The 72,089-nt window shown below is 40.4% G+C and overlaps 1 protein-coding gene across 4 annotated transcripts; it reads right to left on the bottom strand.

Annotated features, from left to right (window-relative positions):
• Window positions 1-19,686: 19,686 nt before the first annotated feature.
• Window positions 19,687-31,299, bottom strand: trib2 (tribbles pseudokinase 2). Of its 4 annotated transcripts, XM_059981873.1 has the most exons (5): window positions 30,519-31,238; window positions 30,260-30,325; window positions 29,898-30,174; window positions 29,196-29,488; window positions 19,687-22,773 (listed from the first exon to the last, which is right to left on the bottom strand). In XM_059981873.1, the coding sequence occupies exons 3-5, from the start codon at window positions 30,168-30,170 to the stop codon at window positions 22,299-22,301; spliced, it is 1,041 nt and encodes a 346-aa protein (XP_059837856.1). In that variant the 5' UTR covers window positions 30,171-30,174; window positions 30,260-30,325; window positions 30,519-31,238; the 3' UTR covers window positions 19,687-22,298. The 4 variants fall into 4 exon arrangements, with proteins under 4 accessions (XP_059837856.1, XP_059837855.1, XP_059837858.1 ...); XM_059981872.1 differs by having other exon boundaries at window positions 30,260-31,238; XM_059981875.1 differs by lacking the exons at window positions 29,898-30,174; window positions 30,260-30,325; window positions 30,519-31,238 and adding an exon at window positions 31,245-31,299.
• Between the last annotated feature and the right edge of the window lie 40,790 nt (window positions 31,300-72,089).

Consider the following 72,089-nt stretch of genomic DNA (forward strand, 5'->3'; position numbering starts at 1 on the left):
TCATCATATCAAACCCGTAGACTTCAGAAGTAGAGAGGCTTTGATTCAGTTAGTAGTCAGATGATATCTCACCTTAGAGACATCAATTGTGCACAACCAGGTAGTTGGCATTAATGTATTCTCTCCAGTATTTCAAGATGACTAATTTATTTTAAAAATCTAGTGGACTGACATTTGAGATCAGCAACCATTATTCTTTCAGAAATACTCCCATAGCAGGAAGAATATAATATGCAGCAGATGTCACAATCAGTCACTACCTCCACCTTCAAGAATGACATCTAAAATGTCAAAAGGACATTATTGTTGCAATCTACAGATCACCATAGCTTTCAACTTAGTTTGATCAACTGGATGGCTAGTAATGTACTCTAATGTGACAAATACCTTGTCGGTATTCATGCATTAGTCTTATCAGCAAATACTTGAAACCAGTTATATGGGTGACTATAAACACAAGAAATGCTAGAAATCCAAAGCAACATACACAAAATGCTGGAGGAATTTAGTAGGGCAGGCAGAATCCATGGAATCAATAAATAAACGAGGTTTCAGGCAGAGATCCTTCTTCAGGAGTGAATGCTCCAGAATAAAAAGGTAGGAGGGAGAGGGAGGGCAAGGAGGATCGCTAGAAGCTGATAGATGATGTCAGGTGGGTAGGAAATATAAAGAGCTGGAGAGGATAGTGGACCATGGGAGAAGGTGAAGGGGGAAGGGACCCCAGGGATAGGAAGGTGGGAAGGGGTAAGAGTCCAGTGTGGCGAATAGAAGAGGAGAGGGAGAGGGAATTCTTTTCACCAGAAGGATAAATTAATATTCATGCCGTCAGATTGGAGGCTACCCAGACAGAATATAAGGTGTTTCTCCTCCACTCCAAGGGTGGCCTCACTGTAGCACAAGAAGAGGCCATGGACCAACATGTTCGAATGGGGATGGGAATTGAAATTGAAATGTTTGGCCACTGGGAAATGTTGTTTTTGGTGCATGCAGTGGAGGTGCTCAACGAAGCAATCCCCCCAATTTATGTCGGGTCTCACCAATGTAGAAGAGACTCATGAGGTGGTAGGGTGAGGACAGAAGGAATTCTGTCACTGTTATGGCAGTGGGAAGATGGGGTGAGCATGAATATTCGGGAAATGGAACAGATGCAGGTGAGGGCAGCATCAATGGTGGAAGAAGGGAAACCCTGTTCTTTGAAGAAGGAGGATATCTCTCATGTTCTGGAAAGGAAACCTGCATCCAGAGAACAGATGTGGTAGAGACAAAGGACCTGGAGAAAGGGAATTGCATTTTTACAAGAGACAGTTTGAGAAGAGGTATAGTCAAGTCACCGTAAGAGCTGGTAGGTTTATAAAAGAATTGTGTTGACAGTTTGTCTCCAGATCTGGAGACAGAGAGATCAAGAAAAGGGAGGGAGGCGTCAGAAATGGATCAAGTGAATTTAAGGGTAGATGGAAGTTGGAGGAAAAATTGATGAAATTGATGAGCTCAGCATGGGTGCATGAAGATGCACCAGTGCAGTTGCCAATGCAGCACAGGAAGAATTGGGGAGTATTACTGGGGAAGGTTTGGAACTTATATTGTTCTGCGTATTCAATAAAGAGGCAGACATAACTGGAACCAATGTGGGTGTCCATGGCTACCCCTTTTAGCTTGGAAAAATTCCGAAGGAAAGAATTGTTGAGGGTGAGAACCAGTTCTGCCAGATGGAAGAAGTTGTTAGTGGAGGGGAACTGGTTGGTTCTTTTATTAAGAAAGAAGCAGAGATTTTTAAGGCCTTCTTGATGGGGTCAAGAAGTGAATAGGGCCTGGACATCCATGGTGAAAATGAGGTGGTAAGCGTTAGGGAATTGAAAGCTAGTGAGGATATCAAGAAAATGAAAAGTGTTGCGATGTTGGTGGGAATGGACTGAAACAAGGGGGATAGAATGGAATCAAGGTATGAGGACACAAGTTCATTGGGACAGGAGCAGGCAGAAATAATGGGCCTACCCAGACAGTCAGGTTTGTGGATCTTGGGTAGGAAGTAAAAAGAGTACTGAGTAAGGGAACTATGAGGTTGGCCACAGTGGATGGGAGTTCTCCAGAGTTGATGAGGTCAGTGATGGTGTGGGAGGCAGTTAGGTTTCTATTATAGATGTTAGATGCTTCTATAATTGAAACCTAATATCTTGCAGATAGTGAACAAGATTTTGCTGGTAAATGGCCTTAAACCATAAGACATAGCAGCAGAATTAGGACATTCAGCCCATTGAATCTGCTTCACCATTCCTTCATGGCAGATCCCAGATCCCACTCAGACCTATACACCTGCCTTCTCACCATATCCTTTGATGCCCTAACCAATCTGGAAATGATCAACTTCCACTTTAAATATATGCACGGACTTGGCCTCCACCGCAGTCTGTGGCAGAGTATTCCACAGACTCACTACTCTCTTGCTAAAAAAAAATCCTCCTTGCCTCTGTTTTAAAAGGTTGCCCCTCAATTTTGAGGCTGTGTCCTCTAGTTCTGGACACCCGACCATAGGAAGCATCCTCTCCATATCCACCTTTTGTAGTCCTTTCAATATTCAGCAGGTTTCAATGGGATTCCCCTGCATTCTTCGAAATTTCAGTGAGTACAGGCCCAAAGCTACCAAAATAAACCAAAAAAAAACTGCCTTCAGCCTAAATAACTTCACTCTCCTTCAGTACACCTCCCTCAACAGTGGAGTGCCAAGGTAGCATAGCAGTTAGCGTAACATTATTACAGTTTGGGGCATTAGAGTTCAGAGTTCATTTCCAATGCCACCTGTAAGAAGTTTGCACATCCTTCCTGTGAGCACAAGGCTTTCCCCCAGGTGCTCCAGTGTGCTCCCACAGACCAAAACGTACCAGTTAGTGGGTTAATTGATCATTGCAAATTATTCTGTATTTCGACTGATGTTAAGTCAGTTGGGCAGTGCGACTCATCGGCCCAGAAGTGCCATTGTGTATGCATCTCTAAATAAATAATATAACAGAAGGTTCATTTCAACAGAATCCAAGGGAGCACTACTGTCTGTGAACATGCATCTGCTTTTCTGTCACTGCAAGTTCAGTTTTTCAAACTTCTTTTCTGGATCTGCTACCTCAATAGATACTACATACCTCAACTTTGCTTTTGCCAGTTATCTTTTTCAATAAGGAAAGGGGAAAATTCAACATTGTGTAGTGTTCTGGACCCTGAATTCCTGCTCCCTTCCTGTGAAATCTCACTGTTAAAAACAAACCACATGTTCTTTGGTTGTGCAAGAATAATATCTGCACTTAAACGCTAAGGAAGTTATTAGGATTAAAATGGCATTTCAATCACAAGTGATTCTTCCAAGTGAACATTACTGCTAACATTGTTACATTGGCTGATTGTTTAACTTGGCATGATCAGAAACAAAACGAAAGGTACAATAAATAAGGCCAAACCAAGAGAATTGCATCATAGTTCAAATACTGTGATCATTATCACTATCACACTGCATCAAGAATGTAATTCACGATAAGCTATTGGCAGGCAAAGGTTTGAAACTAAAAGTAACCTTTAGTTTTGCAATTTCCTTAACTGGCTTAAAGGTGAGCAAGCCAGACGTCTGCAAAGTCAAGATGAGCCAGAGTTCTGGGTCGATTTCTCCAACCTTAACTGGAACAATATCACATAGAAGAAAAATGTGGGCCCTATTCCATCTTTTTTAATGGAAATAGAGAACTGTGGAATGGAAATTTATTTATAGTTTCTCATTCAGCTGTGAACTTTTCTGATCACATTTAAGAAAACAAATGTGATTTTATAAGATTGAAGTAGATTTGAGCAACTTTGTCTCCATTTGTACATTGAACAAAGTTTTTCACTTTGTATTTATTTTCTATGTCACTAAAACACACACAAGTTACGATTATTTTGGCAGCTTGGTTTTAGTTCCTAGCTTTTCTCTTTAAAAATGTGTTTTTCTTTCATGTAGGGAGATAAAGCTCTATTTTGAGAACCCATCATCAACTATTCCATTTCAATAACACCCAGCTTGTCTCAGAGTAAATATAAAGATAAGCTTCTTTTGTCACATGTAAATTAAAACATTGACACATGAATCGTTTGCTTCAAATCAAATCAGTGAGGATTATGCCAGGCAGCCTGGAAGTGACACCACGCTTCCGAAATCAAAATAGAATGCACATAGTCCACTATCCCTAACCCATATGTCTTTGTACTGGGGGAGGAAACTGAAGCTCTTGGCCAAATTAGTGGCAATCTAGTGATGTACATGTGACATCTAAGAACAAATTACAGATTATCAAAATTCTTTCCCTCCCAACACTGCACTTCGGACTGGAGGAGCAACATGAGGGTACCAGTGATAACTGGCCAGTGGCCGACCAATGGGTTCTCTAACATACTTAATTGAAGGTAAAAGTTGACTCTGATTTCATTTTGTCACATGAGGATTAATGCCAGAACATGGAAGTAGGACATCCATCGGGTTGGCCTCAGCTATAAAGTGCAATCTTAGATAACCATTAACATATGTCACTGTGTAATATTAGATGAACCTTTAGGTTTATGTAACATTTTCCCTCGTGTTTGCTGGTAACACTTTCCACTGTCTTATAGATTTCACCAGCTCTGAAGATGTGTACTCCCGTTGGAGATCCCTGTGCCACTCAATAGAAGTACTGGATGGAAAGTCTAGTGCACAGGTGAGCTTTAATAATGTAAGTAGCCCAGAAAATAACAGCTCTGATGACCCATCTCTTTAGATTGTTTAGACCACCACACAACCAATGTGACCACTTATCATACAGATAGATGATAAAAATTATCAAACATCTGAAAATCTAGCAATTGGCTTTTAACATATTTCTAAATGAAACTGTCATGATTATCATGCCTATCATTCCATTCACAGGCAAACCTAGTGCTCCAAACAAAGATTAGCATCACCAATTGCAGCTGCAGCAGGCTCATCAAGTGCAAAAAACAGATTACTACACATTTTGACTGGATGCAGATGGAAACATCAGCAATTCACAGATGATGTTGAATTATAATTTATGTGGTGCTGGCAGGTGGAGGGTTGAACAATTGTAAAGGTTGCAGCAACCAATGCTGCATTTACTCCGAATCCATCACTAGAGAAAAGCTGCCCACTCAAAAATTCTTCCATGAGCAAGCAGCAAGAACTAGAGAAAAGATATTGGGCAAACAAGGGGCAAGATCACAAAAACAATGAGTTGGAATCCTACAAAAAAAAAACAGTGGGAGTTGAAGGAAAAAGTAACCAGAAGCATAAGGTTTTAGGAAGGATAAAAAGGGTTTTAAGATTATTATTAAATATCAGGAATAAATCTCTGACATTGCACTGCCTGCCTATTGAAAATGAATCTTTGAAATTGTAATATGCCCTGGATAAGAATTTGAAGATTTAGCAAGCAGTGTTGCACTGAAATTTATGACATGTGCACCTGGCAGGCAAAGCTTTATTGCTCCCAGCCCCATGTGTGAATCTTGCACTAATGAGCCTCATGTCTGGCAGTAGTAAAGCTACACATTACCTCATAAATCTTAGATGCATTGTATCCAAGTGACCAGTCAATCAACATGACAGCAGATGACAAACCTGTAATTAAAAACATATGAGATTTGCTATATATTATGAATTATATGATGCAGTACTCTGATAATAAATTAGTTTTAACTTAACAAATATTTCTCTAGGTCTCTAGATTTTTCAGGATGTGATTAAACACATTGATGAAGCAAGAGCAGTAGATGTAGTGCATATGGATTTCAGCAAGGCATCTGACAAGGTACCCCATACAAGGCCAACTGAGAAAGTAAGCAGGCATGGGATCCAAGGGGACATTGCTTTGTGGATCCAGAACTGGCTTGCCCACAGAAGGCAAAGTGTGGTTGTAGACGGGTCATATTCTGCATGGAGGCTGGTCACCAATGGTGTGCCTCAGGTATCTGTTCTGAGACCCCTACTCTTCGTGACTTTTATAAATGACCTGGATGAAGAAGTAGAGGGATGTATTAGTAAATTTGCTGATAACACAAAAGTTGGTGGTGTTGTGGATAGTGTTGAGGGCTGTCAGAGGTTACAGCAGGGCATTGATAGGATGCAAAACTGGGCTGAGAAGTGGCAGATGGAGTTCAACCCAGATAAGTGTGAGGTGGTTTATTTTTGGTAGGTTAAATATGATGGCAGAGTATAGCATTAATGGTAAGACTCTTGGCAGTGTGGAGGATCACAAGGATCTTGGGGTCCGAGTCCATAGGACTCTTAAAACTGCTGCTCAGGTCGACTCTGTGTTTAAGAAAGCATACGGTGCATTGGCCTTCATCAATCATGGGATTGAGTTTAGGAGCCGAGAGGTAATGTTGCAGCTGTATAGGACCCTGGTCAGACCCCACTTGGAGTACTGTGCTCAGTTCTGGTCGCCTCACTACAGGAAGGATGTGGAAACCATAGAAAGGGTGCAGAGGAGATTTACCAGGATGTTGCCTGGATTGGAGAGCATGCCTTATGAGAACAAGTTGAGTGAACTCAGACTTTTCTCCTTGGAGCAACGGAGAATGAGAGGTGACCTAATAGAGGTGTATATGATGAGGAAAGGCATGGATCATGTGGATAGTCAGAGGCTTTTTCCCAGGGCTGGAATGGCTAGCATGAGAGGGCACAGTTTTAAAGTGCTTGGAAGTAGGTACAGAGGAGATGTCAGGGGTAAGTTTTTTTATACAGAGGGTGGTGGGTGCGTGGAATGGGCTATCAGCGATGGTGGTGGAGGCAGATACAATAGGGTTTTTTTTTAAGAGACTCCTGGGCAGGTACATGCAGCTCGGAAAAAAATATAGGGATCTGGTAACCCCAGGTAATTTCTAAGGTAAGCAGATGTTCGGCACAGCTTTGTGGGCTGAAGGGCCTGTATTGTGCTGTAGGTTTTCTATGTGTCTATGTCTATATCCACTATCTATAAAATCTTACCATGCAATGTTTGATCTCCTCAATGATTCTTCATTTTTGTTAACTGACCTTTCCTGTTTATTAAATTCTTCAGTTCTACTGTTTTCAGTTCACTTGCTTATCCCCAGTTTATTGGAACACAATACACCTTCAGATCTCAGAAATATCTTTGAACTGGAACATTAACCCCATTTCTGTCTCCACAGCAAAAGCCTGACCTGCAGAGTATTTCCAGCATTTTGTATTTTTATTTCAAAATTCCAGCCCCTGCAGTATTTTGCTTTTGGGTCCCTCCAGACCAGCAATGCTGCCTCCAAAGGGGTCAGTCAGGTTTGCTTCCTCCTCAGTGGTAATTCTGGTTCTCCCCACCATTTCCCAAATGAGACAGCAGTGACCCACAGGAAAGAAGTGCCACTCATCCATTTGTTAGTGACATTCAAGTCAGACATTGGTTTGTCCAAAGCTTGCCTATCTCCATTAGCAGATATTTAGGTCCTGAATCACTATAGTTCTGGTAGTGGTAATTAGGAAGTTCCATTTCAGCTTCGATATAAACGAGACAGAGCTTTCTGTTTGCCACTACTAGAACTATAATGAATTCAAGACCTCCAGCCTTCTCAAGAGCTGCCCTCGCCAGTAGTATCCATATTTTAAGAATTATTTTTTATGATAAAGACAATTAAAACTCTGCAGGATCATAGTTGGAATAAAAGAAAGAAGAAGGGTCAAACAAAACCACTACAAAAGTGAAACCATTAAGGAAATGGTAAACTGTAGTTGTGACTGTTACCTGAATCACATCCCAGGAGGCATACTAAAGTTCGTTATACAGTTTAAGTGTTTGTACATTAACAAGGGCTTATTCTCCTGGACACCCTCTTGGTAGAGTCTTCCAAATTTAAAGTATACCTCATCTTTATGCACTGAGGATCAAATGTAACAGCACATGATTCAATACAATTCAATAGTTATAATGACATTGTTTACTTCAATATTTTGTGTCTGACAATGCTTCTTTTGAGATACTTATCTCCAATAGGAGACATATCTGAATCTTCTTTGTTGAGTCAAAGTAATTCACATACAGGGGCTGAGTTTTGGAGGACAGAATTCCAAGACACCCAAAATTTAAGTTATGAGGGCTGACTCTCTAAATATATAAATATCCCAAGAATTAATAGGGCAAATATGCCTGTGACCATGACAAACGACAATATCAGTTGGGTCTGCAAGTTTCCTTGAATTTGATACCAGATAAATGGTTTGATGTAGTCCAAATAACATGACCTCATTGACTTACATTAGACTGAAGCAGCTCATGGTCATTTCACTTTGCAAATCATACCTCTTGAGCAGCCAGCCCGCTGCTCTGGGCTAGCAGCCTCTGCCCTGTAGACAGTATTGTTTGTTTGCAAGGCTGCTCTTTAACTTAAAACTGATTACTGCTTTCAATTTACATTAAGAATGAAAGGCTGGGTTCTTGTTTGAATTAATTGCTGTTATATTCACATAATTCCATAAACTCCTGAATCCTTAAGTACTGTATTCTTTATTTTGTCCAAATATAAATATAGAGATAGAAGAAAGTATGATATGCAGGAAGAACTTGGATGAAATAGAAAGTATACCAGGAACATTAATTACTTACAATAGTTGGAGTGCCAAAGAATGGAATAATATTTAAGCTGCTGATGGAAGGGTTGAACAAAAAGTAATAACTCGTAGAAATCAACCACATTATTTAAATGCAAGACATCAGTATCAGCTCAATGACACCATTTGCAAAAGTTTATTTTGTTAGACTGATTAAATGCAAATTTTTCTGCATTCAACTCCAATGCTTATTTTATAGTCAAGTTTTTATATTTCATCTAAAATGCAAATACTTTAAAAGGTCATAAAATACAAAGTAATGCCGTATTTACTCCTTTTGAACTCCTACTTTGCAATTTATAGCATGATTAGTTTTGATGATAACTAAAGATGTATAGGTACACAATAAAGCTCAAATCCTAGCAATTAATGCAGTCAAAAAATTCAAAACTATCACAGCAAGTATCCTAAAAAAAAGCACTGCTTTTTCCTGATGAAGTATAATAGCTTATTATAATAGCGTCCATCTGAAGAAAACCATGACTGTTAGTTGTTAACACAAGTGTAAAACTAATACTTTATTTGATGTGGAGCAGAAGAAATACAAAACCTATCATTTACAAAATATTGTAGCTCGACTAACGTGCAGTTAAAAACAATTAAAAAAGAAATTCTATGTCAATGACTAACAGAAAGCTTGTTTTCACAAGTTGGCAGTGATACCCATCGGTTTCAACATGTCAGTGGTGCAGTATTACATTCCAAAGGAGCCAAATGACTTGATTCATGTGCTGGAAAGATTCATTCCTACAAGTTGTTGAATTGAATTCAAGATGGCTGACAATTTCTGCAATGTCCTGTGGACCAGGCTACTGATGTACCAATACGAATGGCTGAAGCTAGTCAATAATGACAACAGTGCAGTGCCAGTTAGCAAAAAAATTCTATCCCTACAGCAAATCCAAAACTGTCCCCGGAAGAATGTGCTAAACATATAATATAGAAGTTTATGCATCCTGATCTATTGACTTCAACTGCAACCTATTTTTTAAAAAGCCATTCAAAACATAATAATTGTTTAGGATAAGCAGCCAAGGGCAAATTTATCTTAAAGCCCAAAGTAAGAGGAAGCACATCTGCTTGGAATTAGTTCATTCAGGAACTCTCAAGAGTATGTTTCTCTGAAAAAGTAATAGGAATCTGGAGTTCTTCCCACTCCCTCTTCCCCACCCAGCTGAACTTTTGAAAATTTAGCAGCTGAGATTGTTAGGCCAGTGCATCGAATCAGAACTTCACAGGACAGCCATTTGACCCATCATGGTAAAAATAGTTCATACTAGCTGAGATTTTGAACTTAGAACTTACTTCTTCGTTATTAGCCACTGGGTCAGTTTTTAACAACAACACACATAAAATGCTGGTAGAACACAGCAGGCCAGGCAGCATCTACAGGGAGAAGCACTGTCGACATTTTGGGCCGAGACCCTTCGTCAGGACTAACTGAGAGGAAAGATAGTAAGAGACTTGAAAGTAGTGGGGGGAGGGGGAAATGCGAAATGATAAGATAAGACCGCAGGGGGAGGGGTGAAGCTAAGAGCTGGAAAGGTGATTGGCGAAAGTGATACAGAGCTGGAGAAGGGAAAGGATCATGGGACGGGAGGCCTCAGGAGAAAGAAAGGCGGGGGGAGCACCAGAGGGAGATGGAGAACAGGCAAACAACTAAATATGTCAGGGATGGGGTAAGAAGGGGTGGAACACCACCTTATATACCGGCTGGGTAGCCTCCAACCTGATGGCATAAACATTGACTTCTCTAACTTCTGTTAATGCCCCTCCTCCCCTTCTTACCCCATCCCTGACATATTTAGTTGTTTGCCTGTTCTCCATCTCCCTCTGGTGCTCCCACCCCCCCCCCCCCCATTTCTTTCTCCTGAGGCCTCCCGTCCCATGATCCTTTCCCTTCTCCAGCTCTGTATCACTTTCTCCAATCACCTTTCCAGCTTTTAGCTTCATCCCACCCCCTGCGGTCTTATCTTATCATTTCGCATTTCCCCCTCCCCCCACTACTTTCAGATCTCTTACTATCTTTCCTCTCGGTTAGTCCTGACGAAGGGTCTCAGTCCGAAACGTCGACAGTGCTTCTCCCTATAGATGCTGCCTGGCCTGCTGTGTTCCACCAGCATTTTGTGTGTGTTGTTGTTTGAATTTCCAGCATCTGCAGATTTCCTCGTGTTAGGTCCATTTTTAATGTCAGTTAAATTAAAGCTGCCACACTTAAGTCAAGATCATTATAGAACCTTTCTGTATATACTCCTCTAGTTGCTAATACTCTCTTGCTTATTATCGTCCTAGTTCCTTACCAGAGTTAACAAATCCAATTTCCTTTGATCCCATGCACTTTTACTTCCTAATTCAGTCTGCCACGTGGGAGTAACAAATGTCATATATGGCATATTCCAACAAATACCATATCACCATTGGCACCTGTCATTACTCTCAAAAGTTTCAAGTTGATTATCCATGAACTTCCCTTGACAAATCCACACTGAATGTACTTGATTAATCCAACTCACATTTATAGTGGCCAGTGTTGATGCCCAGGCTTTTGCTTTGAACAATGCTATCTCAACTTTCTAGCAGTTCGGCGCCATCTCAGTCGAATTAGTAGGTCGTCAGGTTGTGGAGGTCATGGAGCAAGAGATTTGAACTAAGGAGCTTTTGAGGGATTTCAGCGGCACAGTCAAGTTGAATCGATGCAGGAGGCCTCACATATTAGCAAAGGCAAATAAAAATAAAGCAGGGTCAAGTGGAACAGCCTTTGTGTGAGTGAGCATGTGTTAGAGTGGGGAGCCATTGGCTCGTCAGGCTTGTGTGAGGTAAGTATCTGGGAAGTTCCTTCTTCTTCATTCCTCATCAGGGCAGTGAGAATGGCTCCAGGGGCTGTGTGGTGTTCTCTGTGTGAGATATGGGAATTCTGGGAGACCTCCACCCTCCCAGATAACCATCTCTACACCAGGTACACCGAGCTGCAGCTCCTCAGAGAACGCATCAAGGAAATGGAACTGCAACTCGATCACCTTCAGTTCATACATAATCACCCCGAAGTTACAGGATGCAGGAAAATGGGTGACTGTCAGGAGAGGGAAAGGAAATGGGCAGCCAGTGCAGATTAGCCCTGTGGCCATTCCCCTCAATAATAAGTATACAGTTTTGGATACTGCTGAGGGAGATGCCCTACCAGGGCAAGCCACACCAATCAGGTCTCTGGCACTGAGACTGGGGCTGTGGACAGAAGAGAAGTGGGGAGGATCATGGGATTCCATGATTAGAGGAGTAGACATGATATTTTGTGTGAGTTACAGACTCCAGGTTGGTATGTTGCCTCCCAGGTTCCAGAGTCAGAGACATCTCAGTTCAGATCCATGGCATCCTAAAGGAGGAGGGTGAGCAGCTAGCAGTCTTGGTACATATTGGCACCAATGATACAGGCAGGAAAAGCAAGGAGATCTTAAAGAGAACATTTAGGGAACTCAGTAGAAAGCTGAAAAGCAGGACTTCCTGGATAGCAATCTTCAGACTGCTGCCTGCGCCATGCACCATTAAGGGAAAGAACAGGATGGTTTGGCAGATGAATGCGTGGCTGAGAAACTGGTGCAGGGGGCAGCGTTTTAGATTTATTTATTAATTAGTTTATTGAGATACAGTGCGGAATAGGACCTTTCAGCCCTTCAAGCGGTGCTGCCCAAGTTCACAGACGATACGAATCTAAATGGAGGCACAGGTGGCGCTGAGGAAGCAGGGAGGCTGCAGAAGTACTTAGACAGATTAGAAGTATGACCAGTGATGTGGCAAATAGAATACAGTTTATAATCATGCATTTTGGTAGAAAAATAAAAGCATAAGCTCTTTTCTAAACATGGAGAAAATTCAAATATCTGAAGTGCAAAGGGACTTGGGAGCCCTCGTATGAGATTCCCTAAAAAAGTTAACTTGCAGTTTGAGTCGGAAGTGAGAAAGGCAAATGTTAGCTTTCATTTCGAGAGGACAAGTGTATAAAAGCAAGGACGTAATGCTGAGGCTGTGGAAGGCACTGGGGTGGCCTCACGGAGCATCGTGAGTAGTTTTGTGCCCCTTGTTTTGAGAAAGGAGGATGTGCTGACATTGGAGAGGGTTCAGAGGTGGTTCATGAGTATGATTTTGGGAATGAAAGGATTATCATATGAGAAACAGTTGATGGTTCTGTGCCTTTACTCGCTGGAATTTAGAAGAATGAAGGTTTATCTTATTGAACCCTATTGACTGTTGAAATGAAAAGATGGAGTGAATGTGGAATTATGTTTCCTATGATGAGGGAGTCTAGGACCAGCAGGCACAGCCTCAGAGTAGAGGGTCATCCATTTAGAATAGGGATGATGGGAAATTCTTTAGACAGAGAGTGGTGAATCTGTGGAACTCAATGCCACAGATGGCATTGCAGGCCAAATCACTGGGTATGTAAAGATGGAGGTTGGTAGGCTCTTGATTCGTCAGGGCGTGAAAGGATACAGGGAGAAGGCAGAAGAATGGGGTTGAGAGGGAGATAGTGAAATGGTGGAGCAGACTCGATGGGCCAAATTGCCTAATTCTGCTTCGATGTCTTCTGGTCTTATTCCAGCATCAAGTTTTCAGATGTAGATATATTTAGGTGCAGGTATGGATATATAGATTGAGTAAGTGGGTGAAAGCCTGGCAAATGTAATTTAATGAGTGAAAGTGTGATATCAATTCAGAAAAATCAAAAGAAAGATAAATTTCTTTTAAGATAAATTAAGTAGATACATTTTTGAAAGATTGGAAAATTAAGAGTTATGGAGATCTGGTCCAGAGGCAGTTCTGAGAACTGGTGTAGATGAGATATGGCGGAGCAGACTGGAGAGGCCACTTGGCCTATTCCCGCTCCTGGCTTCTTGAGTTCACTGGCACTCAACACCTACATTATTGGGTCTTTCAGATTTTGTTTGTCTCCTCTAAATCACAAACATCCCTTCTTTCTCTCCACCTATGCTCATTCTTTGCAGCTTAAACCATGACTATTGGTTCTAACTTTTATTGATTTTGATGAAGAGACATCAACATGAAAATGAATGTCTCAGTTTCACAGATGCTAACAGGATTTAGCTTTTAATCCATTATTGAAGATGCTTTAGCCCTTAATTTATCCTTCATCTTCAAAGACTTTCAAATTCTTCCGCAGCATGAATGCCGATATAATGCTCATTTTAGTGTGGTTTGGGAGTTGCAGGTTTGGCATTTATTTCCACTTCTTAATTGTTCTTAAAATAGTGTTCATCTACTTTTTTTGAACTACTGTCATCTTGTAAGTGAAGTTTGTCTGGCTCAGTGAAAACAAAAACCAGTACACCAACAGGGTACAACACCAAAGGAATCAGAACCAGAGTTAGGTTTATTGTCACTGCCTTATATGCTATGAAATGTGTTGTTTTATGGTAGCAGTGCGGTGAAGACATAAAATTAGTATAAATTACAAAATAAGTAGTACAAAAATAATGAGGTAATGTTACGGGTCATTCAGAATTCTGATGGCAGGTGGAAAAAGGCTGTTCCTGAATTACTGAGAGTGGTCTTTAGGATCCTGTACCTCCTACCTAATAGTAGTAATGAGAAGAGGACATGTTTCAGGTGATTAAGGTCTTTAATGATGGATGCTACCATCCGGAGGCATCGACACTTTAAGATGATGGGAAGGTTTGAACCTGTGAAGGAGCAAGCCGAGTCAGAAACATTCTGCAGCCTCTTGTGATCCTGTGCATTAGGGCCTCCATACCAGACTACGATGCAGTCGGACAGGACAGTCTCCATTGCACATCTTTAGTAGCTTGAAAGGGTTTTAGTTGACATACTAAATCTCCTCAAACACCTAATGAGAACAAGCCTTTATCATGATTGAATCAGTGTGTTAGGCCCAGATCAGGTCCTTGGAGATACTGACACTTAGGAACTTAAAGTTTTCACCCTCTCCAAAGCTAACCCTTCGGTGAGGACTGCTGCAGTGACATTCCATTGTCACTGAAGCTCCTATCCGATTTTTACACAATCATTTTACAGCAGTTGTGACCAACAGTCATGGCTCAATTCCCACTGCTATCTGAAAGGAGTTTTTAAGTTTCTCCCCTTGACTCTGTGGGCTTCCTCCCTCATTCCAGAGATGTATGGTGAGTTGCTGGTACTTGGAACATGCCGACACTTGCAGGTAGTACCCACCACAACCCCCTGACTGCGTTGGTCATTGATGCAAAAACAGCACCTTTCACTGTATTTTTCGATGTGACAAATGAAGCTAATCTTTAATTTAAAAAAAAATTTGATCCAAGGCTTTGATAAGATCTGAGGTTGAGTGGTCCTGATAAAAACCCAAACTAGGCATCAGATTATTGGTAGAGTCCATTTAAGAGCACTGTTAATTACAGCTTCCTTCAATAAACAAGATTTAATGCGGACTGATAGGGCGGTAATTTACATTTGTCATCTCATCTTTGCAAAACACAATTTTTCAGTCAGGTAGATGCCAGCGATGTAACAGTTCGACATCAGCCTGACATTAATAGCTGATAAAATAATGGAACTCAATGTTCAAATACAAAATGCAAGTATGTAGCAATATCCTAATGCTCAATATGGAGTAAAAAAGAAAGATTAGACAAAAGAATTTTTTTACAATAATAATTAAAACAAAGTATCTTACAAGGGCAAAAAAAAAATCATGCATATGAAACAAAACATATCAGCAAAACACACCAAACAGGGACTTAGAAATAATAGAACAGCAATTTTACATTAATTTTCCCAAAGGCACCACCACCAAATTGGACAGCTCTTATTTTTAATTACCATGCTAAAAGAAATCTTGCACATAACACGAGTTATCTCAAATAAACTGTTGCTAATCTATGATAGCCAAAAGCATATGCTTTTCCAGGAATTGTAAATGGAAAAAAAATCATCCATATACATGCATTCAGATTACTTCAAAGTCACTCAATAAAACTAAGAACAGAATACCCAAATGAAAATTGTATTATGTAAAAGAATGACAAAGAACTTCTCATCTGTTTGATATGGACAGCAACTTGCCAGGGAGTTGTTGAAACCTCAAGTTCAATGTTATAAGCAACACACACAAAATGCTGCAGGAACTCAGAAGGACAGGCAGCATTTATGGAAAGAGAGTATAGTCAAAGTTTTGGCCCAAGACCAGCTCAGCAGTACTGGAGAAAAAAAGATGAGGAGTAGATTTAAAAAGTGGGGATGGGGGAAGGGAGGGAGAAACAACAGGTGTTAGGTGAAACTGGGAGGGGTAGGAGTGAAGTAAAGAGCTGGAAACTTGATTGAATCTAATAGCAGAGGACAGAAAGTCATGGAAGAGGGGGAGCAGAGAAGGAAGTGATGGGTGGGCAAGGAGATCAGGTGGCAAAGTGAAAGGGGATGGGGAATGGTGAAGAAGATTGGGGGGGGGGGGGGGCATGGAAAGAGGCATACCAGAAGTTTGAGAAATTGATGTTCATGCCATTAGGTTGGAGGCTACCCAGATGGAGTATACGGTTTTGTTCCTCCAACCTGAGTGTGGCTTAATTGTGACAGGCCTTGAATTGATATATCGGAATGGGAAGTGGAATTAAAATGGGTGGCCATTTCTCGCTTCTTCTGGTGGATGGAGTGTAGGTACTCAGTGAAGTGGGCTCCCAATCTACGTTGGGTCTCACCAATACACAGGCGTCCACACCAGGAGCACTGGAGAGAGTACATGACCCCAACAGACTCACAGGTGAAGTGTCGCCTCACCTGGAAGAACTGTTTGGGGTTCTGAATGGTAGAGAGGGAGGAGGTGTAAGGGCAGGTATTGCACTTGATCCACTTGCAGAGATAAGTGCCAGGAGGGAGATCAATGGGGAAGGACAAATAGACAAGGGATCCCTCTGGAAAGCAGAAAGTGGTGGGTGGGGGCGTGGGGAGAAGTGCTTGGTGGTAAGTTATTATAAGTGCAGCTTTTAGCAATTTTATATGCTTATGCACAAACTTCAGCTTCCCTTGTTCTTATATGAATTTCTAATAGGCCACAAATTCTAGATTGAATTAGTAACATTATCAATACAGTTTTGACAGTCATTTTGTTTGCCCTATATACAAAAAAAATAGCTGATTTTAACTAATTTGATTGGGAAAAATCTGCAGAAATTGCGAGAGACATAAAAATAGTTACTTGCTGTTATAATGGAGGCCCATAGGACATTTTAAAACTGGTCGTAAAAATCAAAGGTTTTTTGGTATTGGATCTGGGTGACAGTTCTTTATCTGAATTACCAGGTAGATTTGATAGCGCTGGGAAGGAAAACACATTTTCCAAATAATGCTTATCTGTCAAACAAGTCTGCTTCATCACATTTCCTCAGCCTCTCCCCACATTCATACTGATCAAAAAATACACTCAAAAACAAACATCCACAGCATTTCTGTGGTAAAAAAAAATTCCTAAACTCTGCATAAAGAACTTTGTCTGGATCTTAATCTCAGGACTCTCAAGAGATTGACAGTCCTTTACTCAGTGATCTGCTGGGGACCTTGTTGTGGGTTGAGGATTCCAATTAAACCACAATTAAAAGCTTCTCATATTAATGAAGTTATTTTGATTGTGCAGTAGGTAAGTGGAAAAGGCAGCTAGCTCAGTATATTGTGAAAGGCAGTGTGCTTTTGTAACTATTAAAGCAAGTTAGAAACACATTGAACTTTGATTCTTATTATCAAAGAACGCAAGGAAATACACATCCTCAAAATATGTTCTTCATTCAATTATTTTGTAATCAACAAAGGAACTATTGCTCAGATGGCGCAAGTCTTTTTAAACACAATTCCCAGTCTTCTTCCACAAGGAGGCAAACCTGCATGGCAATACAAGTTATCTCAATGGCTATTATTGAGGCTACGGGTTTGTTTTGTAGGCAATACCAATATTCAATAGATACATTCCTGAGCACAGGGCACATGAGCTTTTCATACAGAAAAGACAAACAAGAATATTTCCTATAAAAACTCAAAAGAACAAAATCTCAAGTACATCACCTGTACGAAAAGCAAAGAATTTAACATACCTGATAGCATTTTAATAAATCAGCTTTAAAGGGCAATAGTTGCAGACAAAGTTATGGATTAGTTAAGTGTGATTTGACGAAGATAATAAAGGCAGCCAGAACGAATGTTTGTCGCACTCCTCCCAACAGAGGAGAGGCAAGGGGTTGAGTGGTCAAGCCCCTAGGTCCGAGGTGAACTGGCGTTTCTCTAAGTGAATGAGGAGGTCACCCAAATCTCAATATTTCCGTGTGGCACACTCTAGAAATCTAATGAAGGGCAGAAAACAAAGAAATCAGTACTACTGGTCCCTGCTGCAAAGAGTTGGCAGTTGGAGATATCACACAGGACAGAAAACCCACATTCTCTTGGAAGCCCAGCAATAAGAAAAAGTGAAGTCAAGACTAATGGGCTTGCATCAACCAAAATTTGGATTACTCCCACATCCACTGCCTGGTCATCAGGAAGATTCTGACATTAAATAGAATAGAATTGATGGGGTTCCAGGGAACTTTCCTGGCTCAGACTAATGAAGCTGACTTACCAGGTCAAGTACTCCCTGAATCTGGTCTGTCAAGTTGACCTAATATGGAATGCAAGTCTCTGCAGTAGACACTTGAGACATATGAAGACTGATACCAACAGAAGTATTTTATCTAAGTAGTCTATCTCTAGGAATTTCCTTTGGGCCAGGCTCGCGGTTCACTACAAATTACAATAGTGTGACTCAGCTGAAGTAACACATCTGCCGGCATATGTTGGCCTGGTCAAAAATTCAAGCATCAAGTCCTCATGCAACAAGAATTTAAATTTACAATGATGAAATAACCTTCAGCAAGGAGGCAAGTTTGCACTTGAGCTTTTCTTGTTTTTTTGGGAGGGGTTTGCCTTGGAAGGAGAAAAGAAGAAATAAAACAATGGTAAGTTAATGTAAACATTTTACATTTCTGGTTTCTGAATCTTTGAAGTTCAATAAATAAGAGAAGGTCATCACAAATAGTGCAACTTGATATTATAACCATAATAAGAAGCATCATCTCAGGTAAGATGAATTATTTTAAGTTCAAGTAAGCATAAATAACCCGACCACTCAATCTGCATATATATCCTGTTGCATCCTTTGTCACCTACCACCCCAAAGGTAAAAAAACCACAACTATCAGAGAACTGTTCACTGGGGAAAGACAACCAAGACCCTTTTTCCAAAACAGACAAGTGTGGCTTAAGTTGAAGAGAAAGAGGTGTGGAGAAAACACAGGGACTGTGTGCGATGGAAGGAGATTAAAGTTGTCGAAGTAACAACTACTTAAAGAACAATCAGCAAGTAGAACAAAATGCTAACAAGACTGATACAGAAATTAAAAAGGTGCAGGCAAAATAATAGCCACAAGATGAGTTGCTGTTCAAGCTTTCATTGGAGTAATACAAATGACAGCAGAGAGGACTGAGTGGCAATGGATGGAGAATAGACGTGATGGGCTACAAGAAGCTCAGAGACAACAGAGAGGAGTGATGCAAATTGGTTCCACATCAGGCAGAGTCCTCATCTTCAGGGAAGGCATGTTGCAATGCATGGAACTTAATGCAGTGCAACTATTTCACATGAACACCTCCTTATTGATATAAAGTTGGTCATATTTATCTATTTTTATTGTTTTGTTCCAAGTGGTGTTTTTAATTTAATTGTTACCTTGACAACTTTGGTCTGCATCTTGAGTATTGATTCTCTTCTCCGCCATTTCTCCTCTCTGCAGCTTAAAACATGGTTCACTTATTTTTCCGTCATAACAAAAAGTCCTGAGCAGAAACGTTGATTCTTTTTTTCTGCATGGAGGATTCTGTTTGACCTACTAAGTACCTTTTTCATTCTGTGTGTGTTTCAGACTTCTAGCATCTGGAGGTTTTGGTTGGAAGAACTCATTGGTCACAAAAGAAACAAGGTAAACATCTACACACACACACACACACACACACAAAGAAAAAACAGCACTCAGTAGTTGTGCAATTCACAATTTATTTACTGAAGGAGAAGATTAGGACAAAACATCAAACCAAATACAATACAATCAAAACACCAGAGGCAGTAAAACCCACCATGCAGTCTCCTCTGTTCCCCTTCCACTTAAATTTAAAACAAAGTAGTCCTTCTCAACATAGCACCATCCGCAGAGTGAATATGATTTCACTCCCATTTTCTTGTGATTTTGTTTAAATTAACACCTGGCAGATCAGCTGCAGCTTCCCCCCTCCCCCCACCCCCACCCTTTCCAGGAGAACTTTAATCATTCTCATCTGTGTTTTTAATTGGCATATACAAGCTCTCCTGTAATGCAGGCAAAAGCATCCATAAGCCAAATAGGTCAAGTAGCTGTACGTACATGCAACATACTATAAAAGCACAAATTCAAGTTAACAGATACGTACTACATAGTCCACGCATACCTACGCAAGAACATGACCATTTCACAGAACTGGTACAGGCAGTAATCAAACAATCGAGGTACAGGAGACAACACGGGGTGGATAGAGGGTGGGGCTAGGGGAAGTATGCAAGGCAAAAGGTTCCTAATATTTAGCATTTCAAAAGCAGAAGGAAATTAATCTGGAAAACTAAAATTAAAATCTACAACCTATTCGGGGTTTGAAATACATTATGTAGGCACAGATTAATCTGAGTCCACTTGTTTCAGCTTTGTAGGTCCAATGTGCTTGTTATGAATATAATGCTTTGTAAATGGTCACATCTTATTTTCACAATATTTTGACCATGGGTAGTAAGACTACAAATTACCAAATTGTCAAAGTACCATATTCCAACTCTTTAGATGAACTGTACAACTTTACAAAATTTAATCCAGGCACACAATGCCTTCATAAGTATTAAAAAACAATCTAATGAACATCTGGTGCTTCTGCATACAGTATTACGCTGGGCTTAATGTCAGAAGATTACAAGTGGACTCTAACATTGGAAGATATTTGTGGTCAGTCCCAGATATTGAAAGTATTTTGTATCACAAATCATGGAAGCCCAACTCACTGAATTAAAACAAAATTCTGACAAAAACTAATTTCATAAATTAATATTCAAGATCCAGCTTAGTCAATTAAAAAAAAACAATGACCTGGAATTGCTAGAAAAGAGAAACTATCCAATCCAAAAATGGAGCTTTAGGATTCATTAAACCATGCAGAATTCTCAATGATGACCACCTCTGGTTGTTCACTTGTGCAGCAAGTTAGGCATCTGCATTGCGATATTATTCAATTATGTGGGCTTCACACTGGCACATAGATGTTCTCAGCCCTTGCTACAAGCCAAGAAAGATGCCCAATACTTACTGAGGGGCAAGACCAGCTAAACATTTCTGTGGATCAAATAGTGCATGCTCTTGTTGCAGTTATCTTGCTCACCAACTGCAAAGCACTCAAATGTCTATTCTTAAGCTCCCTAAACAAGATGCAACAATGCAGATAATTGCATTTCATTTTGTGATAGTTTCATTTAGTATGCACTCACTTAAAAAATTAGTAACCCTATGAAGTTTGATTAATCTTAAATGTTAGATAAGAATGAAAGGTCCAGGATAGCTTAACTTCGTGTCAGTATCTCTGCACAACTAAAGGAGTTATTACCCAGAATTAATGGAAGAACGAATAGAAAGCAGTGAGGAGATAAATGAAAAACTAAGTAGTTAATACTGTTGTGGGGTGGAAAAGTATATTGAGATTTAAAATAAATACACTATCAAACTCAAAAATTAAGAAAGGAAACGATTTTCTTTACACTAGTACAACAGTTATAGTCGGTGTACTTCAAACCCTGAATATTTGCCACTATGGACTTCACTACCAGTAAAGTCACATGTATGACATATCATTTTAATAGTTCCTGCCAAGCTGCATCAAAAATATTGTACACAACAGATAACTTATTTCCTCCAAGGGAACTGAGCATCATAATGCTCTTTTCTGACAAGAATATGTAGTTTACTCAGGAAAAAAAAATTACACAAGATAATGAAAAATAGCTACATATAAACACAAGCAGAACTCTTCCTTTTAGCACCCGCATTGCATGTCGGTTCATGTGCACCTAATTTTCCTTGTTACGAATCACATTGAATAAAATGCAAAACATCAGAAACAATTAGGACTCTTAAAGGAGAATTGTACATTCCCTGAATAATGAGAGAAGGAAAATAATCTAACAGTGCGATGCCAATGTATTACATTGTGTCGACGCTAAGTTTCTATTTATTGTGATTTGTAACCATTATAAAATGGAGTGAGGTACTGCACCACTACCTACAATGCAGTATTCAGCATTCTCCATGGCTCCATGAGATGAGAAGCTGCAAATATTTTACACTGCCATTTCATCCAAAAATCAATCTAACAACAGCAGAACCCCTAATTAGTTGTGCTACATGTAAATCCTTAGAAGTCCTACTTTGATAGTCATTTTAAAGTCTCAGTACATCGGCACCACTTCTGCTACCAAGCTAGGTTGATTCAAGGTACCATTATGCAACTGAGGAAGGATTCCCTCAGGTGATGAAGACCAACTGCTGTTTCTTCTCGATGACGCCCACTCAAACGATAAACTTCAGTTGAAAAATGGGTCCAACTCAACATCCATATTCACATCAGGTACCAGTTGATCAACTGCTTCTTTTTCATTAGCACCATATCCGGAACTAGAAGCTGAAAAGTCAGAGGCAAACCAAGGGTGGTCCAAGATTTCCCGGGATGTTAGCCTTTCCAAAGGCTCACGACGCAAGATGCTACGGATAAGGCATTTTGCTCGTGGGGAAAGCGTTTCTGGAATGTTAAACTGGCCACGGCGAATTTTGCTAAAGAGAGAACCTGGCTCCACATCATGGAAGGGATACCGTCCAACAAGCATTGTGTACAGCATCACACCTAGACTCCACACGTCGGCGGCCTTACCAGAGTAGCTGCCATTAGTGTTAAGGATCTCAGGGCTCACATACGCTGGACAACCATGCTTGTCTGAAAGAGCATCATCTTCACCATTTAAGATGTAAGCATCCTCAAGACTTTCCAATTTTACTTGTGTCCTACAAAAGAGAAAAAAAATGTAACAAACAAACTGTCTAAAATGTCACCACACTTGAGATAGATCTTAAATTAGGAGGATATGGAGCCCATAAGACCATAAGACATAGGAGCAGAAATAGGCCATTCAACCCATTGAGTCTACTCCACCATTCCATCATGGCTGATCCCAGATCCCACTCAACCCCATAAACCTGCCATCTCACAGGTGAATGAATAGAAAAAGATAATGAATGAACACAAAAATAGGCATGCTGTTCAATTTTTCTATATTTTACAGCAGTAGTACACATATGACAAGGCATTTCGAATTCCTTTGTTATATTTAGATTTTAAATTAGATAAGGTGTCAAAACTAACATAATATTTGGTAGGTCTACAAAAACTAATGTATCTATGCCGTGAGCAGAGCATGCTGACTGGCATTATAACCAAAAATAATTAAAGAACAAAATAGTAAATAGTGGAAAAACTCCTCTAGTAAGGCAGTATATGTGGAAAGAGAAAAGATTTAACATTTCATTAAGATACTTTACCAGAATAGTCATGAATCTGAAATATCTGTCCTCAGATGCTGCTTCACCAGTTAGGTATTTCTAGTATGTACAGTGATTTATGTTTTTTTTAAAATTAGGGCAATGTGTCCCTTCATTTTCAATGCACAGCATACCACCATGCAAGTCTCCACAACAGGTTTTTCAACCTCAAGATGGGATGAAATGCAAATTTAAGTGATGTCAAATTTGCCTCATGTTTCTTCTATTTTTCCACAAAACTCAGTTTTGCAAAAAAAAACTGAATAGATTAAAATATAGATCACATCATCATTCACAACCAGCAATCTATCAAAGTCATATTATGCAAAACAACAGATTAATCATGAACTTTTTTTTTGCAAAGACCCTTCTAAAGACAGATGTATAAATGCCACAATTTCAGAAGAAAATAAAGTTTTGCATGTTAAAAATGTCAAAATGCAACAAAACACAGCTCTTTCAGTTAACCTCGTGGAGAATCATAAACAATGCATGACTCATTAAAATTATAATTTTCCATACAGCCAAACCATCCTTAAAGCTAAGTTCTATGTCTGGAAATTGGAGCATTACTTTTAGCAATTTGGTACCTCCTACAACCAATCGCTTTGTTGTGCAAGATTACAGTTGTGTATGGTTTTAAATCATTACTTTCTATAAATAATTTGTTAGTTATGGCTACTCTGCGCCAAACCAGTTGAAGACCATTAACAAAAGTTTTTAGAATTCAAAATTCTCTCTCAATATTAAAGCACCCATTCTACTTTGTTTCTCCAGTCTAGAGGTTCCCTTATACTATACATCCAATAGAACATGTAGAAGATTCACAGATTGAGCTGTCACAGAATTTATCATTTACATCAACTGGGATTATTCCAATGTGCAAATTCCATCAATCATATTAACAAAAATTATGGACCCAATGTAAAAAGATTACATTTGAAATAACATTAAAATGGAAATTATTAGAATAATTGGCAATGGTTCAAAACTAAACAAAGCATTCATACAACAGACAACTTCTCTAACAAAGCAGCAACTTGTTGAATCAAGAGCAAAAAAAAAACCAGATGCAGTTTTAAAGCAGACTACACGAATACTTCAGACTCCCACATCAATGACAGCTCTCTACAAAAACAAAGAGCACAGGCAAACAAAGCATTCTTCAAATGAACTCAAAACATCACTGTGCGACTAAATACAAAATTCTAATTACATAATTTGGGCAGGAGTGTCCCAATTTATTTTGTTAACTGAACAATTTTCTCCTTCTTGAGGCACTTAATTTGGAAATCATGAGAGTTCTGCTTGCTTGACTCCTTAAATTGTCATTCAATAATGCACAGTAACAGAATAGTTGGGAGTGAGGGTTATTGAATTCTGCTTCAGGGTAACAAATTTCAGCCATTACATTTTCCCCAACTTATAATACCCCAACTCCTGTCTTGAACATCAATTGCATTTTAATACTACTGCATATCAACCTACTTGGTGTCTCAACTGAATTACTTTCTATATTAGAAAATGTGATTAAAAAAATCCGGTTGCTGATTACCTGGAGGCCATCATCAAGAAATGTGCTGTTGCCTGGTCAGATCTGCTGTTGACTACAAATGTTAAGAGAGAACACCCTGCAAACATTTCAACATCTGGACTCATACATAAAGAATAGTTACATGGGCAAGGCTCCAAGTCAGGCAAAAACCTTAATCAAACATGAGTCATTACATTCAAAAGACAAAGTCAAGGCCAAGGGGACAATCATACTCTGATAGTATTTTAAAAAAAGGCAGCAGATCCTAAGCAAATGAAATTCCAATGTGACCAAACATTAGAAAGCTTATTGTGTCATGGGTGAACCCCATTTAATCCAAAATAACAAGCTACCTCTGGCAGCGAATGCAGCTACAAACATTTTCCTCTGCATTAGGCCTGCAACATAATTGAGAATACAAATCTTAAACTGGAGGCATGAAAACAACAGATTTGAGACACATTAAATTGATGAAGGTTCCAGAACCCCCTACGGTCTTTGAGTGGAACAATACAATGGTGAGACCAAGGTGGTGAGACCCCCGGAGCATTTATCCTTAACGTACTTCCAAAACATAGTGCAAAAAGAAAACTATAACAGATAAGCCATTATGTAAAACTGTGCCCAGTACTTCTGTTTTGATGAAAAGTAAATGGACCAACAGTAGAAGGGAGCCAAAAGTATATCATTTAAGGACATTACGCCCAAAATGCATCTTGGAGGATAACACACCTCAAGGTACCAACTGCAAAGACCTTTTATGTGCCTGTAAGTGTCACTGTAGGACAATACAAATAATTAAGGTATTGCCAGTTGCATGAAAATCAGCATTACACAAAATAAATTAAAATTTGCAAACTCAAATGTTGCTGTCATAATTAAGTTCATATGTTACCCAAAACTATAATTTTAAATTAGCTACCTATTTCTTAAACTGTTGGATTATAGCTTGTGATATTCCAATCATTCCTCAAGTTTGGTTAATAATATTATAAATTTCATTTAATTATAAGCATTTCTGAAATATCTCATTACTCCCCATCCTTATCTTAAAGGGTACCCTTATATAGAAACTTATGATCAAGCAGTGTATGGGAAGTTTACTCTCAACATTCTCATTTAAGAAGCATAACAACAGAGTTCGCATTATTTGTCAGCTCAGTGTTCACTTAAACAGTCTAAATATTCTGAAACCAGACGAAGAAACACTACTAAAAGTTGCCAATTATCTATCAGATACCTCATTACATCACTGGAGATTCAGTTTTGCCCAGAAATTCTTCTGTTACCCAAACCATTATGGAATTGAATCCATTCCTTGCCACTACTGTTATCTTAAGTGATGTAAAACTGCTTGAAATAAAGACCAACTTACTATGCAAGCAAGTCACTTTTCAGCTACACATGCAATTTCCAACATACTGTGTTCACAGCTCAAGGTGATTACTGAATGCAGGCACACCCTTTAGAATCTTGCTACCTAAGCCTCTTTCCCACCAATCCATCTTCCTTTCAGTTTAAACATCAGGCATTCAGTCCTACTTGCAATAAGCAACATCCTATTTGCCTTACAGTACAAATGGAGTGAAAGGAGTACTTTAAAGCTCCGGGCACTATGTTGCATATTAAGCAATCAAGTGATGGATTTTTTTTGTTAAACTAGCCATATTAAATACCCAACAAAAATGAATACAGAAACCCAATACATTAAAGTAATACCACAATAAGTTTAAAAATGGATGACAAGCCATGGGAAGATTGTTGTATTTTTAAAAAGGCAGAGCTATTTTTGTATTCTGCATTTAATTACTTTGATGTTTAACCAGTGGAATGGTACAGCAGCAACAACCTGGCACTCAATGTCAGTAAAACGAAAGAGATGATTGTTGACTTCAGCAAGGGTAAGACAAAGGAACACATACCAATCCTCATAGAGGGATCAGAAGTGGAGAGAGTGAGCAGCTTCAAGTTCCTGGGTGTCAAGATCTCTGAGGATCTAACCTGGTCCCAACATATCAATGTAGTTATAAAGGTGCCAAAACAGTGGCTATACTTTATTAGGAGTTTGAAGAGATTTGGCATGTCAACAAATAAACTCAAAAACTTCTATAGTTGTACTGTGGAGAGCATTCTGACAGGCTGCATCACTGTCTGGTAGGGGGTGGGGTGGCTACTGCACAGGACCAAAAGAAGCTGCAGAAGGTTGTAAATCTAGTCAGCTCCATCTTGGGTACCAGCCTACAAAGTACCCAGGACTTCCTTAAGTTGCGATATCTCAGAAAGGCAGCGTCCACTATTAAGGACCTCCAGCACCCAGGGCATGCCCTTTTCTCACTGTTACCATCAGGTAGGAGGTACAGAAGCCTGAAGGCACACACTCAGGGATTCAGAAACAGCTTCTTCCCCTCTGCCATCCGATTCCCTAAAGGACTACTGAATCTTTGGACACTACCTCACTTTAAAAAAATATATACAAAGCAGTATTTCTGTTTTAGCACTTCTTAAAAAAATCTATTCAATGTACACAGTTGACTTACTTGACTTTTTTTTCCTCTCTGCTAGATTACTATTGCATTGAACTGCTGCAGCCGAGTTAACAAATTTCGCGTCGCATGCCAGTGATAATAAACCTAATTCTAATGTACTTTCAGGTGTACATTTTCAATGCCTAATTGCATCAGGTTTGTAAGTGACAAACTCCTCTTCAACACTAGCAGCCTGATTTACTCAGGCAATCTGGTCATCATTGGACGACGGTACGCCCTAGCAAGTTTAAAATCTATTCGTTAAAAAGCTTCTTTTAAGCAAATCGGTGGTTCTGAAGGCAATTCCCAGTGTTGATATCCAAGCAGTTTATGAATAGACATATGGAAAAAGTATGGGGATTTAAAATTAAAGAGGGAAAAAACAGCTGTTTGGCGAGTGAAAAGGAAACTACCACTGCCAATACCTTCCCATTGCTTTGTGAACGAGACCACAGAGCAATATGCCGGAAATGCATTTTCGTCGCCATAGAGACACGAGGAACTTGCCACCGGGTCAGCCTACTTCACCACACCGCCTCCCAGAGCTCGACGTAATTATTCCTGGTCACGGGAATGGGGGTCTCACCTGTTGCGGGCTTCGCCAGGTGCCTGTACTATCCCATGCACAGGAGCGTACCGGCACACAGCAAACCTCAAACGCTTGTGGTTAAGCAAAAGCGCATGATGCAACCCACGGGTCAAAGATTTGAGTTTTCAAAATAGCATATAATACTGCTAACTAAAATCGCCTTCCATAATATGGTGTGCATTCACATTCGGCGTTTAAACGTTAGAACTGCCCTCCCATTTTTCTATCAGTGGACGGGCAATTAGCGACTGTGAACATTTTCCCCTGCGGACACAGGTGCCGGGGGCTGGACGTGTATATTGGTGTGGGATCTAGCGCACCAAAGCGTATTCCTACTACCCCCTCCTCTTCCTCCCAAACTAAAAAGCAATGTCGCCTCAAATTTCAGCTTAAATTGTGTTAATCTAAAGAATTGTTGCAAAGAGAGAAGGCAATAAATTAAGATATTCAAAGCGTGAGAATATTAGTCTTGTACCCTCGGGTAAACCATGTCTTTATCTGCATGTAATATGCAAACTCCAATACACAATGCAATAGCACGTGGGTCACTGCAAATACACAAAATAGGCGCAGTCTTTTTGTTTAATTGTTCCACTGCACCAGCTACAAAGCCATCTCCTTCCGCCACTAGCCTACTAGAGTTTATGACCTAGGTATCACTGCGTGGGAAGGACATACAGTATCTTGCAACAAGGCAGCCCATCTATGATACCCTGGTTTGCTCCTCTATCAACACGCAGTGAGCTCCAACTTAAACTACAGTATTTAGAGTATAGTAAAAAAAAAACTGCGCCACAGTGCCGTGCTCCAAGAAAAAGCACCGTAGATATCAATCGTCTGTTTTATTTTAAGGGGAAGTCAATTATAAACTTAAAGTAAGTGAATTACATTGAGGAAATACCCTTTAAATATGACAAGTAAAACATAATCTCGTGAAGCCTAAAACAGTTTCTGGGACAATGATTAACCGAGTTTTTGTTTTAAAAAGTGGATATTTGGTAGTGTTACAAACTTAAATCAATTGCCCAAATCTTCGTCTGCAACGTAATACAGAGTTGCTTTAAATATTCATCAAGCGAAGTAAACGTCATTGACAAGGGATATCATTGGAGGAGGAGTGTAATACTTTTAAACAAATTATAGCGCGTCCTTTCTTACACCTCTGCGGCCTAACAATTATAATGTATAAATTATTTGCGTTTAAATCTGGCAGATTAACAGGACAATTGTTAAATCTCACCGTTCTTCGTCTTTAAATACAAATTTCCTTAATTTGAGATCTCTCAGTACCACGCCATTATCGTGGCAGTGGGCTACAGCAGACGTTATCTGGTAGAATAATCTTGCTGCTTCATCCTCTTTGAGCCTTTTGCAAGTGCGAACAAATGAGTGCATATCCCCATGGCTCTTTTCAAAGAAAACGTACGATCTTTGTTCCCCTAGAAGAATTTCAGTTATCTGATTGATGCCTTCATGTGCAGACAAACAAAAATATGCTGCTAATGTTTCTTGATATCGACCAATATCGAATACCTGTGGAAACAAAACAAATTAAGTTGCGCACCTTTCCCCGCCACTCCGAAAAGTAACAGTGATTCAACCTATTGATTGTTCTGCTACAAAAAAAAACTCAAGGCTAAAACCCTGCATCCAATACAGCGGCCTTTATATTAAGTTTTCTTACTCCGTAGCTTCAGAGACAAATTAAACCGAAACTGAACTATTGGCAAATGAAATAACAAGTGCTATTTAAATTTCATAAATATACTTATTTCTTTAAAGGAAAGCTCGCATCTCTGGCACTATTTTCACATTAACAAAGAGACTGCACTTTCATGCAATTGCACTAGTGTATTGTGTTATGCAGCACGCGCACACATAATTGATGTTGAACCAAATGGCGTTTCATTGATCAAGGTATTGGTAATTGTTATTTTTTTACCTTACAAACGAGCTCCTCGCCGCTATGCAAATGCACTGCCCCAAGAACGCGGTCACCCTCTAATGGCTCCAACAATAGATACTGTCCGATTTGAGAAATGCAATGACACGAGTTAGGGGTTTCGGGTGGGCTGGGAGAGCCTAGGTTCGGGCTGAAACTCTGGCTGCAGTCACTAGTCCTCACACAAGATAATTCTTCATATTCGTGGTGAGTCTTATGCCTCGATCTTCCATGCCTTACAATGGTGATTGGACTGGATCTCTGTATGCTCATGGGGCTGTAAATAGAAATCCTCTCAAAAATAGATTCACTGACAAGCGTTCAGACAGTATTTTAGGAAGGATTTTACTCAGTAAACCTACTGTGAGAGCGTTTCCCCCTCGTTTTTCGTACTTTGGTCTAGGCTTGTAGATCCAGTAGTGAGTTTCCTTTCAAATAAAAAAAAATCAGGAGTAAAAGAGGTTTCTTTATTATAAGATAAGCACCATTTGGAGTAACAATGTTAAGACTATGTTTTTATTGCTACAGTTTTTGTCTGTTGCATAGAGCGTTGTGATGTGTCAGATTTAAAGCACACAATCAACTGGAGTTCTCGAAGCGGAACGTGGAACGCCAACTCACAGTGCTTTTGTTCTTGTGGCTACGAGGGGGCATTCGCCGCAGCGAACACAAGAAAGAGTCGCCGAAGCGCTCGCAGACAAGCCAACCAGGTGGCAACTCAACTCCTCGCCCTCCAACTCTAGGTGGCGTCCGCTCTCCTCTCTCGCCGTCTTTCTCCTTGCAGCTGGAAACAAATAGCCTCAAACTATCATAAAACAAGAGTATGGCATTCACTCTCTTGTCATCTGCTTTGCAACGTCCAGCAAGTAAAACTTTAAGGGAATTTCTTTTGCCCACACGCACTCTCTCATGAGAAAGTCTTTGGCTGACGATTTCCTTCCGATATTGGCGAGCAGCAGTGTGTGTTTATATAATTATATAAAATAAAAAAGGTAACAGTCAAGGACAAAAGATCAATCGTATCGTGTTCCACCGTGCACAGTCTGTTTCTTCCAAAACTCGGAATCAAACACAGCGATGGCTTTAAATATCTCAAGAAAGAACTCCCGATGCGTTTGCTACTGCACAGTTGTTCAGATGACGATCTTGGATGCACAATTTTTTGGCAAAACAAAATCCAAACCAAACCCCAAAAAATCTGCAGCTTGTTTGCTCTAAAGTAAGGGATGGCCGACAGGACCAGGCCAATCCCTCTCAGCAACAGTCGATATAAGACATTTTCAATCGCCGTGTGTTACTTACGTGGCTGCAATCTGAATAATGTCAGCAGCACTCACACTTACTTACATTAAATGCAATCGCTGACTGCGGTCCACTGCGCCTCACACTAACCTGATAAGTAATCAGCCCGCCTCCCGTTTCCACTGACCTGTCAATAACACAAACATTATGTGATGCATTGGATAAAATAAGTGTCAATCAAATCGTGCGTCACTTCTGGTGCTTGTATTAGGCTGATCTTTACCTCACTTCGTTAAGTAGGTGATATCCCTCCGCACAGAGCGTACGGCTCTAACCTTCCTAGTCTCTTGTTATACTTGCAGATAATTCGTTATGTCACTCATAATAAGCCTCCAAAGAGGTGTCGCTGAGAAAAGAGTTGAGTTTCTTGTGTTTAGTTTTTGTGCAGCGGAGGGAATACTTGGGATTTGTGCATCGGACTCTTTTCTTGTTACTTTGGTATTCAATGAAGTGGCAGCGGGTGCGGAGGGGGCTGCGAGGTGGTGAGTGGGCTCGCAACCTGATCCCGAGCAGCTGCGTCTCTTTATTCATAGTTATTCATAGAGGAGGTGAATGCTGAGTGAGTGTTGTGCAATACAGGCAGGAATGTAGTCAGCAGGAAGAAAGCCACAGGCAACAGCATTCTTTCTTGTTCACCATCTCCCAAAGTAAATGGGAATGTAATGATAATTCGCGTTTGGGGACAACGGCTATATATTTTCACAAACTGTTTTCTCGCAATATTCATATCTTGAATTTAGTAATATTTCGCGACTGGCAAATAGGCAAAACTAAGTTTGGAGAAGATGATTTCCAAAATTTAAAAAGTCACGAGGCCTTTATTAAATACCACACCATCATTGCCTTTAAAAGGTCATATGGCCTCCCTGGGTTTTCAATTACTGAGGCGTTGTGGTCCTTGTTGGTTCACTTTGAGTTTTTTTTTTGCATTGCTTTTGTTTGGCCAGGATACGGCCTGTCTTCCAGTTCGTTTTTTGTGTCTTGATGCCTACTCGTTAGCCACCCCTGGCAGAGAGTTGCACTACACGTTCATTAACTTCCTACATTACGTTTTGATTTTGCGGACCTGACCCCCTTACACTGCATGGACTAACTTACTGTACTTGCATTTGACACTCTCCACTCTGAATTTTTCCAGAATATTATCCTGCTCTGCAGCACAATTATGCCATTTCATCAATAAGCTGTTGCACTAATAGCACCTTATTCTTTCCTGTCTTGCAGGATAATGAAATTGATTTGAGTGGGATGACATTGCAGTGTTTTTATTTCTTGGGTATATCTGAAAGCTTTATTTGGCATTTCTCCAGCTTTTTTTTCTTTTGCACAACTGGACTGAGGTTAGCTGAAGTGGTCAATAACAGATAACCAGACTAGCCTCATTTTCAATGGAGTTTTCCACAAGTGTGTAGATATATATATATCTGTTACGAAACTGCCTGTGTGCTTTCAGCTGCACTAACTTGCTCTGAACATTGAGGGAGCCCTATACACAGTGTTCTCTTTCTCTGTTAGTTTTTGTCCAGTGTTCCCAATAAACCATCTAAATCTCTACAGGCCTCATTTGCCCCAAACTGCTCCCACCTGACAGCACTTATTGATCAGTACAGTAACTGGTTGCTCTGGGAGTCAGCACAATCTCCGTACTCTTCATAAGCAGGAACTTTAGCTTTTTCAATGTTCATTTATGATCATTAAAAGAGTAAGTAGAGAAGACAAGGAGAGAAGTATGCTAGGTGTGGGATTCTGTTGGACTACAAAACAGCATCAGTGAATTCAAAGAAACTTCTTTACCCAAAAAGAATTACAAATATTACTGCAGGGTCTCATTGAAGACAACAGAGTAAATTAATTTAAGGGGAGTTTGGCCAAGTGCACAAGATAAAAGAATAGAGGATTGTGCTGATAGATTCGGATGAACAGCGAAAGCAAGGAATTCTAGCAGACTCCACAGACTAGGCAGCTTCTATGGATGCTGCACTGCCTGCTGAGTTCCTCCAGCATTTTGTGTGTGTTGCTCGGATTTCCAGCATCTGCAGACTTTCTTTTGTTGGTGACTCTAGCAGACTGATTAGTTGGAAGGGCCTTTTTATGTTTACCAGATATGAAAACGGATTTTAATGCTAAAATTCACAGGAAAGGGAAATGTTTATTTACCTTAATCAATTTAACTGCTTGAGAAAGGAGTTAATCGTTTAAAAGGTAGAAGCATACCTTTCCATAGCTACATCAGATGCCATCTTATGCTTCCAATGCTAATTCTGTATTAATGATTTTAAAATGCATATTTCCTTTATAGCTGTCATACTTGGAGAGGATAAAAGGATACGTTGACAACATAATTGTCTTTTAAATAATAAATCACTGGCACAACAATGTTGAAAATAGTTGGTAATCTTGGTGGTTCAGGCCAATGATTCAGCAGACTTAACGTAAGGTTTCCATGTTTTACAACATGGAAATTGTCACTGAGTCCATTCCAACCATTCCACTCCCACCCAATTACACAGATATTACATTTTATTTTATTCACCTCAACTCCCTGTAGATTCTACCACTTACCTACACTAGGAGCACTTTACTGTGGCCAATTAACCAGAATGTGGGAAACAAAGTGAAGCAGATGGTCACTGGGAGAATGTGCAAACTGAACGTAGATGGATCCCAAGGCCGTAGATGAACTTTGAACCAGCAGTGGCAGTGTGCTTAAATCTTTACTTGCCTAACACTTAAATTTTTAAATTTATACAGAATTGTAAAGTTGAAGAGAAGGATCATTAACAACTTGAAGTAAATATTCTCCATGTCGTTTGTTCTTAAAAAGTACATGCATTTTATTTTGGATTTGCATTTCTATGTCCAGGATTAGAATTTAATCCAGTCCAGATTTATCATAAAAATTCATTTTATACAAAATTTATTTTGGCTTTTTCAGCATGGGCACACCTAAAATTGCAAATAATGTAATGTCAAACCAATCAGACTGCATGATTAATTAAAAAGAAATTGCATTTTGTTTCTAAGGAAGTAGAAGGAACCCATTGAGATTACCCTATCTTTGATCACAGCTAATCTGATTTTGGTGTTAATACCACTTTCCCCTTCGATTCCTCCTGAATCCTCCAATAAATCAATATTGATTGTTGCAATTGATCTACCTTCACAGCTATCTAGTGTAGGGTTCAAGAGTCATCATCCTCTGAAAGAAATTCTTGTTTTTCTGCCTTAAGCGGGTAACACCTGAAACCATAGAATCATTAAGGACACACCACAGATACATGTCTTTCTGCCCATCAAATCCTTGATAACCCATTTAAACTGCCTGGTACCTTTAATCTGCACCCAGACCATAGCCCTCCATACCCCTCCCATCACATACCTATCCAAACTTCTCTTCAATGTCGAATTTGAAATTGTTCCATTACTTGTGCTGGCAGCTTGTTCCACACTCTCACCACCCTTTGATGAAGAAGTTTCCCTTCAAGTTACCCTTAAACATTTCACCTTTCACCCTTAGCCCATGACCTCTAGTTGTAGTCACACCCAAGCTCAGTGGAAAATCCTGCTTGCATTTATCCTATACCCCACATAATTTTGTATAGTTCTATCAAATCTCCCCTCATTCTTTTAAATTCTAGAGAATAAACTTCTATCCTATTCAATCTTTCCTTTTTACTCAGGCCCTCCAGACCCACCAGTATTCTCTGTACTCTTTCAAACTTATTTACATCTTTCCTGTAGGTGGATGACTGAAACTGCACACAATAAGTACTCTAAATTAGGCCAGAAGCTTTCTTCATGAACCAATCTACTTGTGATGTGACTTTCAATGCATTATGGACCTCTATTCCCAGATCCCTTTGTTCTACCACACTCCTCAGAGCCCTACCACTCACTGTGTAAGACCTACCCCTGGCTGGTGCTCCCAAAGTGCAAAACCTCAGCTTGTTAGCATTAAAATTCCATCTGCTATTTACCAGCCCATTTTTCCAGCTGGTCCATATTTCACTGCAGGTTTTGATAGTTATTCTTGCTGTCCAATACACCCCCAATCTTGGTGTCATCCACAAATTTGCTGATCCAGTTAATCACTTTATCATCCAGATCATTAATATAGATGAGAAACAACACCGGACTCAGTACCGTTCCTTGGGGCACCCCCCCTAGTCACAGGCCTCCAATCAGAGAGGCAACTATCTACCACCACACTCTGGCTTCTCCCACAAAGCCAGTGTCTAATTCAACCTACTACCTCTTCTTCAATGCCACGTGACTGAACCCTCTTAACCAATCTCCCATGTGGGACCTTGTCAAATGCCTTACTAAAGTACATGTAGACAATATCCACTGCCTTGCCTTTATCAGCTTTCCTGGTAACTTCCTCAAAAAACTCTGTAAGATTGGTTAGACATGACCATATCATGCACAAGGTCATGCTAACTATCCTTAATCAATCCCCGTCTATCCAAATACTCATATATCCAGTCCCTTAGAATACCTTCCAATAACTTCCCCACTATTGATGTCAAGCTCACTGGCCTATAATTTCCTGGTTTAATCTTAAAATCATTGTAAAACAGTGGAACAACTTTAGCTATCCTCCAGTCCTCCAGGACCTTATCTGTCGCTAAGGCCAATTTAAATATCTCTGCTAGGGATCCTGTAATTTCTGCACTTGCCTCTCACAGGGTCCAAGCTAGTTGTCAGGCCCTGGGGATTTGTCCACCCTAATTTGCTTCAAGACAGCAAGCAGCTCCTGCTCTGTAATCTGTATAGGGTTCCGAGCCTCACTGTTGCTTCTACAGACTCTGCGTCCATCTCCCGACCAAATGCAGATGCAAAAGCGCCATTTAAGACCTCCCCTATCGCCTTTGGCCCCATGCATAGATTACTAATCTGATCTTTCAGAGAATGAATTTTGTCCTTGCATTTCTGTAGAAGTCTTTAGTGCTCCCTCCCCCACCCCACCATTCCCCATTCCCTTTTCTCTCTCTACCTTATCTTCTTTTTTTCCGAGCCAAGGCCTCAATATCTCTTGAAAACCAAGGTTCCTACATTTGTTATTTTTACCTTTTATTTTGACAGGCAGAATCAAGCTTTGTTCTCTCAAAATCTTTTTTTTAAAGGGCTCCCACTTACTAAGTATAGTATTGCCGGAAAACAGCCTATCCCAATCCACACTTGCCAGATTATTTCTGACATAATCAAAATTGGACCACACTTATATTTTTGCATAAGTACTTTGAAACAAATTGCATTATGATCTCGAGATGCAAAGTGTTCCCCTACACAAACTTCAGTCACCTGCCCAGTCTCATTCTCTAATAGCAGATCAGAAACAAAAGACGATGGAATTGATGGCGTTGTTGCAAAGTTTGCAAATATTACGAAGCTAGGTGGAGGGGTAGGTAGTTTTGAGGAAGTACAGAGGCTACAGAGGACTTAGACAGAATAGGAGAATGCTCAAAGAAGTGCAGATGGAATACAGTATCAGTAAGTGTATGATTAAGCACTGGTGAAGCCTCACTTGGAGTATTGTGAGCAGCTTTAGGCCGCTTATCTTAGAAAGGATGTGTTGACACTGGAGAGGGTTCACAGGAGGTTCGTGTAAATGATTCCAGGATTGAACAGCTTCTATTATGAAGAGCATTTGATGGTTCTGGGCCTGTATTCACTGGAATTCCGAAGAATGAGGGGTGACCAAATTGAAACCTATTGAATGGTGAACAGTCTTGGTAGACTGGATGTGGAAAGGATGGTTCCTATGGTGTGAGAGTCTAAGACCAGAGAACACAGCCTCAGAGTAGAGGGGCATCCTTTTAGAATGGAGATGCTGAAGAACTACTTTAGCTAGAGAGTGGAGAATCCATCTCCCCCCTTGATCCCATCCATTCTATCATGTCTAAAACAACTATACTTTCCTTTCTCAGGAAAAGTATCTTTTTACATCTCGAGTATTTCCAAACTCATAAATCATCCTGACCATATGTTATACACCTCAAGGTTTTGAAAGAGATAGCTGAAGAGATTGTGGAGACATTAGTAATGATCTTTTAAAAATCAATAAATTCTAGCATGGTTCCTGAGGACAGGAAATTTGCAAATGTCTTTCCACTGTTTAAGAAGGGAAAGAGGCAGAAAAAAAAGGAAATTATGGGCCAGTTAGTCTGACCTCAGTGGTTGGGAAGATATTGGAGTTGTTAAGGATGTGGTTTGGAGGTACTTGGAGGCACATGATAAAATAAGCCATAGTCAGCATAATTTCATTGATGGAACATCTTGCCTGATAAATCTTTTGGAATTCTTTGAAGAAATAACAATCAGGATAGACAAAGGAGAATTGGTGAATGTTGTGTACCTGGATTTTAGAAGGCCTTTAACTAGGTGTCGCTCATGAGGCTGCTTAAGGAGTTAATAGCCCATGGTATTACAGGAAAGATGCCAGCATGGATAAAGCAGTGGATCATTGGCAGGAGACGAACTATGGGAATAAAGGGAGCCTTTCCTGGTTGGCTACCGGTAACTAGTTTTGCTCCACAGGGCTCTGAGTTGGGACTGATTCTTTTTACGTTATATTTCAAAGACCTGGGTGATGGCTTTGTGGCCGAGTTTGTAGACAATACAAAGATTAGTGGAAGGACAGGTAGTTTTGAGGAAGTTGACCGGCTACAGAAGGACATAGAGAAATTAAGAGAATGGGCTAAGAAGTGTCAGATGGAATACACTGTCAGGAAGTGGATGGTCATGTACTTTGGTAGAAGAAATAAAAGGGTAGACTATTTTCTAAAAGGAGAGAAAATTCAAAAATCGGAGGTGCAAAGGGAGTCCTAGTGCAAGATTCCCTAAAGTTTATTTTGCAGGTTGAGTCTGTAGTGAGGAAGGCAAATGCAATGTTGGCATTCATTTCAAGAGGACTAGAATATAAAAGCAAGGATGTAATGTTGAGCCTTTATGAGGCACTGATGAGGTCTCACTTGAAGTATTGTGAGCAGTTTGGGGTCCCTTATTTAAGAGAGGATGAGCTGACATTGGAGAGGACACAAAGGATGTTCATGAAAATGATTCTGGCATTGTAAGGCTTATCATATGAGGAGAGTTTGTTGGCCCTGGCCTGTACTCACGGTTATTTAGAAGGAGGGGTGATCTTACTGAAACCTATTGAATATTGAAAAGCTTCAATAGGGTGGATGTGGAGACAATGTTTCCTAATGTGGGAAAGTCTAAGACCAGGGGACACAGCATCAGAATAGAGGATTCATCCATTTTAAACAGAGATGAGGTGCAATTCTTTAGTCAAGGAATTAGAATTAGAATTGACTTTATTTCTTACATCCTTCACATACATAAGGAGTAAAATCTTTACATTATGTCTCCATCTAAATGGGCAATGTGCAATTTATAGTAATTTGTAATAAATAGTATATACAACAGGATAGTCAATATAATATAGAAATGCAGTTGTGTCAGCATGAATTAAGCAGTCTGATTGCCTGGTGGAAGAAGTTGTTCTGGAGCCTGTTGACCCTTCTTTTTAATGTTGCGGTATCATTTCCCAGATGGTAGCATCTAGAACAGTTTGTGATTATGGTGACTCGGGTCCCCATTGATCATTTTATGCACCTGTCTCTGTAAATATCCTGAATAGTGGGATGTTCACATCTACAGATGTGCTGGGCTGTCCATACCACTCTCTGCAGAGTCCTATGTTTGAAGGAAGTACAGTTCCCAAACCAGTGAGGATACTCTCAATTGTGCCCATTGTAGAAAGTCCTTAGGCTTTGCAGGCCCATACAAAACTTCTTTAACCGTCTGAAGTGAAAGAAGCACTGTTGTACAGTGTGTACAGACCATGTGAGATCCTCGGTGATGTGTGGATGCTGAGGAACTTAAAGTTGTTCACCCTCGCAACCCCAGATCCATCGATGTCAATAGGGGTTAGCCTGTCTCCATTCCTCCTGTAATCCACAACCAGCTCCTTTGTTTTTGTGACATTGAGGGAGAGGTTATTTTCATGACGCCACTGTGTCAGTGTGATGATTTCTTCTCTGTAGGCTGCCTCATTATTATTTGAGCTTAGGCCAATCAGTGTAGTATCATCAGCAAATTTAATAAGCAGATTGGAGCTGTGTGTGGCAACACAGTCATGATTATGCAGAGAGTAAAGGAGAGGGCTTAGGACACAGCCCTGAGGGGCACCTCTGTTGAGGGTCAGAGGGTAGAGGTGAGGGAGCCTACACTTACTACCTGCCGGCGATCTGACTGGAAGTCCAGGATCCAGCTGCACAAGGCAGGGTGAAGGCCGAAGTCTCTGAGCTTCTTGTCAAGACTGGATGGAATTATGGTGCTGAATGCTGAACTGTAGTCCAAGAACAGCATTCTCACATAAGCATCCTTCTTCTCCAGATGTGTCAGGACGGTATATAGAGCAGTGGCTATTATGTCATCTGTCGATCAGTTGTATCGGTAGGTAAATTGTAGGGGGTCCAATGTGGGTGGTAGCTGCAGATGTAATCCTTGACCTGCCTCTCAAAGCATTTGCTTATTATTGAGGTGAGTGCGACAGGATGCCAGTCGTTCAGACATGTTACCTTGGTCTTTTTATGTACAGGGACAGTGCTGGATGTTTTGAAGCAGGAGGGCACTCTGGGAGAGGGAGGGATTAAAAATATCTGTAAACACACCTGCCAGTTGTGTCGTGCACATCCTGAGTATCTGCCCTGGGATGCCGTCTGGTCCCACAGCCTTGCAATTGTCAACCCATTGGAAATACCTGTGTACTTCAGCCTCAGAGATGACCAAGCTGCAGGTCGCTTTGGCAGCTGTCCTCAGGGGCTCAGTGTTGGAGATATGGAACTGAGTGTAAAAACGATATAACTCATCTGAGAGAGAGGCAACACTGCCCTTAGCTTTGAAGTCTGCGATGGTGTGCTATGAGCTGTGTGTGTTGTTGTTGCTGCTGGAGAGTTGTGTCTAGCTACTGTCCCTGTATTGTCGTTTCACTGCCCATTGAGGCTAACTCATTGGGTATATCTAAGGCAGAGATTGATAGGTTCTTGATTAGTCAAATCATGAAGGGATACAGGGAGAAGCAAGGAGATTGTAGCTAAGAGGGAGAATGGATCAGCCATGACAAAATGGTGGAGCAGACTTGATGGGCCAAATGGCCTAATTCTGCTCCTATATCTTATGGAATGCTTCATACTGATAAAGGGTGGATGCAAAGGTTAAAAAAAAAACTTTCTTTCCTAAGTAGTAAACCCTCAATCCAAAATGTTCTAATGAAGATGCATTAATCCACTAAGGTGATCATTGGATAGACTCCAAAAAAGTGGTTGTATCTGTACTCACTCCCATTGTATTTTGGGCTGCATGTTTATTTGTTTGATTTCTGTATTCAATACGCGCTGATCATACTTTTTATTGACGTCATAGAAGCCAGGGAGCCGAGGTCAAATCTTCAAATGCCATATTGTACTAGTAACCTCAATCACTGCTCAAGGCACCATACTGGCATCGCTCATCTATCATTTGGGAATCACAGCAAACAGTTACAAATTCCATTGCACCCTCATACAATTAACACTGCTGCAAATACTGCCTGCATATTCTGTCATCTGTCCAGTCTGGCAGCAACGTTGCCAAATAATTTTATGACATTTGCTGCTACACTTCATTCTCTCCTGCTGGTCAAAGGCATGTGTGCTTGGAAGCAAGGGCTGAAAGATTCCAGGGGTGATGATACTTACCATTTATGCAATGACATTTTGTGCCATGATCACATCAATTGAAGGGAACCATATTGTCACATCCAATTCTTTTTTTGTTCCCAATTTCTTGTGTACAAAAAATTCTGACTTTGAGGATACATACGCAAGTACGCACCTTACTTTCTGTTCTCTTCTCACCACAACTTAACCCTTATGGTATTCTCCTTCTAATCACCAAAGAAATAAACTTGGCTATACAGCAGAGGAAGTGCATGCAGTGAAAACCTGTATTCAGGCAGCCTACATCCAGGACAGGGACCCAGAATGACAAGGTACCAGTGGGCAGGCAGCGTGGTCACGCACAAACTTTGTTCCAGATGCAATTCCCCTACACGCTGCTGCTTTCCAGCAAATCCATTATTTTCTTTCCATGTTTCATATTTTCAGTCTGTACAGTGTTTTACATTTTTTTTGCACATGGAATTAGGTTGAAGAATAAAGGGATATTTTTGAAAAATTAGGTAAATCTGTTTTCCTGTTAATTTGATAACTTGGCTATGGTTCCTTGTGTTCACTTTTAAAACACAAGGGGATTGGTTTTAATCACATTTTCCAACTTTCTCCCATCCACTTTTATAACCACCTTACTTTTTTTTGAAAGCTATAATGTAAGAATCATTACCACATGTGACCAAAGAATATACATTCTGATATCCCACATGTGTAAAGTTTCTACTAATCTCTTTTGTATCTAGTTCTTATCTTGGATTTTATGAATGTAATGCACACATCAATGAAAATAATCAATTTACAAACATTGTCTTCTAAAAGACCTCTATTAAAACCACAGAGTGGACTTTGTGCTACTTATGTAGCAGGAATTGTTGTGCAGGCTATTCCCATTGGTACACTGCATCAACAATTTTTTTTATAAAGAGCTGCCACAATATTAACAACTAACATTGCTGTATAATGTTATGCAGTGGGAATGAAGAAGCATCTTTCTCACAGCATGAGAAAGAATCCCTATGTTGAAAGAAAGCTACTCTGCCATGATATGCAATCCATAAATACTTGCTCAGAGTACACTAACTTTGTAACTCAAATAAGAAAATAACCATTCTTATTTTGTGTATGTCTTACAGCAATATAGACTGACATTACAAGGAGAGAAGACCATTATCTTTGTCACAAAGGGACATGGAGACTGGACCCAAATGCAGGATACAGGCACCAAAGTACAAGGGGCAGGACAGGAAGAACTAAAGGATAGAACACAATGGGGAGACCATGGCATGCAACAGCAATCCTGGGGTTCAGAAAGCTCATGGCAAAGGCCAGACCCTGGAGTTCATGACAAAGGCAGGACCCTGGCTAGGCTAAAGGATGGGTCTATGAGACAAGGAATGCTGGGAGGATAGCCTCCTGGGCAGGCCACATTACTTCTGGGCAGGACCACCTCCCAGGCAGGAACACAGGGGCCTGGGCAGGTCACAGGGCACCTGGTCAGGATGCAGGTACAACCCATCAGGAGCAAGGGGTAGGAAAGGGTCAGAGTCCTCAGGGCAGACCACATAGCTCCTGGGCAGGGCCATCTCCCAGGCAGGAACACAGGGGCCTGGCCAAGACAGAGCACCTGGGTAGGTTGCAGGCACAACCCATCAGGAACAAATGGGAGGAAAAGGTGAGAGTCCCCCACCAGGCATAGTCCAGCCTGGTTACCCAACAGAGGCAAGGAATCAGAAGGGAACTCAGTCCAGGGTGACTACAAAAAACAGACTTACAGTGGTTACTCCAAGCTAGTGTCATGGCTAGACAAAACATGTTCACAACAACCCCCCCAACTAGACTCAGTCCCAGAGCCCCTTCTATCCACCTACAAGCCGATAGGTCTCAGGTGCACCTCCTTAAGCCAAGATGATCCTATTTGGGCTCAAGGGTGAAAGGAGGGACGGCTACAAGACCCGGAGTCCGGAGTCCACGGATCGGATCAAGACCCGGAAAGCGGGCTCCAGACCGGACCATAACAATTTTATTCAATTGAGATAGATCAAAGCTCAGGTTAATGTCCTGAAGGGAGCAATATGCTGTAAATGTTTGCATTTATTTAGTACCTCAGTACTAACCAAATTAATGAGCTATTTAATAATTAATACTGCTTTTGAAAAATCTGTCCTTCCTTTCTTCCAAAAATTAATGCCAATTTTATCAAAATTGGATTTATTATCACTGACATATGTCATGAATTTTGGTGTTTTGTGGTAGCATTAGAGACCAAGACATAGAAATTATTATAAGTTACAAAAATAAGTAAATAGTGCAAAAGGCAAGCAGTGCTCATAGGCCATTCAGAAATAAATGCCAACGAACTATGATGTTGTGTTGCGGGCTGCTTACAAAACTTCTAAATATGCCTCTCCTGAATTACTCTCACCGCAAACTTGAGCCTATAATTTCCCTTTAAGCAACATACTTTAAACTCTCTTAATCTACTAGCATTTTCATGATCCTCTGAAGGACGGTGGACTTAAATCTTAAGCATGTAGGTATGGCACCTTTAAGCAGACAAAGGTACATCGCCATAGTCAGAAGCGAAAGGAGGGAAGTACTCAAAGCCAGGCTGAAATGCCAAGCAAAGCAAAGTCCTCTACCCAGTACTCATTAGTAAATGTATAGTTGCTCGTGAAGAAAATTGAGGATTTAAGGGCAAGATTTCTCTACTGGAGGGAAATGAGGAACTGCTGCATTCCATGTTTTCTGGAGACATTGCTCACTCAGAACATGCCACATTTGGTGATTACACCCAAAGACTTCTCAATATACCGGATGGACTAGATTACTGATTTGGAGAAGACAAGAGTTGGGGGCTATGTTTCATGTTAAACTCTCTGTGGTGCTCAGACACAGTGTCTTGGTCTTGTTGCACTCTTGTTCCTGCAAAGTGGAACATCTAACGATTAAGTGCCAACCATTCTACTTAACAAGAGTGTCCTCCTCCATTATCCTGACCGCAGCTTGCATACTGCCAAAAACCAATATGAGCCAGGCACTCAAGATATTGAGTGCTGCCATCATCAAACAAGAAGCTGTCCACTCCCAATGGATTTCAACTCATAGTTAGGGACATCAGTTAGGCTTATTTGAGAAATCTCTAACCAATTGTCATCAGCATGTAACCTGCAGCACCAGGGATCCCAACACAATAGACCACTGCTATACTACCTTACGAATGCTTATTGGTCCATGTCTAAGCCAAATTTCAGAAAATCTGATCACTTGGCTGATGTTTTCCGACCTGCAAACAGGCAGAAGCTAAAGAGTAAGGATTGAGAGAAAAGGACAACAAAGAGATGGTTGTGGGAGGCAGAGGAATGGCTACAGGAATGCTTCATGTTGGAAGATCGGACCGTGTTCAGGGACTCATCAGAGGATCTGAATGAATACACCACAGTTGTCATGAACTTTATTAAAACTTGCATGGTCGAGTGTGTCCCCACCAAATTATTCAGAGTCTTCCCCAGCCAGAAGCCCTGGATGAACCATGAGATCCACAATCTGCTGAAGGCCAGATCAGAAGCATTCAGGACTGGCAACCAAGTAAGTTACAAGATGTCTAGGTATTATCTCTACAAAGCATTCTCGTGTGCAAAGTAGCAATTCCAGACCAAAGGGGATGCCTTGATGGCTACAGCAGGGCTTGAATGCTACAAGGTGAAACCAAGCGACATAGGTGACAACAGGGCTTCGCTCCCAGATGAGCTCAAAGCTTTTTATGCTTGCTTTGACCATCAAAACATGGGAGGAAATTTCACAAACTCCCACAGCCCCTGATGACCTTGTGATCTCAGTCTCTGAGGCTGATATGAGAGCATTCTTCAGGAGAGTAAACTCATGGAAAACTTCTGCCCAGAAGAAGTATCTAGGTATCTGGCCAAATAATAAAGACCTATGCTGTTCAACTGGCTGGAGTGTTCACTGATATGTTTAACCTCTTGCTTCAGCAGTTTGAGCTACCCACCTGCTTCAAGTAGGCTTCACTTATACCTTTGCTAAAGAAAACGTGGTAAGCTGCCTCAATGACTATCATTCAGTAGCAATTACATCCACTGTGACGAAGTGCTTTAAGAGGCCGGTGATGAAGCATATCAATGCCTGCCTTAGAGACAACTTGGATCCATACCAATCTGCCTATGGCACAACAGGTCCACAGCAGATGACATTTACTTGACTCTCACTCAACCCTGGAACATCTGGACAGCAAAGCTGCATACATCAGGATGTTCTTTATCAACCACAGCTCAGCATTTACTACTACTATCCCCTCAAAACTAATCAAAAAGCTTCAAGACCTTGGCCTCAATACCTCCTTTGCAATTGGATCCTCTATTTCCTCACTTGCAGACCCCTGTGAGTTTGGATTGGCAACATCTCCTCCACATTCTCCATCAGCACACGTGCACAAGGCTGTGTGCTTAGCCCCCTGCTCTACTCACTTTATAGTTATGACTAAACACAGCTCCAAAGACATATTCAAGTTCACTGATAAAGTCACTGTTGTAGACTGAATCAAAGGTGGTGACAGACCAGACTATATAGTAGGGAGATTGAAATCTGGGTGAGTGACACTACAAAAACAAGCTCTCACTAAATGTCAGAAAGACCAAGGAACTAATTCTTGTCCTCAGGAGTCGGAAACCAGAGGTTCCATGAGCCACTGGGGAATCAGAGTTGGAGAGAGTTAGCAACTTTAAATTCCTCAGTGTTATCTTTTCAGAGAATCTATCCTAGGCTCTGCATGTAAATGTCATTATGAAGGATGCACAGCAGAACCTCTACTTCCTTAGAAGCTTGTGAAGATTTGGCATGACATCTAAAACTTCAACAGAATTCTGTAGATATATTCTGGAGAATTTATTGACTGGCTGCGTCACAGCCTGGTATGGAAATACCAATATCCTTGAACAGAAGATGCTACAAAAGGAATTAGATATGGCCCAGTCCATCATGGTAAAGCCCTCCCCATCATTGAGCGCATCTACACAGGAGTGCTGTCACAAGAAAGTAGCATACTTTTTCAATTACCTCCATCACCCAGACCATGCTCTCTTCTCACTGCTGCCGTCAGGAAGAAGGTACAGGAGCTTGAAGACCCACAATACCAGGTTCAGCAACAGTCTTTCCCCTCAACCAATAGGCTCTTGAAGTTGAGTGATAACTTCACTCAACGTCACTTGCCCCATCACTGAACTGTTTCCACACCTATGGACTCACTTTCAAGGACATGTCATCTAATGTTCTTGATATTTATTGCTTATTTATTTATTTGTTTGTTTGTTTATTATTTTTCCCTCTTATGTATTTGCAGAGTCTGTTGTCCTTTGTACATTGGTTGGTTGTCTGTTCTGCTGGGTGCAATTTTTCATTGATTTTATTCTGTTTCTTGGATTTACTGTGTATAGCTGCAGGGTTGCATCTGGTGACATATACGTATACACTTTGATAAACCATTACTTTGAACTTTATACTTTGAAATCTGATAGCAGAAAGGAAGAAGCTGTTCCTAAAATGTTGAGTGTGGGTCTTCATGCTCCTGTACCTCCTCCCCAATGCTAGTAACATGGGGGAAGCCTGCCTCAGATGGTGAGCATCTTTATTGATGGATGCTGCCTTTTTGAAGTACTGCCTCTTGAAGATGTCCTTGACGGCAGGTAGGATACAGCACTCTGCAAATCTTTGCAATCCAGTACATTGAAGGCTCCATACTGGATAGTTATGCGACCTTGATTTCTCATTATGGCCTTTCTATACAGAACAATCTTCTAAGAGGACCACAACCTTGTCATGGTTTGGAGACTTGCGTGCCTCAGTGACACGAAGAGCTCTGTTGGCTGGAGTCCAGGTCCTATACTTTGACTTTTGGTATGGTCACCCACGCCAAACTGCATCAAAGAGTGGAAGGCAGACTAAGAGTGGCTCTCCATGTTCAGGGGCTTAGCTCAGGGCTAACAACCCTGACTGGTAAAACAAAATTGTTATGGAAACAGCAATGAAGAATCCTTCTACATCTGAATGCAACGGTATTCCTGAGTCTCCACACGGGATTTGCATGTAGTGAAAACTGAGAGGAAGCTACTGACACAATGAAGGAAGCTCTGAACACTGCCAGAGATGGAGGGCCTTCTTTGCTGCCCTCAAAACCAGTAGCACAATGGGCAGTAAGTAATAGAGAACAATACTTAATTTGTTTGAATGTTGACATTTATCCGTAATTACAAATGTGATCCTACCCCAAACAAATTTTATAATGAGAACGAAACAAAAATAAAACAGAAACAATGCAGTTAAATTAATTATCCACTACATTTTTAAAAAAATATCCTTTGATTTCACAAGTGATTGCCTTCCATTAATGTGCCTATCACTTCTCTTTGGTCTTGAAGTAAATTGTTCCAGTCTGGTATTTCATAGAAATGCAAGTTCTCTTTCCTTAACATGACTGCTGCCGTAATTTTGATGAAAAATAACTCTGACAGAGAGAAACTATTATATTAAATCATGCTACATGAAAGATTTGCTAACCTTTCCAGATACAATGAAGAAAAATAATCATAGTCCGTGGTCAACTATCATGACACTTCCAATAGATTTCAACCTTGCTTACACAGGAAACAAGATATGACAACAAAGGGGATGAATCACTTCTAGGATAATCTACTTTATATAGTAAAATTTGTATTGATTGTACCTTTATGTTTTGCATTGGTCAATATATCAGTGTGCATTGTTGGCACTAGCATGGTCAAGCATTTACTTGCTTTCCTACCCTCTCTCTGCCTTGCTCCTCTCAATGCAAGTCATTCAGATTGACCTTTTGTTCTATGTCACTGTTTTTTTGTAAGTGTCTTTTATGTTTTGGAGTTATAAGCCAAGTTGTTTATCAGCTGCTAAAAATAGCTGCATATTTTTGACAGAGGAGGATGTTGCAGTTTTTATACAGTATTTGTTTTCATTCATGTCTAAGCCTTAGAAAAAGATCCTCATATTTCAAATGAATTTAGGTCATAAACATATGAATTGGCAGGGTGCTTCCCCGCTTCATACATCCCTGCTACCCCCACCCCAACACAAAAGTAGCATAAACCAAATGTAATTTTCCTAGTAGTGCATTATTCTATTTACTCTCGTGCAGAACATTGTTTATGATTCCAAGAATCACTATGCAAGATCTTTACTAATTGGTTATACATTTCCTTACTGTTTAAGGAGTTTTCCACGGAGTCCTATTATAAATGCTGCACACTTGACTGTGTTCTTTCTCATGGTTGTTCATTGTGAGGTCATGGGAATGTTACTATTATATACAGTATGTGGTAATCTGAATCCTATCAAATGTACAGCGTTTTATTTTAATACAGCATGCTTTCAACATCTTCCCAGATACTGCATCACAATACCAGATGTGCCACAAGTTCGGTTGGTTGCATAGGGTATATATTTTAAGTAAAATATTTGCCATTGTGGTTGCTAGACCCATATTAATTAGCATCCCTAGGATGTTACCAGTTTAAAAGAAAGTATCTGCTAGTATTTAAAGGGCTCAGCTTTAATTCTTGGATCTGAATGGGGCAAAGAATGAAACCAGCTCTTTTGCAAACACCACACATGGAATGCTGGAGGAAAATGGGCCAGGCAGCAAAGTAAATAGTCGACGTTTCAGCCTCAGACCCTTCGTCAGGACTGGAGAAAAAAGATGAGAAGTCAGAGTAAGAAGGTGGGGGAGGGGAGGAAGAAATACAAGGTGATAGATGAAGCCTGGAGGGGGGGAATGAGTGAAGTAAAGATCTGGGAAGTCAATTTGTGAAATAGATAAAGGGCTGGAGAAGTGGGAATCTGATGGGAGAGGACAGAAGGCCATGGAAGCAAGAGAAGGGAGAGAAGAGCACCAGAGAGAGGTGATGGGCAGGTAAGGAGATAAGCTGAGAGAGGGATATGGGAATGGAGAATGGTGAAGGAGAGTGCAGGGGGACTTTACTGGAAATCTGAGAGATCAATGTTCATGCCTTCAGGTTGGAGGCTACCCAGATGGAAAATAAGGAGCTGCTCCCCCAACCTGAGTGTGACCTCATTGTGATAGTAGAGGAGATCATGGACTGTCGGAATGGGAACGGGAAGTGGAATTAAAATCGGTGGCCACTGGGAGATCATGTCTTTTCTAGCATATGGAGCGTAGGTGCTCAGTGAAACAGTCTCTCAATCTACATTGGGTCTCACTGATATACAGGAGGCCACACTGGGAGCACTGGACACAGTCAATGACCCCAACAGATTTACAGGTCACTTCACCTGAAAGGATTGACTGGGGCTCTGAATGGTAATGAGGGAGGAGGTATAGGGGCAGATGTAGCACTTGTTCCACTTGCAAGGATAAGTGTCAGGAGGGAGATCAATGGGAAGGGACAAATGGACAAGGGAGTCACGTCAGGAGCGATCCCTGTGGAAAGCAGAACGTGGGGTGGGGTAGGGAAGACATGCTCGTTGGTCAGATCCTGATGGATGTCTTAAAATGCTGGAGGAACCCAGCAGGCCAGGCAGCATCTATGGAAAAGAGTAAACAGTTGACGTTTTGGGAAAGTTTCACTTGTTTGTGATTGGACTTTTGCAAACACTTCTATTGAAGATCAGTTAATTTTGGTGTCTAAATCTTGCTGTCCAGCTAATTTGTCAACCACTCAAAAAATTAATGAGAGATCAGGTAACCACTGTAAATATGCAGTCAATGATGTCTGGCATATGGTAATTCCTTAGAGAGTACCCTTTCAAAGTGGTGTTGAATCCCAAAGCAGCAAATGGCAGAGGTTACCATATAAGATTCAAAAGAGCCCACCTGCTCCTAACTTACAGAGAACCCATTTTACTTTTGTTCCTTTAAAACTGAAATCTCACTTCGGCAGGTTTCACAAGGAAAGCTTGGACTCTTAGGCTTCTCCTCTGGTTAAAAAGTCCCTTTGGGGGCCAAGTAATTCTTTTTTAACTCAACCTGTAGATAAATACCCTCCTTGTTTGGGCTGTATGTCATTGTGCATGTACTGTAAAATTTATGCTCCTCCTGCCTCAACCCACACCACTTCTGAGTGTGTCTGCCATTGTCTGAGGTACAGACTGCTCTTTGATATCCGTGGCAATTAATTCTAATTCAACTAATACAGTCATTGAATTAAAACTGAAGAATTAAGTCAGCTTATGAATACAATCTTTGAAAAGAGAATTGATCATTAACTTTGATATACAAATAGTGAAGCAATGTGAAATAGCATTGTATTTAAATGGCACGTTAGCACTACTATGTAGAAATTTATAAACCCTAATTGTGGTGGATAAAACTAGCCAGAAGTAAGTCAAAGGAAGATGCGAAAATAGGAGGATGATGACAAAACACAAAAGAGCAGAAGTTTATCATCTACTACAGCGATGTTTGGCTTCCTTCGCTGTAGTAGATGATTTGATTATTATGACACAAAAGGAGGCCATTCAACCTATTGCAATCATCTTGGCTACCTAACCTCAGTGGCCACTTTATTAGGTATCTCTTGTACCTAGTAAGATTGACAATGAGTGTATGTTCATGGTCTTTTGCTGCTTTGGCCCATCCACTTCAAGGTTTCAGAGTTGTATAATGCATACATACTTTAATAATAAATGTACCTTGAACGTTGAACCTTGAGCATGTTTGCTACAATTCAGAGACCTGTATATAACTTCCAGCACTGGTCCTTTTACCCTTGCAGTTTCTTAGCTCTATCCACAAGGATTTTAAACCTTTCAATCCTATGACCCCTCTTTCTAAGGATTTGATTTCATTTTTACCAACAGAGCCACCCCATCCCCTCTACCTACCTGCTTGCCCTTCAATACAATGTGTATCCTTGAATATTAAACTCCCAGCTATAACTTTCTTTCAGCCATGACCTACTGATGCTCACGATGTCCCACCTTATTCCATATACAGCGTGCATTCAAATTTATCACCTCCAGTCCTGTATTTATCACCTTTTCGATTTTGTCCCCCTTTTACATTAGACTTGACTGCAATTTTGCCCTATCAACAGCCAGTCCTTGCTAGTAGTCTCACTATACAACGTCTCTGTAAACCAACTGCCCCATCCTCAGCCCTAACACTCCAGTTCCCCTCCCTCGGCAAGTTAGTTTAAGCTCTCCCGAACAGCTCTAGCAAACCTACCCACAAGGATGTTTGTTCCCTTCAGGTTAAAGTCTAACCCGTCCCTTTTGTACAGCTCATACCTTCCCCAGAAGAGATCTCAATGATCCAAACTTCTGATCCCCTTCCCCCTGCACCAGTTCCTCAGCTATGCATTTATCTGCCAAATGATCCTATTCTTACCCTCACTGGTGCGTGTCACAGACAGCAATCCACAGATTTCTACCCTGGTGGTCCTGCTTTTCAGCTTTCTATCAAGCTCCCTGAAATATCTCTTCAAGACGTCCTCGCCTTTCCTACTATGTCATTGCTGTCAATATGTATCAGGACGTCTAGCTGCTCCCCCTCCCCCTTTAGAATGCCATGGACCTGATCTGAGACATGCCTGATCCTGGCACCTGGGAGGGAACATACTATCCGTGTGTCCCTATCGCATCCTCAGAATCTAATCACTTCAACTATGGAATCTCCTACCACTACTATAGTCTTCTTCCCCTCTCTTCTCTTCTGAGCCACAGTGCCAGACTCAATGCCAGAAACCCAGTTGCTGAGGCAGCCCCCGGCAGGTAACGCCCCTCAACAGAATCTAAATGTTATACTTATTATTGAGGGGAATCACCACAGGAGTACTCTGCACTGGTTATCCTTTTCTCTTCCTTCTCCTGACAGTCACACAGTTGCCTGCCTCCTGCAACCTGGGGGTGACTACCTCCCTACAGATCCTATCTATCATTTCCACAGCCTGCTGTACGAGCTGAAGGACACTGAGCAGCAGCTCCAGTTTTTTTTATCATGTTTCCTGAAGAGCTGCTGCTCAGTGTAAATGTTTTTATTTGGGAGGCTGCAGGTCAATTCCCATTCCTTACACAAGCCACGTAACACTGCCCTTGGGGTCATCCTCACTGTTCGAACTGTGACCTAACAGGTGAGAAATGAAGACTAAAGAAGAAGAGAAAAAAACATACCAGATACTTACCTCACCTAAACCTGATGAGCCAAACCCTCCTCACTCTAACACTGGCCCTCTCCAAAACGACAAATCCAACAATTGCTCTGCTCGTCCCTGCCTTACTTTTATTCACCCTTGCTAATGAATCCCATTCACTGGCAGTTCATGGCAGTGCATCTCTGGAATGTGGCATATTTACCTCGTTCTTGCATCACTAAACACCAATTTCACATCAAGAACTAAAATATATCCTGCCACTCAAATTACCTCCATGTAAGATTAAGAGCATTAGTCAAAATCACAATCGTATTACCATCTTGTACTTTTGTTGGCGTGTGGCTTAGTGGATAAGGCATTGGTTTAGTGATCCGAAGGTCACTGGTTCGAGCCTCAGCTGAGGCAATGTGTTGTGTCCTTGAGCAAGGCACTTAACAACATATTGCTCTGTGAGGACACAAATGCCAAGCTGCTTGGGTCCTAGTGCTCTTCCCTCGGATAACATCAGTGGCGTGGAGAGGGGAAGGCCTGCAGCTTGGGCAACTGCCGGTCTCCCATACAACCCTGCCCAGACCTGCACCCTGGGAAACTTTCGAAGGCTTCTTGCAAATCCATGGTCTCATGAGACTAACGGATGCCTATAACTTTTGTTTTCCTACTCAAATGCTATGATAATTTTTTTCCCTGTGTCTATGACATGGAAGAAGGAAGGTTGCTGAGTTTCCAGTTGAAAGATTGCAGCTGTTCTAGACACTTTAATCTTTGTAGGATCTGGTAAAGGATCTCATTGTTTACTGGCTCAGTCTGATCAAGCTTGCTGTGTAACACCACCAAGAAATTTGATTTGATGAATAGCTGGAGAGCACAGCAAGAGAGGATGGCAAGTGCTAGCAACAGAGCGCTGGGACACTTTCTTGATGCCATGATGGGTCCATGTAATGAGCTATTAGCACCAAATGTCACGTGACTTCCGGACTTTGTGCAGCACACTCATCCCTACCCACTTGTTTCAGGAACAATTGAATTTCTATGCCATCAACATTAGATGGAATTAATAATGAAGACAGATGGAATTTAATATGTTGTGTGAGTCAGAAATTCCAATTCTGACAATCTGATTGAAAACTCTAAGAGATGACAGCAGTTAATTAAAATGCAGAAAATATTGCTTCTTTGCTTGGCTAATGGGGGTAATTCTGTTCTGTTCAGGAAATGCATTTTATGTTTTGTAAATCTTTGTTACCTTGAAGTTTAAATAAACAGTTAAATTATTTTGGTGGGGAATTGGCAATATGAATTTCAGCATGATATAATTGTTCTGCATTTCATGTTACTCTTTGCTGTGGTTAATTCCACTTGGCTAAGCATTAGTTTGAGGAGAGCAATTTCAGATAAATCGCACTATATCTATTCGACTGGTGACTTGCAACAAATATATAATGTCTTTCCACATTCTCTGCCTCCCCCAGAGCAAAAAATATCCTTACTGAGGAAATCAAATTCGACAAATTTTTATAGCTTGCTTTCGTGCAGAAATTCAGTGGAAGATTTTTGTTCTGTGATTGTAATTTTGATTCTATGCAGTATACATTTTGATTCACCATCAGATCAAAGTTTTATCTTTTCTCTAACGCTTATGATGTCAGTGAACTGATTTTTTAAAATATCCAACTAGAAATCGAGTTAACCCCTTTTGGTTAGAGGTGATTTTCTTGTAGTTCTGACTCTAGATTAACAATTTCTCTGATAGCTGCACAAAGATATTATATATGAATCCAGTCAATTAACATAAGCGGGCTTGTTTTGAAGTTTAAATGTCCAAATATAATTCTGTGGCCAGTTGGTATTTTCACTTTTGCATATTTTCAATATACACTGTATCTTGTATTCCACTGTATCACTGAGACAGGAGTACTCTCACTTCATATTTATTCTCATTCATTTCTCAAAACCTACATAACATCAAGATGGTCCCTTTCCAGATACTGTATGTGCCACTGCTATCTCTGCCACTGCTACCATGGTGTATCTGCTGTTGAAACACTTTCAGACTGATTAACATGCTGACTTGAGGGTATTTCTATGTTACAATAACACTTCTATTTATTATAATTTATTATAAATTACTATGATTGCACATTGTATATTTAGACGGAGACGTAACATAAAGATTTTTACTCCTCAAGTATGTGAAGGATGGAAGGAAAAAAATTAATTCAATTCAATTTCCCCTGATTTTTGATGTCTCCCAGTTCTGACTTCACTGCTTTTTCTGTCATTCCCCATAGTAAAGTCTCTTATTTTGCTTTTGCAATTCTGCAACATCCACTTTTCTGTGCATGTTATCTTAATCCCCGATTATATGTTTTAATTTCTTTGTGTTTAAATTCCTTCATGGACCTCCCCATTTCTGTAACACTCTCTACAGTGCAATGTATTAGAACTAGAGCCTCCTATGATTATGTAAATATTCTGGTCAACAGTGAACTGTGTCATATTTATCAGGACAGGCACAGTTATCTAATCTCAACTGTGACCGGGGGGAAATCAGGCAGGATTCTTTTATCTAATTTATTACCTAATCATCCCTATTAGAAGTGATATATACACAACCAACAACACCTTGCTTTTTTACTGTAAGTCATATGCCACTAAGCTTCAACTGGAAGTACAAAGACGATGCAGATGAACTGGTGGGGGAGGGAAAGAGGAGGAGATAGAGGGCAGCTTGGTCAATCTCAATCTCATCCTCAAATCTGCATTCCTCTGACAAAGTAATGGAAACCTGTATTGTGTCAAATGAGCTCAGTTCCTGAAGTTTGCTCTCAGTTTATTGAAGTATCTTTTAGATTATGCCACATGAAATAAAACTCTTCATGTAAGTGAATATTGGTTAAGTATATGTGCACTGACAGGTCCAAAAGAGTTTTTTTAATATAGTGAAAGCACTCACTGTAACTCATGATGATAATCTGCAAGAACTGCATCTGCTGTAGATGAGAGATCTCTCATCAGAGGTCTACTGAGTCTCGGCCTTGAAACAAGTCAGTTTCAATGGAACTTAAAATGAACAAATTTCTTCAAATCAGGCCAAACTAGAAGAAAACCTCTGGAGCTTAGATCTTGTGTTGACTGTTAGAACGTCCACCAGCCAGAATTGAATATTAGAGGTGGGCCCGATGCAAATAGTGATAAAATACATCAGCAATTGTATGCTTATACTTCTGCTAAACCTGGTAATCTATCTTCTCCCATTAGCTTTTCCACTTAACTGACTTTAGGCCCATAATACCACAGAATTTAATGTTATGCCTCATGAATGCTTGTTTCATTTTAATTTGAATTTTTTGTAAGTCTCATTTTGTGTGACTATAGATATTATATTTTATGTTCAAGAAGCATTTGAGTATAAAATTTGGACTTGGGGAAAAATAGAATCATAGTTTGCTCTTATTTCCTGCATTTATGCACACCAAGATGAATGAATCCAATGAATTTTTATACTTACTCCGAGGTCTTTTTATTAAGTACATGACCAGGGATGTGATTTACAAGTTGTGAAATCATTGCTTTAAATGAAAATGTATGAGAATGACTCAAGCAAGGATTAATATTTCTGACACCACTGGCTTGTGATGGAAAGTTACAGAGCCATAACTGTAAACTTTAGGTGAAGTGCTGTATTTTGTATCTTCACTGCTATACACATGTAAAAGACATTGTATACTTGTTTTTAGTGACTATCTTGAATACACCAGAAAAAAAAATGTGATGGAAAGTTACTTTGAAACATAATAAAGGTGGCTCCTTTATTATCAGGTGTGTATTTCAACTGATACGACCAATACTTTATTTGAGAAAAATGAATTTTAAGACTTATTAGTGGGCATATACTTTATCAACATTCATTTAACTTCTGTGAGTTTCATTTCATATAATAGAATCTGAAAAAGATTTCTACTTGGAAATATAATAGTGAAATATTAGACCCAGAGCCTTCCTGTGATTATGCAAATGTTCTGGTCAATATTGAACTGTGCCAAAATGATCAGGACATCCACTCTCAACTGGGACTGGGGAAATCAGGCAGCATTCTTTTATCTTGTTTGCTACTGATTCATCCTTATTGGAAGTGACACAGACATAACCAACGACACCTTGTTTTTAAGGGTTTGAGTAGAAGTATAAAGAAGATAAAGTGTAACAGGATGGGGGGAGAGTGACACGAAAAGAAGGAGGACAGCATGATTGCAGTCCACTTTTTAAACTTGTGTATGCAAAATAATCACAGGAGAAATTCCACGTTGATTGAACTCTGGTATACTGTCTGCCTACTGGGGAAAAACTCAAGCTATAAATATAAATATGGAAAAGAAGCAAACAGTAATGAAGATTTGCCTATTTATTACCGGAAAACCAAACTGTGCCTTTAAACACTGTACCATCCCCAAGACACCATCAAACATTTTTAAAGAAAGACAGCTATCTCTATCTTGATTGTCACCTATCCCGATACTGATTATCCAACTGTGTCCTTATCTTTTGTTTTGAATACTCCAATTAGGTCTCGTTAATTCCAAACCATCCCCATGGCCTCACACCCTCCCAAATTCTGCTTTCTTACCATTCTTAACATTTCCTTCCTGCCTGGCTGTGAATAATACCATTGTCTTGGGATGTTTTAGTACCATTCCTAGAAATTTCTAATTGGAATAACAATCATTATTGTTCAGTTTACACTTTGTAGAGCATTCAGGATTATTTTACTTTCAGTCATCATACACTCAGTAATTTTTTATTGGATATCGAAGCTTCCTAATAAAGTGGCCACTGTGTATGTTTGTGGTCTCCTGCTGCTGTTGCCCTTCCACTTCAAGGTTCAGCCTGTTGTTCCTTCAGAGATGCTCTTCCTGCACAACACTGTTCTAATGCAAGATTATTTGAGATACTGTCACCTTCCCGTCAACTTGAATCAGTCTGGCCATTCTCCTCTGAGCTCCTTCATTAAGAAGGCATTTGTGCCCACCGAAATGTTGCTCACCAGATTTGTTGTAGTTTTCTTGCACCATTCTTCGTATACTTTAGAGACTGTTGTGCGTGGAAATTCCAAGAGATCAGCAGATTCTCAGATACCAAAAGCACCCCTTTGTTCCACCATCAAAGCCACTTAGATCATATTTCTGCCCCATTCTAATGTCTGGTCTGAAACACTACTGAACCCTTTGACCATGCCTGCATGCCTTTATGTACTGATTTGCTGCCACTTGATTGACTGATTAGAGATTTGTATTAACAAGCAGATATAAAGATGTATCTAATAAAGTGGCCACTGAGTGTTAGTTCTCATGTACTTAGAATAATTTGTGATTCAGGAGCAGGCAAATCAACTTTTAAGCCTGCTTCAATATTCATTAAGATCATGGCTGATCTAGTCTTGGCCTTAGCATTACTTTCCGGCACTCTGTCTATCCTATATCCCTTATTTCCTGGGAAGCAGTGGGGGGGAATAAAAACAAGCTGCTGGAGAAACTCAACAGATGAAGCCACATCTGTGAAGGCAAGGGGATAGTCAATGTTTCAGGACCTGAAATGTTGGTGTTCGTGGTCCTTTAATTTTGTGGTAATTTACTATGCCTTAAAGGTGCAAAATCAAGGTAAAAGCTGGATATAATGTGTTTTCTGCTGATGTCATGGCTGAATCCTTCTAGTGTGTGCCCTATACACCTGGGAAGTATGCATGATAAAATGTGGTAGAGTAAGCCACCATTGTCCCACTTTCTTGATCACTCAACAGCCTTTAGCAGAATGGTGGACTTTGACATTCAACTCATTTGTGCATTCACTAGGTCCAGCCATGCCGCCAGCAATATAGTGTGTATCTAGGAGCCAAAAAAAAGAGAGAAGGAGGAGAGGAGAGGAGACTCCATTCAGACAGCCCCTTTTTGAATTAGCTCATTACATTGTGGGGAGAATGAAACAATCACAAACCAAATTCCTCACTCACCAAGAGTCTCATATTCAGTTCTCCCACCCCCACCTACCTTCACTGCTGTGATTACTTGGCCACAATATGAAAATAAAAGCCATTATAAAATAAATTTAACATTTAGCAACAGATTCAAGCATTTTTACTGATTTCAGGTTAATTGGTCTATAGCTCCCTACTTTTTCTGTCTCCTCTTTCTTAAACATTTCGGTTGCATTATCTCCCTACAAATCTCTGTGAACTGCTTTAGGAAATATTAAGTTTTAGAAGATGACAGCTAGCCCGTCCAACATCCTTTTGATGTAGGACATCATGCCCTAAGGATTTATCACAATTAGATCTCATTAATTCCTCCAGTAATTTTCTTCAGCAATGTTCTTTTCAAGAGAATTCCTACATCTTACATGAAGTCAACATACACATAGACATATACAGATATACATACTGTATGTATTCACTTTTCTTTAATTTCCCAATATAATTTCTCTCACCTGGTCTGTAAGGGACCCAAACTAAGTTTTCTTTATCTCTTTCCTTTTTATTTGTCTACCAAAACTTCTTTTTTTCTCTGATATATATATATATATATATATATATATATATATATATATATGTATGTATAGAGAGAGAGAGTGTATATGTAGTAATTTTATGTATTGCATTGTACTGCTGCCACAAAAAAGCAATTTCATAACATATGTGGGTGATGATGAACCTGATTCTGTTGTGGGTCTGAATTATGGACTGAGAGAGGGAAGAAGACTGGGAGAGTGGAATCATGGTTGGGAAGGAGTGGGAAGTACTAGAGAGACATTCTGTAATGATCAAAATACCAATTGTTTAGAATCAAATTACTTTGCCTGGAGTCTCAAGTCTGCACTCATGTCAATACCTGCCCTGGTACTCCGTCTCTGCAACCTGTCCCACACCCTTCCCGTGGCATATGTCCTCACCATTCTCAGCATCCTTTGCTCCCGCCTGATTAACAATCTTGCTCTCTGCTCCATGTTAATAAATACAGTACCGTGTTAAATTCTTAGGCTCTCTAGCTATATATGTACCTAACACTTTTGCACAGTTCTGTAGATGAATTTATGCCAGATAGCCAAACAATTTTACAGAAAACAAATGAATTTATTGGGGATTATTTTAAGGATTAAAAATCTCTGGTTCACCGTTCTTGAGTTTTTTAACCTCGTTGGTCCAATAACCACCATCACCACACTTTCAGGGTTTGCTGTCAGCCCGCTGGAAGTCACAAGATTTGCAATCTGAAATTGATGGAACTAGTTTTTGAACCTGTGAGGTATCTTAATTAGTCTTGATTCTAAAGCCTTTTGTTACTCATTGCTATGGTGATCTTACCCTCCATTTGGGGTGAAATTATAATTATTTCTCATGGGAGGAGATAAATAGTCAATCCCAGTAAAGTCTGACAAGACACTGAAACTTAAAGGTCCACCTATTTCTCACCTAAATGCGGGAATATCAGTTGAAAATAAGCCATTCAGTTTATTTCAAAAGTTTTTACATGAGTCTTAATCATGCCAGTTTTTAATTTGAAAAGTTTTCAGATTTTGTTCCAGTGCTATCCAGAACCCTAGATCAGCTTCAGGTCTATTACCTAGGAGTTGCACAAATGCTGCTTGCTGCTCTAAGTCTATGTATATATGAAATTGTTACATAGTTTATTTCCTTTACATGCCTTTCTTTCTTAAATTCACAATATCTGTTTCGTGTTCCTTGAATTCCTCCCTCCCTTTTCTTACAAATGTTTGCCTAAGTAGCTTCATGTACTGCACAGAGTGCACTCCCTCCTACCTCCTTTCTTAAAAAGGTTCTTCAATTCTCTCAGTTCCTCTACAGATGACTCATGCTTATCATCTCTATCATATTAATACTGCTAATACATCTTCATTTTTCATTAATCAAGGATTCCTTTCCAGCCATTGAAAAATTGATATGCTATCCTTTCCTGATTCAGGTTCAAAGTTCAAAGATCAAAGTAAATTTATTAAAGTACGTATATGTCACTATTACTACCTTGAGATTCATTTTCTTGCAGATATTTACAGTAGAACAGAAATACAATATAATCAATGAAAAACTACACACGAAAACTGACAACCAATGTTCAAAAGAAGACAAACTTATTTTTTATTTGTGCAAATACAAAAATAAACAAACAGATAGATAGATAAATAAATGGCTAGATAGATAGATAGATAAATAAATAAATAAATAAATGCATACATACACAGCGTTATCCACGCTGGTTCAGAAGCCTGATGGCTGCAGGGTAATAACTGTTCCAGAATCTGGTAGTGTGGGACCTAAGGCTCCTGTACCTCCTTCTGGATAGCCGCAGTGAGAAGAGAGCATGACCTGGGTGGCTGGGATTTCTGATGAAGGATACTGCTTTCCTTTGATAGCGCTCTGTGTAGATGTACTCCAAGGTGGTGAGTGCTTTATCCATGATGGACTGGCCGTATCCACTACTTTTTGTAGGATTTTCCATTCAAGGGCATTGGTGTTTCCACACCAGGCTGTGATGCATCTATAGAAGATTGCCAAGGTTTTAGATGACATGCCAAATCTGTGAAAGCTTCTAAGAAAGTAGAGGCACTGCTGTACATTCTGCAAAATGGAACTTATGTGGTTGGGCCCAGGATAGATCTTCTGAAATGATAATGCCAAGAAATTTAAAGTTGCTGACCTCCCTACCTCTGATCCACTGATGAGGACTGGCTAATTTCTTCCTCTGATAGTCAATAATCAGCTCTTTGGTTTTGCTGATGGTGAATAGGATGTTGCTATTATGGCACCACTCAATCAGATTTTCAGTCTCACTCTGAAATGCCAATTTGTCAGCACCTTTGATTCAGCCAACAGTCGTGGTGTAAATCCAGATCAAATGTGATATCACGCTCATAGAGGTGAGATTGCAAGTACCTTGTTCAATCACACCCAATTCCTTCTTTCCTTTTTGCAGCACTGAACAACACAACAAAGGTCACGTAATAGCTGAGCAACACACATAAAATGCTGGAGGAATTCAGCAGGTTAGGCAGCATCTATGAAAATGAATAAAGACTTGATATTATGAGCTGAGACCCTTCATCAGGGCTGGAAAGGAAGGAGAGCATGCCAAAATAATAAGGTGCAGGGAGGGAAAGGAGTACAAGCTAGATGGTGATAGGTGAAGCCCAGAGTGCAAGGGAGCGCTATGAGGTAAGAAGCTGGGAGGTGATAGTTAAAAAAGCCAAAGGATGGAGAAGGAGGAATCTGATAGGAGAGGAGAGAGAATCGTGGGAGCAAGGGAAGCAACAGGGACACCAGAGGAGTGTGGTAGGCAGATGAGGAGAAGAGTTAAGAGGGAAGCCAGAATGGGGAATTGAAGCAGAGGGAAAGTGGAAGGGGAAAAATTACTGGAAGTTGAGAAATTGATGTTCATGCCATCAGGTTGGAGGCTACCTAGATAGAATATGAGGTAATAAGAATTGAAAACTATATCAGCAAGTTTGGTGACGATACTAAACTGGGTGGCAGTGTGACATGCAAAGAGGACGTTAGGAGAATACAGGGAGACTTGGATAGGCTGAGTGAGTGGGCAGATACTTGGCAGATGTCATTCAATGTGAATAAATGTGAAGTTATCCACTTTGGAAGCTGGAACAAGAGGGCAGAGTTTTGTCTGAACGGTGTCGAGTTAGGTAAGGGAGAAATGCAAAGAGACCTAGGAGTCCTAGTTCACCAGTCAATGAAGGTGAATGAGCAAGTGCAACAGGCAGTGAAGAGGGCAAATGGAATGTTGGCCTTTGTTACAAGGGGAATTGAATACAAGAGCAAGGATGTTTTTTTGCATTTGTACAGGGCCCTGGTGAGACCACACCTGGAATATTGTGTACAGTTTTGGTCTCCAGGTTTAAGGAAGGACATTCTGGCAATTGAGGAAGTGCAGCGTAGATTCACTAGGTTGATTCCTGGGATGGCAGGGCTGTCTTACGCAGAGAGATTGGAGAGATTGGGCTTGTACACGCTGGAATTGAGGAGATTGAGAGGGGATCTGATTGAAACGTTTAAGATAATTAAAGGATTTGATAGGATTGAGGCAGGAAATATGTTCCAGATGTTGGGAGAGTCCAGTACCAGAGGGCATGGATTGAGAATAAGAGGTCAGTTATTTAAAACAGAGTTGAGGAAGAGCTTCTTCTCCCAGAGAGTTGTGGAGGTGTGGAATGCACTGCCTCGGAAGACGGTGGAGGCCAATTCTCTGGATGCTTTCAAGAAGGAGCTGGATAGATATCTGATGGATAGGGGAATCAAGGGATATGGGGACAACGCAGGGACTGGGTATTGTTAGAGAATGATCAGCCATGATCTCAAAATGGCGGTGCAGACTCGAGGGGCCGAATGGTCTACTTCTGCACCTATTGTCTATTATCTATTGTCTATTGTCTAAGAGGAATGTACTCCTCCAACCAGACAGTGTGTCAGAGGACAAGGCCACATCAAAATGGAATTGTAGTTAAGATAGCTGGTCACTGGGAAATCCCTACTTACATCAGGACTCTCCAATGTAGAGGAAATCACATCAGGAACATTGGATATGGTAGATGACCCCAACAGATTTGCAGGTGAAATATTGCCTCACCAGGAAGGACTGTTTGGGGCCCTGAATGGAGGTGAATGCCCCTGTAGTTAGAACCTGTAGCAACATTGTGAGCACCAGTTTTACACCTGCATTGATGCCTTGGTCATTCAGGTGGAGGTGGTGGGAGGCTGGGGATGTGCAGGGCTGGTGTGCATTTAGTACTGATCTTTATAAAGGAGCACACTGAATTAATTCCAGCACTGGGCCATATAGTAAAGATGTCAGATGATCTCCAGTGGGAACCTGGATATGTGGTATCTGCAAATTACTTCAGCCTAACTGTAAAAGTTAATTAGCCCACAAGTTCAAGAACTTCCTCACCTTTGTTCCTCACTGCAAATTGACTTTTACTTGGATACTTCTCTTTCCAGGTGGTTGCAAATGTAATAATTCTCACTCTGAGTGTGTATTATCTGTATAACCACTTTGGGGATGAAGTCTGGCATTAGCGAATACCTTTGCACTGCTATTTTTGTCTACATGCTTTGGCGCCAATGAGGTTGCATCTTGCAACGTGTCTCAGGAAAATTATCAACACAGAGAATACAGAGTTTTCTTTAGCATGCTTGGCCATGAATACTAACATCAATTAAATCACCCCTATTACATTAGCTTGCTTAGGACAGGCAGAGCAATGAACCACAGATTTTCTTTTATCAGCTGTCACAGTTCCATACTAGGTCATGTACTAACTGACAGGGCAAGTGAGGAGGAACAATTTTCTTCATAATGAAAATTGTAAGTTTTGATTAAATTAAATGATGAGGTGGGTGGATTATTAATACCATAGCAAATAAGGCAGAGTTGAGAGCGAAAAGTAACAATGCAAGTCAATGTATCGGTTATTTAAGTTGTCCTCAATGACAGCAGCCACTGATTTAAGAGAATCATTTCCATTTACCATTTGTGTAACACTTTAACAATCTCAGCAGTTCCTATCCACTTTAAAGACAATGAAGTAGCTTTGAAATGCAATTAATATTGTGAAATGGCACAAATGGCAAAGTGGTAAGGATGACAGGATAATCTGTTTGGCTAAGGTATGATTTTTAGCAGTCCCTTGATGAGAATGCCCAAGGCCAATTTTTGAAATTGTGATTTTAAAATCCACATTTAAGAGCAGAAGAATGATCAATTTTAAAGAATCATACAAAAGACAGCTCTTCCAAAAGCACAGTATTTACTCCTTTCACAGTAACATAATATCTTTTTCAGTACACTACTAATGACTGATTGCGACAAAAGTGAACTCTGACTTTTGTGAGTCACTTATAGCTTTTGACAGCATCAATCCAACCTTGCTCCTTCAGTGCTGGTGGATCAAATTTTATTCCATCCAATCAGTGAACTTCCATCAGTTGTTGGATGTTAGTGCAGATGATCAAAACTAGGTAATTGAAAAAGGGTTTAAGGTCATAAAGGAGAATAAAAGAGAGAGAGAGAGGCTGGATTGTAAAATTAGATAGGATTTCAATTAATGTACATGGAAACTTGGTGCTAGAAAATGCATTGGCAAGTGCCTAAGGCAAAAAGCTTAACAGTCTTGCACTATTTTGTGTATTGTTAGATGTGAAGTTTATGTTTAAAGGTTTAATGTTTATAAAAATCTAAATATAATATGAAGTACATTTCAACAATCTCAAAATCTAAACATAGGTGAGCAAAGTGGACCAAGTAGTATGTTCTTAGTAACTGTTGCATTACATGGATAAGGAAAACTCATGGAATGTGGAAAAGGTGAAGTAAATGTTCTACAGATATCATCTTTATTAAGAAGCAAGTCTCAATGTGAACTAAAACAATGGAATGAATCCACATTGATGAATAGATTTCATTTGGTTCAAGACATCATAAATATTTTAAACATTTTGATAGGAAATTTTGACAAAAGGGAACAGTTTATTAAGAAAAAAATGGCAACACATATATTGTTTCATTGAAAGTGACCAAGTGATACTTTGGAATGATTATATTAAGTGGTAAGTGTCAAGGACAGGGGCAGGATTGGACCCAAATGCAGGATGCAGACACTGAAGTACTAGGGGTAGGACAGGATGGGGATGCCATGGCATGGGACGGGTAAGGCAGGAGGATCCCAGAGTTCGGACGAGGCAGGCAGGAGGATCCCAGAGTTCGGATGAGGCAGGCAGGAGGATCCCAGAGTTCGGACAAGGCAGGCAGGATTCCTCATGGCAGGCCTCATGGATCTCAGGCAGGGCCACTTCCCAGGCAGAAACAGAGGCCTGGGCCAGTCACAGACACCTGGTCAAGTGTGGGGCACAACCCTTAAGGAGCAATAGGTGGAAAGGGCAGAAACCCCCACCAGCTAGCAGCAATCCAGCCAGACCTCCCCAATAGGGGTAACAGATAGGAAGGGGCAGAAACCCCACCAGGCAGCAGCAGTCCAGCCCAACTGCTGCTGATCCAGCAAGGGATCAGAGGGAAGCTGGGTCCAGGGTGAACAGCAGGACTACCATGATACACCGGTAATTTGGGAAAGGCAACCAACAGCATGGCAGCAGAAGCAAGGAGAATAAGGCAGAACAGCAGGACCAGCACACAGGAGAGAAGCAGGGGAACAAGACCAACCAGATAGAGCATATACAGAACAGGATACAAAGCAGGACAAGCCTACCACTAGGCTCAGTCCCCGAGCCCCTTATAAATACCTGCCCCCTAATAGGCAACAGGTGTACCTCCTTAAGCCAAAGTGATCCAATGGCTCCATGTGACAGGAGGGCTGGCTGCAAGGCCCAGAGTCCGGAGTCCACGGACCGGAGCAAGACCCGGAAGGCGGGCTCCGGACTGGACCCTAACAATTACCAAACTTAGCTGGACAATGATGAGGAGGCCCAGGTCCTTTTTCAAATGACAATGTAATTATTGTTGAAGTCTAATGCTTTTGGATTTCCAAGGTTCAGCAGAAGTCAAAAATAAGGCATAAAACTTGTCGCTTATGGCTGTTTTATTAAATGTTACAAGAACAATGAATGAACAATATAGAGGAGACAAGAGAGCGAAGAAAATGACAAGGGATGAAACAGTCTTAGTCTTCTCATACTCGGACTAGAGAAGACAAAAGTTCCACAGAAAACAATTAACTTCTAAATTAACCAAATTTAAGTAGCATGACATCTGCTACCAAAAACAAAGAAGTTTCTAGAAGAATGGAGAAGCTATATAAAAATTCACTAAACAATTACATGTGTCTAAATAATTATATAAAATACAAGCAAACACAGGAAAGTTAAGTTACGAGAAAAATAACACTTAATGCCCATTATCATTTAGAAATACTTTTGGGATTTTCAGCATGTAAATTACACATATCTAACCATAAGTATTATTTTGCATATAATAGTTCTTTGAAGATCTAATGATCTTGTTGACTAGAACATGCTGCATATTTTAAATTTTATTTAATTCTCACCTAAATTGGAGTTCTGACTATTTTCCTTATTATTTACTATGTCAGTACAGTGCCAGTTTTCTATGGCAATTGTGTAGTTCAAATGCATGCTTTGAGCATACTATGCTTGCTTATTGGTATCCAGCTAATCCTCATTTATCTTGTCTGACCATAACTTTTCACACGCTTATTAAAGTGGTCTCCAACGCTTTCAGGCTCTCTGCCCATTAATCCATGGGACTGCTGGAATTGTCTGTGGTGCGCTCTGCAGAAATGAATGCCAGGAAAGGAGTGTTTACTACCTCCTCTATTTACTCAAAGACGTGCAATATTGTTTGTAATGAGATGGTGAGGAGAAGATATCTTAGATGCAAGGATGGCTTTATTCCATGATCTCACTCATTTTGTCAGAGATCAAAGTTCAAAGTCAATTTTTTATCAAAGTCTCTGTAAACAACACTGAGATTAGTTTTCTAGTGGGCATACTCAGTAAATCAGTAAACAACCATAACAGAATCAATGTAAGACTGCACCCAACAGGGTAGCCAACCAATGTGCAAAAGGCAACAAACTGCAATTACAAATGAAAAAAATAAGTAAGTCAGCAATAATTATCGAGAACATGAGTTGAAGAGTCCTTGAAAGTGCGTTCAAGGGTTGTGGGAAAAGTTCAGTGACGTGGCAAGTTATCCCCTCTGGTTCAAGAGCCTGACGATTGAGGGGTAATAATTGTTCCCGAACGTGGTGGTGTGAGTCCAGAGACTCCTGTACCTCCTTAATGATGGCAGTAGTCAGAAGAGAGCATGACCTGAGTGCTGGGAGTCCCTGGTGATGGATGTTGCTTTCCTGTGACAGTGTTCTGTGTAAATGTGCTGAAAGGTAGGGAAGGCTTTACCCATGATGGACTGGGTCTTATTTACTACCACTTGTAGGGTTTTCCATTCAAGAGCATTGGTGTTTCCATACCAGCCTGTGATGCAGCCGGTCAATATACTCTCCACTACACATCGACAGAAGTTCGTCAAAGTTTTAGATGTCATGCTGTACCTGAAACTCCTAAGGAAGTAGAGGCTCTGTTGTGCGTCTTTCTTACTTGCACTTACTTGCTGATCCCAGGACAGGTCCTGTGAAATGATAACACTGAGGAATTTAAAGTTGCTGACCCTCTCTACCTCTGATCTTCCGATGACAACTGGACTTCCGGTTTCCATCTCCTGAAGACAATAATCGCTTCCTTGGTCTTGAGTACGAGGTTGTTGTTGCGGCACCACTCAACCAGATTTTCAATCTCCCTCCTATATGCTGATTTGTCCAGTGACAGTGGTGTCATCAGCAAATTTAAAAATAGCATTGGAATCGTGCTTATCTGCACAGCCGTAAGTGTAAACTGAGTAGAGCAGTGGTGCACCTGTGCTGATGGGAGATTGTGGAGGAGATATTGTTGCCGATCTAAACCAACTGGGTTTAGTGAGGAAATCAAGGAACCAAGTTGTACAAGAAGAAATTGAGGCCAAAGTCTTGAAGCTTATTGATTAGTTTTGAGGAGAATGTCAAGCTATAGTCAATAAAGCGCATCAATATATATGCACCTATGCTGTCCTGTTGTTCCAAAGATGAGTGAAGAACCAATGAGATGGCATTTGCTGTGGCCCTGTTGCTCCGATAGGCAAATTGCAGCTTCTCAAGTAGGAGTTAACATTTTTCATCACCAACCTCTTAAAGCACTTCATCACTGTTCAGGGTGAACATTCTGATCCCTTTAACACCAGTCACAATTGCATCCTTGCTCTACACTCAAACATAACAGCAGCACAAATTTATAATTCTGAGAGAGGAATGATACACTAACAGACACAAATACCCAAAATATACATGTGAGTTACACCTGGCAAGTCACACAGACCAATGGCCAGTCCACGCATTAGGAGCTGAAGGTTGAAAGATAAGATTAGAGGTTTTTCTCACAGGGAGAATAAACTGGCAGTTGCAGACTCCAGTTAAACCAAGCGGTCAGGAAAGGCAGCTGAGTCACATGTCTGCTCAGCTCCAGAGGAACAGGATTTGATCAATGATTGGGGAACATTTGTGGGAAGGCTGTCACAAATACCCATTGTTTGCTTAACAAATTGCCCAACCTGTCAGGACCATACAAGATGGACCAGGACCAACATACAAACTTAGACTTCTATGTCCGCTCCAGAAGGAGAGACTTAGGAGTTAATCAGCTTGCCTATAACCAAACTTGGCAGTTCCTCAGTCAATTATGATTGAGCTGAGTCAATGCTCAAGTTTTCTTGCTGTGGTTTTTTTCACTGCGAGCCAAATATGTAGATTGCAGTCCAGCTGCAGGTGTGGAAACTTTAATCTTAGCCTTCTGTCTAATGAACCTCAATGGAGCTTATTGATTAAACTTAGTGATTCCTCCTGAGAATTGTAAGAACTTCTCATGACACCAGGCAATGCTGATTAAAAACATATTTTTATTGCCTTGCACAAACTTAGACCCTTTGGGATTGACTGGCTTCTTAATGCAGATAATCCTTTTGAAGGAAGGAAGCATTTTCACTATTCCATAGCCAACAGAGATATGTTAGTTCATTATTGGAATGTTTGCTGACAATGGTAACCTGCTTGCAGCTTTTAATATAAACACATTTTGCTGAAGTGTCAGAAAGCTAAGTTCTCCCACAGTTGAACTGTCCAGTTCATTCACACGATTGATGCTCATCATTAAGTATTAAAGTTATGTGGGATTAAAACATACAGTCATTGTCCAGCTATTACATCTCTGCCCTGGAATGCAATTTTGGATCTTTGCCAAATATTGACCCATACACTGTCAGCATAGCCAGCGACAGATTCCCATCTCTGCCTATAAATGTCATCCTATAGGACGTCTCTCGAGTGATACAGATACAGTCTCATCTTGATAATTTCAATGGCATTCTCCATGTTGGCTCTGAGACCCTGTCCCCCCATCCCATCTTGTAAATGCATTATAACAACATTCAGCTGCTCTAACATGTAACAAGTGAGTTAGTGTTTTGAAAATGAAAATTGAGGAAGAGGAGAATATTATTTAGTTACAAGAAACTTTCCACGGTCAACAATAAGCAAAAATCTAAACAAAGGCCCAAGGAAGGAAAAAGTAGACCTCATTGGGCCAAACTCCACTTGATCCAGCTGCTGAAGTATGAGAAAGGTAAGATCATTAAAATGTGGCATTTACTTTGGGAAATTTCTGCTCATGGTTGCACATGAGTCGGATGTTTAGGGAGTGAGAATCATCATGATTTACACCATTCTAGGTTTTCTAAGGGACCTCTGATAATCCTTGTAAACTGTATTCCTGTTCTGCTTTCAAAAAAAGAGTAGTCAAGTTCTTATTGGCTTTATCAGACTACCGCCTCCTACCCAAGCAGGTTATGCTATAGACTGCAAAATGGTAGATACCTGTATAGCACAAGTTACTTGCTAGCAAATGATGTGATTTGCTAGAGATGTAACACTGAGTGTCACAGGAAGTCATTCCTACCTGTGGCCATCAAACTTTACAACTCCTCCCTCGGAGTGTCAGACACCCTGAGCAAATAGGCTGGTCCTGGACTTATTTCCACTTAGCATAATTAACTTATTATTATTTAATTACTTATGGTTTTATATTGCTATATTCTTCACTATTCTTGGTTGGTGCAGCTGTAATGAAACCCAATTTCCCTCGGGATCAATAAAGTATGTCTGTCTGATTCAAAGACTTGGAAGTTCAGATGGTAGTATACTTGATCTTTATGAGGTGAACATTCAGGTATGAATACCTATCTGGATGTCTACCTGCCAAGGTGTATAAATCTCTGTCACTTCTAACTTGGGGAGCTATAGCTTCCAGAGGCATTTGAAATGAAATGAAATATCTTTATTGTCATTGCATAGTACAATTTGTCATGCACCAATACAGTGAAAATGAGTTTGCAACTATTGTACTCAATGCTATAAAACAACAAGTAAATAAACAATAAATAAAATCACGTAACCGGCCAGTACAAGCAATGTCTAGCAGTACAAAAGCGCAACTCAGATGCGTGACAGCCATAAAACCAGTATTAAAAGTAGCAATATAACAGATTTATGGACGATGCTTGATTGATTGGTTCAGAGCAATTATAGCTCTGGGGAAAAAGCTATTTTTCAGTTTGGAAGTGCGGGCATGGAAAATCTTATAACATCTGCCCCATGGAAGAAGTTCAAATAGATGATTGCATGGGTGTGTATTGTCCTTACAAATGCTTATAGCTTTCCTTAGGCAGCGTAAGTTTTGGTGTCCTCCAGGGCTGAGAGCTGTTCCCGATGACCTTCTGTGCGTTAGAGACGACCCGCTGAAGTGCTTTCCTATCAGCTGCGGTGCAAGTGAGATAACACACAGAGAGGCAGTATGTTAAGATGCTGTCCATGGTGCAGCGGTAAAAGGTCACCAGCATCTGTTCAGGTATTTCTTTAGGTGCCTGGATACTATTTGTGGTTGAGTCCAGCATGAGCCTTTTTTTCCAATCCATTATACCTTCAGGGTGGCAGGGTGGAAATACGTATAAACCAAAGGAGGTGTCAGGCACTCCTTCCCTCCACAGGCCTGCAGCTCACCCGTGGGCAAGGTGTAATACCTTCTTTGCCCCACCCACCCCATCATAGTAATGTGAAACCATGGGAGTAGGTGGTGGATGGTTGTGTGAGCACCTGGTGCATATCACAAGTCCTGACTATGTGACCACTGATGCCAGGCGGACAGTCTCTGAGGAGTATTGATAATGACTGGGGTCACCCATCTTGTAAAGACACTGCCCTGAAGAAGGCAATGGCAAACCACTTCTGTAGAAAAATTTGCCAAGCACATTCATGATCAAATCTATGATCGCCAATGTCATATGACATGGCACATAATGATGATGATGATATCTACCTTATCTCTGGGTAATTTGCTGTGAGTTCATTGCCTGTCCTATGGTTGCTTGGGCAGCACTCCGACTGAGACTACTGCAGAAACATCATGACTAAGAGGTGATAACTAGATGACAGACAGGCGACCCCAACCAAGACCACAAGAAATACTTTGGAATCTCGGTCTCTGTCCTCAGCAGTCTTAAAAACACAGTGCAGCAGAGTGCATAAGCAAATGTAAAGGACCCAGTATAACTCTGTAGAGCAAGTGTAAATGGAGTACTGTCGAAATCTGATTCATTATGAGTGTCTCCTGTTTCTAAAGAAGAAAAAGTGACTCAATTCCAACTGCTAATACCTCACATTAGCAATGCGTGATAAATGGTATGGTTCTATGTACCTCCCACAGTGCAAATTTCAATGCACACTGCTGAATTTGCAGTTTGGATGTTTCACGCAGAATAAATATGTTTGCAATTCACATATAAACTATCAAACTGTAATCATGTTGCATTAAAAATGTAGGGCAATGCAAATGAATATCAAGTGCAAAACTCCTTTTGAAGTTGTATTTATGCTTCATGTGTTTAGTCTCCTCCCAATTCCATCCATTCAAACATTTCTGTTAGTTTCCTAACTAACAAAAACAAGGAAAAAGGTTTATCCAAAAACAAGGAAAAAGGTAGAGGACACATCTACCTTTCTCCTTTTTCCTACATGACGCTTTGAGTTCAGCGTTTAACTTTCTTGTCCTTTAAAACCTGTGCAAATGTCTGTCTGTCTGTCTCAGCTGACAGTCCTGTGTTTGTGAGGTTCTGCAATTTTCTTTGATCTTTAACTCCTTGTCTCTCAGTTATAGTTCATCCTTAGTTCCATATAAGTATTCATTTGGTTCTTCCCTGGACCAGGACAATTGGCCCTTCTCATTCTCGGCTCTTTTCTAGCCGCTATCTTGCTTTTGCAACACATATAAAATGCTGAAGAAACTCACCAGGTCAGACATGGAGTGAAACCAGCAATCAACATTTCAGGCCTAGACCATC

The sequence above is a fragment of the Hypanus sabinus genome, chromosome 10 (assembly GCF_030144855.1).
Source record: "Hypanus sabinus isolate sHypSab1 chromosome 10, sHypSab1.hap1, whole genome shotgun sequence".
NCBI lineage: Eukaryota > Metazoa > Chordata > Chondrichthyes > Myliobatiformes > Dasyatidae > Hypanus > Hypanus sabinus.

What these genes read in the sequence shown, in the direction of transcription:
- trib2 (XM_059981873.1), bottom strand. Translation starts at nt 30,170, where the DNA reads ATGAGCATACAGAGATCCAGTCCAATCACCATTGTAAGGCATGGAAGA. An exon ending in GCGAGGAGCTCGTTTGTAAG is followed by an intron (nt 29,489 to 29,897) that starts GTAAAAAAATAA and finishes TTGTTTCCACAG; the next exon opens with GTATTCGATATTGGTCGATA. An exon ending in GTATTTAAAGACGAAGAACG is followed by an intron (nt 22,774 to 29,195) that starts GTGAGATTTAAC and finishes TCTCTTTTGTAG; the next exon opens with GACACAAGTAAAATTGGAAA.